The 72,089-nt window shown below is 41.6% G+C and overlaps 1 protein-coding gene and 1 pseudogene across 1 annotated transcript; both read right to left on the bottom strand.

Annotated features, from left to right (window-relative positions):
* Window positions 1–12,171: 12,171 nt before the first annotated feature.
* Window positions 12,172–50,325, bottom strand: LOC132007185 (ferritin light chain-like; annotated as a pseudogene).
* Window positions 50,326–61,417: 11,092 nt separating this feature from the next.
* On the bottom strand, window positions 61,418–61,984 carry LOC132007184 (ferritin heavy chain-like). Its single transcript, XM_059385279.1, has one exon. It carries the CDS (start codon window positions 61,967–61,969, stop codon window positions 61,418–61,420), a length of 552 nt encoding a protein of 183 aa, XP_059241262.1. The 5' UTR covers window positions 61,970–61,984.
* Between the last annotated feature and the right edge of the window lie 10,105 nt (window positions 61,985–72,089).

Raw genomic sequence — 72,089 nt, 5'->3', positions numbered from 1 at the left:
GCCACTCTGCTGGCCTTCTTAAGAGCTGGGCTTAAAAATCATAAAGTGTCACTGCCTGCCACATTCTCTTGGCCAAGGCAAGTTCACAAGGCCAGTTCAGTTTCAAGAGGAATGGGAATGGCCCCACTTTTTGATGGACAGAGCAGAACATACATACAGAAAAGGAAGGAATTGATGCTAGAAACCATACCATGTGACTTCCTTTCTTTAGTTAAAAAAAAAAAGTGATTGGATGTGACATCTAAGCAGAAGTTTTAAGAGTACTTGCAGAGTCTGGTTTAGTCTCTGTCGTCTTCCACAAGAGCATGCCTTTCTCAAATCAAGTTTCCTGCTTCAGTCAAGAAGACATATGGTATGGTACAGACCCTACCACGTTCCAGAGTCAGGAGCACACTCAAGACAGCTTACCTCTGGCTACCTACGTGTCGAGTGAAGGAGAAATATTACATTCATTGTGGGAATTAACATTTGTTTGTTAGGCAGCATAACCCAGTGATAGCTGACTAATACACATATAGAGCTGGGATTCAAACTCGGGCAGCAGAGTTTGAGACGCCAGGTTCTCAGCCACTACACTGTACACTTCACCTGGAAGCAGGATTTTGACATTGGGTTAAGAAGGCCTTGGGTGTTCTGAGACAAAGTGTTCAGGAGATGCCAAGAGAGACAGTGTGTAAATACGAAGAGGTAGAAGCTACAGGAGGGAACTGAAGTGTTATTAGGCTATATGATCAAATTTATATCAGATGGTAGACAAGTGGGCCATGCTGCTTATTCAACTAATATGTTGAATTAGAACATTGTAATTGCCACTCTAATTAAAGGAGGCTTTTACTTTCTACTTTTGTTATTTATCATTTTAAAAATCCTAAAAAACAGACCTAGGTTTCTCTGTATGGGGGAGTCATACTCCCTTCTAAGTTGACTTTGCAAAAATTTTTACTGATATTAAAGATTGAGACAGACAGAACCACTAAGAATTTCATTTTAAATGCTGATAATTCCTTGTCCACTAATCCAATGGTCATCTCTCAGTTTTCATGTTACCCAACTTGTGGGCCTTATGAGGCTGAATCTAGTATCCCTCATCCATTAATTGTGCTTCTTTCAGGTGGCTTCTGAGACCCTGTACTCAGGTTTCCTCCTCCCTCCCTGGTTGCTTCTTCTCTATCTTTTATGTCTTTGCCAGGACCTCCTTTCCCTGCTGCTCAGTAGTGGAGCACTGTAGAGCTTCATTTTTTAGTCATTGTTTCTCCTCTAGCTATCCCCACTTCTTGGTGAACTCATTTGGTTTTTAAAGACTTTAAGGTTCCCTGGGTGGCTCAGCTGGTTAAGCATCTGCCTTTGGCTCATGTCACGATTCCAGGGTCCTGGGATTGAGTCCTGCATGGGGCTTCCTGCTCAGTGGAGAGCCTGCTTTCTCCCCCTCTGCTCTTCCTCTCATTCATTCTCTCAGTCTGTCTGTCTCCTTCTTAAATACATAGATAAAACATAAAATCTTAAAAAATAAACACTTTAAATACTCTCCATATATCAATAACCACCAGTTTGCCTATAGTCCAGACCTCTCTCCTCAGCTCGAGATGCACACATCTAGCTGCTTATTTGACATCTCATTTAGATGTCAAATAGATGTCTCAGAATCACCATTCCAAATGGAACATCTGGTTTCCTCCCACTGTACCTCTGGCTTTTTTTTTTTTTTCTTTTCTACCTCGGTTGATGGCAACTCCACCCTTTGGGGGAGATACATAGCCCCACGATTTTGGAGCCGTCTATATTCTTCTCTTTTACATTCCATATTCAAACCCATCAGGAAGTTCCATCGATTTTACCTTCTACATGTACCCATAATCCTGTCACTTCTTGTGACCTCCTCATGACCACTCTGCTCTGAGCCCCCATCATCCCTCACCTGACTTATTGCAATTGCCTCTCTATGGGTGTTCTGCCTTCTACCTTTGCTCCTTTGTAGTCATTGTCAACATAGTAAACAGACTGCTACTTTGGAATAGAAGATGATGGCACTTCCCTGTTTCAGTGGCTTTTTATTTCATGTTAATGGAAAGCTATACTCCAAATATGATCTGGCTCCCATCGGAGAGCACCTCATCTTGTACCCTAAGTGCAGGCAGAGATTTAGACACGTAGTAGGTATATAAATATTTATTGAATGGACAAGTGAATGAAACTAATTATAGGAGAATCCTTCAGTCCCCAAGTCCTATATAAGGTAGGAAATGTATTTTTAGAATAAAGATGTTGTTGTTGTTGTTTTTAAGTCAGAAGTCCAGCAAGGTGTGTTCATGTTTTCCACAAAAGCTTGTGGGACGATAAAGATGGTGATGAGTTTAGCCTACCTCACCAAATTCTTCCTTTTATTCTGTTCCTGGGACTGGGTTGAATGAATTCAGCAGCCCTCAGCTACACTGTAATGGCAAATGGCCACATCTGGCTTCTCTGAGCTCACACAGCTGTTCTTAACTCCCTATGGGTTTATGTCCCCTCCTCCTCTAGGAAACTGTACTGCCTATTGGCAATTAGCCCTAATGAACCAGCAGGAGTTTCCTGAGGGGAATGCATTGCTGACAAGTATAATTACTATTAGCAGCTGTAGGGCCTCTGGCTCCGTGAAAGGAACCCATCCACCTGTCAGAGCGGGCAGCAGTACTGCTAAAGCTGCACCTAGCCGTCAGTCCAGCCCTCTAAGCCAGGCTACTGTGTGAGGAAAACAAGAGACTGCCATTTGGAAACCAATTGAGAGCATTCACTTCAAATGTTCAAATTTCTGCAGCCCAGCTGCATGGGTTGTGGACCCACAGCAGATCACCAATTCAATGTGATCCTTGTCTCTTTCAAGCATCCTTAATGCCTACCTCTGCTTAGAAATCATCTGGGGACTCCCCACAAGGAGGCATGAATTTCTAATTGTATTTATTTTTATCAAAGAAGAAAGGAGGCAAGCTTCACTAATATTTAATAACTGACACTAATTTCTTCAGTGTGTTAGTGTATGAGACCTTCATGTCCCACTTGTGGGAGATTTGCAGTTCTTTTTTTTTTTTTTCTTTAAGATTTTATTTATGTGACAGACAGAGATTACAAGTAGGCAGAGAGGCAGGCAGAGAGAGAGGAAGGGAAGCAGGCTCCCTGCCGAGCAGAGAGCCCGACACGGGGCTCGATCCCAGGACCCTGAGATCATGACCCGAGCCGAAGGCAGAGGCTTTAACCCACTGACCCACCCAGGTGCCCCGAGATTTGCAGTTCTTCAGTGAGAAGGGTTTGCATTGGCTCCCTTTTGGTGCTGTATTTCTATGGAAGATTAAATATGACTGCAAATTCTTTTTTTACTTCTGAAAGATGTAATCTGATTACAGTCTCATTTGAATCCAAGCTGGCCTTAGAAACTTGCTTGACCAATAGTGTATGATGGAAGTGATGCTATGTCAGTTACAGGGCTAGCCTATGAAGAGAGTAAGACATTCTGCATTGCACTTCTAGAACCTTACGACAACCATGCTGTGAGGAAGCTCAAGCTATCCAAATGGAGAGGCTATGTGGAGAGATGCCTGGTGGCCTTGGTGTTCTGTCTTCCAGGCAACTTATCCTAGATGAGGTCCCAAACATCATGGAGCAGCAATTAGCTCTTCTTACAGTGCCTTGTCCAAATTCCTGACTCACAAGTTTTTAATATTTAATAATGTTAAATTATTGTTTTAAGCTCCTACACTTTGGCCTAGTTATACACCAGTTGTTAGTAGAAACAGTTATAGTTTTGGAGATGCCTGGGTGGCTCAGTCAGTTAGGCCTCTCCTTTTGGCTCAGGTCATGATCTCAGGGTCCTGGGATTGAGCCCCACATCAAGTTGCTTGGTAGGGAGTCTACTTCTCCCTCTCCTTCTCCCCTACAGCACACTGCTCCTGCTCTCTCTCTCACTCTCTCTCAAATAAATAAAGTCTTTAAAAAAGGAAACAATTATAGTTTTTGTAAGCCTAGTTGAGAGGATTTACAGGCTGTTTTAAAAAGCTTAAATGGGGACGCCTGGGTGGCTCAGTTGGTTAAGCAGCTGCCTTCGGCTCAGGTCATGATCCCAGCGTCCTGGGATCGAGTCCCACATCGGGCTCCTTGCTCCGCAGGGAGCCTGCTTCTCCCTCTGACTCTGCCTTCCACTCTGTCTGCCTGTGCTCGATCTCGCTCGCTTTCTCTCTGACAAATAAATAAATAAAATCTTTAAAAAAATAATAATAAAAATAAAAAAAATAAAAAGCTTAAATGAACTCTTGAGACACTGATAAGGGCCTCAAAAAATTCTCACAAAGAATCCTCAGATGGATGAAAATACCCAGACTACTACAAGGAAATTTAGGAGCTGACACTCCTTCTCCACTTAGAACTAGGTCTTCATCAGCTGTATTTGAAGTAAAAATAGTGACACTTTCATGAAATCTAACAAGTAGTTAAGCAAAAATTTGAATTATTAAAGATCATTTGAAAAATTAATATGTGTCCACTGTCATTAGCAATATACACCACCCTGAATATATACTATTCTTCAGAAATTAGCTAACATGAAGCTATCAAGATTAGCAAGACATTAAAAGTTAATTATTCAGAACATGAAACCAAACTTCTACAATTCACTAGAAGTATTTTTTGGTACCACTCATTAGAAGGATATTTATTTTATTTTACCCTATCCTTAAAAAATATTGGTTTTTGTGTGTTTTGTAATTTCTATATTTTAGTATGGTAGTTATGTATAAAAAAGATAATATGGTTTCACACACTAATTTTAAAAATTGTTATGAAATATACCATACACATAAATTATACACAAAGTGGTATAAAATGTATATAGGAAAATGAAATGATAATAATAATAATAAAATGCATATTCATGGACCTACCACCTACTTTCAAAAATAGAATATTACCACCACCTTAGAAGCTTTCTCAGAAGATCCTTTATAACCCTCAATATAAAATTGATAATTTAATGTTATCAACTAGCTCATTTACTTCACAGGGCTTTTCTTAACTGCATATGAATATATCTCTTAACATGCTCCTTGGTTTTCCCTGATTAGAGTAGTAGGGGACTAGATTTGTACTGGATACATTCTTCAGTGACCTGGCCTTTTCACTGACCTTTGTGTCTCTAAGCCTTGCTTATGCTGATACTTGTGGCTGTAGTTCATTCGCATCCACCTTTGCAGAGCATTCCTGGGTAGGACCATGTCTCAGTCTGATGCTCTTGTTACTTATGATGGAGGGTAGGTTGTTTTCAGCGTTTTGTTCTTAGGAATAACACTGCTGTAAGCATCCTTCCTATATCCCCTGGTCCCTGTGCAAGTTCTCTAGCTTATATCCCTAGTGGTGGAATTACTAGGTCATAGATATGTACATGCTCAATAGTAATTTTCCCCAATTGATGAGCTTCTATCAACATCAGATGAAAGTACATGTTGTTTTACATATTTTGTCAATCCTTTTTATTATCTGACTTCAATTTTGCCAAACTAGAGTATGTAAAAGGGTATCTTTTGGTTTTAATTTGTATTTTCCTGAATACTAATAATTTAGCATCTTTTCATGCCATGGCCATTTTTATTTCCTCTTTGATGAAATGTATACATCCCTTTGTCAATAGCACCCTCTCTTAAATATTATAGCCATTAAATAAGATTTGATGTCTCATAGGGCAAGTCTTCCCACCTTGTTTTTCTTCTTCAGGAGTGTTTTGGTTATTGTTGGTCCCATTCTCTTCTATATAATTTTAGAATCAGCTTGTCAACTTCTGCACTGACCCCACTGAGCCCTTGATTAAAATAGCATTGATTGTATGGTTTCAACTGGAAAGAACTGACATCCTTACAATACTGAATCTTCCAAACCAAGAATATGCTGTATTTCTCCACTTATTTGAGTCTTCTTTCTATACACTATTATAATTTTCTCATAAAAAGTACTTATCTTTTTCTAGATATATTCCTGGGAACACTTATCTATACTGCTAATTTTATTAAAAATTTTCTTCAAAGTACTTCTTATTTATTTATTTATTGTTAACATAAAATGTATTATTTGTTTCAGGGGCACAGGTCTGTGATTTGTCAGCCTTATACAATTCACAGATATCACCGCAGCACATGGTGTCCATCACCCAGCCACCCCATCCCTCCTACCCCCCTCCACTCCAGCAACCCTCAGTTTGTTTCCTGAGGTTAAGAGTCTCTTATGGTTTATCTTCCTCACTGGTTTCATCTTGTTTCATTTTTTCCCTCCTTTCCCCTATGATCCTCGGTCTTGTTTCTCAAATTCCTCATATCAGTGGGATCATTTGATAATTGTCTTTCTCTGAGTGACTTATTTCGCTTAGCATAATAGCCTCTAGTTCCATCCATGTTTTTGCAAATGGCAAGATTTCACTTTTTGATGGCTACATAATATTCCATTGTATACATATACCACATTTTCTTTATCCATTCATCTGTTGGTGGAAATCTAGTTTCTTTCCATAGTTTGGCTATTGTGGACATGGCTGCTATAAATGTTGGGATGCATGTGCCCCTTTGGATCACTACATTTGTATCTTTGTGATAAATACCTAATAGTGCGATTGCCGGGTTGTAGGGTAGCTCTATTTTCAACTTTTTGAGCCCTTCCTCCACATCCTCACCAATGTCTGTCATTTCCTAACTTGTTAATTCCAGTCATTCTGACTGGTGTGAGGTGGTATCTCACTGTGGTTTTGATTTGTATTTCCCTGATGCTGAGTAATGTTGAACACTTTTTCATGTGTCTGTTAGCCATTTGGATATCTTCTTTGCAGAAATGTCTGTTCCTGTCTTCTGCCCATTTCTTGACTGTATTACTTGTTCTTTGGGTGTTGAGTTCAATAAGTTCTTTCTAGATTTTGGATACTAGCCCTTTATCTGATAATGTCATTTGCAAGTATTTTCTCCTATTCTGTCAGTTGTCTTTTGGTTTTGTTAACTGTTTCCTTTGCTGTGCAAAAGCTTTTGATCTTGATGAAGTTCCAATAGTTCATTTTTCCCTCGCTTTCCTTGCCTTTGGTGATGTTTCTATGAAGAAGTTGCTGTAGCTGAGGTCAAAGAGGTTGCTGCCTGTGTTCTCCTCAAGGATTTTAGCAGATTCCTGTCTCACATTGAGGTCTTTCATCTATTTGGAGTCTATTTGTGTGTGTGGTGTAAGGAAATGGTCCAGTTTCATTTTTCTGCATGTGGCTGTCCAATTTTCCCAACACCATTTGTTGAAGAGACTGTCTTTTTTCCATCAGACATTCTTTCCTGTTTTTTAGAAGATTAGTTGACCACAGAGTTGAGGGTCTATTTCTGGGCTCTCTATTCTGTTCCATCGATCTATGTGTCTGTTTTTGTGCCAGTACCATACTGTCTTGATGATGACAGCTTTGCAATAGAGCTTAAAGTCAGGAATTATGATGCCAACAGCTTTGGCTTTGTTTTTCAACATTCCTCTGGACATTCGGGGTCTTTTTCTGGTTCCCTACAAATTTCAGAATTATTTGCTCCATTTCTTTGAAAAAAAATTGATGGTGTTTTGATAGAGATTGCATTAAATGTATAGATTGCTCTAGGTAGCACAGACATTTTCACTATATTTGTTCTCCAAACCCATGAGCATGGAATGTTTTTCCATTTCTTTGTGATTACCTCAATTCCTTTCTTGAGTATTCTATAGTTTTCTGAGTATAGATTCTTTGCTTCTTTGGTTAAAAGTATTCCCATGTATCTTATTTTTCTGGGTGCACTTGTAATTGGGATCAACTCTTTAATTTCTCTTTCTTCTGTCTTCTTGTTGGTGTATAGAAATGCAACTGATTCCTGTGCATTGATTTATATCCTGCCACTTCACTGAATTCCTGTATGAGTTCTAGCAGTTTTGGGGTGGATTCTTTTGGGTTTTCCACATAAAGTATCATATCATCTGCAAAGATGCTAATTTTATTTTATTTTATTTTTTGTACAGCTAACTTTAAATAGCAATTACAAAAAAAATTGTATTTTCTAACTACTTTTCCCTCCAGTTTACAGAAAAATTTATTGGCTTTTGTATTTTGTGTTTATATTCAGAAATCTTGCCAATCCATCTCCCCCCCCCCCCCCAGCGCCCCACTGAATTGTACTTTCCAGCATGTCTCTCCGAGTCTTCATTTCCCTCCTAGTGATGTATCTTGTCTTTCTTACTTCCCCATCACATGCACTTTCCCTTGTTGCCTCTTCATTCACTCAGGCTATTTTTAATCCCCTCACACTGAATCTTTTCCACTCTCAGAGAATACTCACTCAACACAGTAGCATCTTTCTTCTGCTCCAGATTGTCAACCCATTTTGTTAATGTGAATAATCTATCCATAAATTCTCTCTGCATAGAAAATTATAGTCACATACAAAAAAAAATTGTTTTCCTTATCAATCCAAAGACTTTTTTTTTCTTTTACTGTATTGGCTAAAACCTCCAAAACAATGCTGACTAGAAGCTGTATCGGGGGCTAAATTATAGTAACAAAAACCTGCAAATCTCAGTGACTTATAAAAATTTTTTCGTTATTTGTGCTTCTTGTTCATACTGGGCTGGCAGTAGCTTCCAGGTTATTTTCATTCCAGAACCAAGGGTGAATGGGCATCCCCTATCTGGGGCATTGCTAGAAAGTTAAATATGGTGGAATCACACAGTGATGCTTAAACCTTTCTTTAGAGGTGGGCATGTCACCTCCTATCACTTTCAACTTTCATTAGTTGAAGCAAGACTGTTGGACAAGGCTGACACCATCAGGGTGGAAATGTGTAGTTCTAAACAGGGAGTAGCTTCAAATATTTTAAGCAGTAATACAACCTACCACAGAGGGCATACCCCCACTATTTTACTAAGAGTACTCCATCTTAAAAAAATGCTTCACACTTTTGAAGCAAATACAGTTTTCTCTTTTGAGCATTTTGGCTTTCTCCTTCTGTCAACTCCACCTTCTCCTAAGTGACTGCATCTTTTTCTGCTGTCCAGTGTGGGATCCATTTTCCTGTGGCTGATGTTTCCTGATGTTTGCCCAGATTTACTCTCCTTGCTCCTCCAATGTCTGTATCCTAATTCTCTTTCTAGTAAAGTCCCTCACTTTCTTCAAGACCTGGTGGAGAAACAACTCTTCCATGAATCCTTTACTGAATAAGCCCAGTTTTCCTCACTAGGATCCCTAGAGGATGTCTTCCATATCACCAAAACGTTGACTAACTATATTGCATTGTACTCTTTTTTTCTCAAATATTTTGTTTATTTATTTGAGGGAGGGGCAGAGGGAGATTGAAAAGCAGACTCCCCACTGAGTTGGGAGCCTGGCCAAGGGCTTGATCCCAAGACCCTGAGATCAATGAATTGAGTAGAAGGCAGATGCTTAACTGACTGAGCCACCCAGGTGCCCCTGCATTGTACTCTTAAATGATTCAGTGCCTACAACATATGTCTTTTTTATATCATTATATATAAGACATAAGAATTAAATGAGAGGTTATGTGAAAACCTCTTATATTGTACCTAAAATGTGTGTTTGCTTAATTATTTAAGAGTATTTACTTATACTATATAGAGAACAAGAGAAATAAAGGCAATAGGTAAAATAATTAGAGAAGGAATAGATTGCTAATAGATTGAGACATATTAGATGTGATAAGGTAAGTAGAGCATATATGTTGAACATCTCTACAAGAAGGTCCAAGTCAGGCTAAATAGTCGCAAGAATTGTAGATTTCAAAAAAAAAAAAGATTTTATTTATTTGAGAGAGAGAGCACAAGTAGGGGGAGCAGCAGAGGAAGAGGAGTAAGCAGACTCTGATGAATGGATAGCCTGATGTGGGGCTCGATCCCAGGACTCTGAGATCATGTCCTGAGCCAAAGTCAGATGATTAACTGACTGAGCCATCCAGGCACCCTGAAAATTGTAGCTTTCTTAAATCAGTCACTTATTAATGACTCCTGTTCTAGTTCTACAGGTCCTCTGTTTGAGACACATAGTAAATTATTGGAAAATTATAGCAGTGGCCAGGCATACTTGTCCCTGTTTCTCACTGATAGAGCAAGAATATATTGTCTCCAGGTAATCTGTTTGATGAGTCTCCTTGTTAGTTTTTAATTCTGATCTTTATAGCCACATCATCAGTAGGTGATGTGACAGAGAGACACAGGACATATACATTTTGCATAACTCATGATTCAGGTATTGTGGTCCTACTATTCCACTGTACCCTATCCCAGATTTGTTAACCCAATCCATTTCTTTCCCTTTACTACTCACTCTATTTTCTATGTCAATTCAAATTGTGTGATTTGAGAGTTGAAATTTGATCTGTGAGACTTCTTGTTTCTTATCTTTTGGGATAGCTTGTCTGATAGTGTTGGTGGAGTCTCCCAATTCATCAAGGTAACTTCCCACCGTGGCAGTTTCCATCTCACTGTAGGTGTCAATCAGTATTGATGACTGTCAAAAACAAAAGCACAAGCCCAAAATGGAGTCGCGTAAGCTAGACCGCATCACCAAAGTGGGCCTTAATATTTAACCTAATTGTAATTTCCACCTCCCCGAGAAATGTAGTCTCTACTGGTCAGTCAATAATTTTCTGGTCAGCACCAATGTGGTAGTCTGTCACATTGGGCCTCTCCATCCCCCAAAAGGAAGATGAGGTAATCTGCATGATAAAACCCCCAAGATTTTCCCCCTAAGGGGAAACAGTCCTTTATTTTTATTATTAGCAAAACCTCCTTGACCCGCCCTCTTTTTCTATAAAAACCTTCCATTTTATACACTCCTTGGAGCTCTCCTCTGTTTGCTAGATAGGGTGTTCCCTAATACATGAATTGCTTAATATAGCCAACTATATCTTCAAATTTACTCAGTGAATTTTGGTTTTGTCTTTTTTTTTTTTTTTAATGAGGCTCTATACCCAGTATGGAACCCAGTGTGGGGCTTGAACTTATGACCCTGAGGTCAAGACCTGAGCTAAGATCAAGAGTCAGACGCTTAACCAACTGAGCCATCCAGGCACCTGAGTGAATTTCATTTTTTAACATTACCTTTATCTTTCCCCCATTAAGCCCTTTGAAGGCAGGAACTGTTTTTTCTACTTTTCTATGATTCTCTCTAGCAACCAGAGTTGGACATATGACAAATATTTAATAAATATTTATTGATGAATTTTCTCCCAGTTTCAAGAAGGCAGGATGTGAGAACCATGATATGACTAATTGTGTTCAATTGTATGGAGGATTTTTTAAAACGTAATCTCTATGTCCAATGTGGGGCTTAAACTCATGACTCCGAGATCAAGAGTTGCATACTCTACTGACCAAGCCAGCCAGGCACCCCCAACCATATGAAGTTTTATAGGTATACTTCAAGCTCTTAATGTATGTAATTTTGAAATAGTAGTGGGTTGTTTTTTTCATGTACAGTATCCAAACAATTATTGATTGGTGTGTGTGTGTGTGTGTGTGTGTGTGTGCACGTGCATCCACACTTCTGTGTGTCGAGTGGGTTGTACGCAGTGGAGAAGGCAGAGGAGGGAGCTAATAATTACCATACAGTTATTCTGTGATGTGATTGCTTGGCATTGTGCCAGTGAGATACATAAATCACATCATTTAATCCATGATAACAGTGGTTCTCAAACTTTAGACTGCTGGAATCACCTGGAAGGCTTGTTAAAATAGAGATGTCGACCCCACTCTCTGAATTTTTGATTCAGTGGGTCTCAGGTCACTTGCTTCTCAAGTTCAACTTTGATACTGAATATCATTATCAAGAATATAAACATTGATTTATATCTGCATAGACCTTTATATTTTTTATCTTAAATTCTATCTTATTTATTTAAATTATAATTAGGAATGAATCTTATTTAATCCTGTGTGGTGGATGTTATTATTCTGGTTCTAAAAGTAAGGAAGATCTCAACTGAGGGACATTCTTTTTTTTTTTTTCCCCTGCAAAAAGCTTTATTGTTTTCATTTGGTCCACGGGTGGGGAGAGGGCTCCTGGGTGGTTGAAAAGCTGCCTAGTGGCTTCAGGGAGAGGCTCAGGGCACAAGCCTTGGCACCAGCGTGAGCCAGAGGGGTCCCTCAAAGACTGCTGAGCTTCAGAGACTCCTAGTGGTGCTCGAGGGTCAGCCTCTCGAAGAGATACTCGCCAAGCCTGGGGGCCGGCCAGCCTGCGGAGGTGAGTCAGCTGGTTGCCATCTTCTTGATGAGTTTCCCCTCCTCTTGCAGGAAGTGGATCTCCGGGAAGTCACAAGGCTGGGGGTCTGTGCGGGCGGAACCCAGGGCATGCAGACCCAAACAGGCCTGTTTCTGGTTCTTCTCCAGAACCAGGGCGGCTTCCCTGGCATCTGCGGCTTTACTACATTACACCCCCACCCCACCCCCCGGGGACGGCTCCTGCACATCCTGGAAGAGGGCGCCACGGCCCGGCTGGTTTCGCATGTCCGGGAGACGCTGGGCGCCCTGGGTCTTCTCCTCAGCCAGCTCACCGAAGAAATGTCCCACACCTTCCAGAGTCACATCGTCCCAGTGGAAATACCAGAAGAGGTAGGTGAAGGAGGCCTGCAGATGCACGTTGACCAGGGGGGTTATGAGGGCCTCTCTCCCGCTCCAGGGATAGCCTACTGAGGAATGTTGGAGCTCATGGTTAATCAGTGATAAGGAGCTAGGCTCAAAATTGGGTTGGAGGGCAGGGGGAGGGAGAAGCAAACTCCCAACTGAGGAGAGAGCCCAACTCAGGGCTCATCAGGACCTGAGCCGAAGGCAGTTGCTCAACCAACTGAGCCACCCAGGCGCCCCCTGAGGGACAGTCTATAAAATAATTGTCATGTTCCCTACAAAAATGTCCCTATCACAAAAAACTAAGAATAGGAGACTAAAGTAGATGAAAACTAAATGCAGTATGTGATTTTGGACTGGATCCTGGAATGAATGTTTTCTTTTGGGGACAATTGATTTGTTTAGAACATAGACTGTTGATTAAACAAAAGTACTGTGTCAATGTTAAATTTCCTAAATTTGAATTGTGGTCACATAAGAACTATATCCTTGTTCTCAGGATATACACATTGAAATGTGAAAGGGTTAAGAAGCCTAAAGATGTAGTCTGCTCTCAAATAGTTCAGAAAAAGGGAAACAAAGGGAGAGAATAATAAAGCAAGTTCTTTGTACTCTTCTTGCTCATTTCTCTAGCTGAAACTTTCCCAAACTACGTAGTAGAACAACAATAACAACAATAATAAAACTCAACAGGATCCAAACCTGTCCAAGGACATTTCCTACTCTCACGGCACCCTGTGAAGCTCCTCACCAACCCCTCTTGCCCCTCAGACACTGCCTTTCTTACTGAGTTTCCTCCAGGGTGCTCCATGGCCTGGAGCTGAAGGTTTTCTACTAGGGCTCACAGGAGGTGACAGACTGTGCCACTTTGCCTAGGATGATCTCAGTTTTAGCACTGAAAGTCTCATGTGCCCACAGAGTTGAAGTCCTGGGCAAAGCAGAACAATTGGCCACATTACCCCATGGTTAAGCTTTTACCATATGTACTGCAGAGTGAGTTTAGGAGTCAGGAGAAGGAGGTTTTAAGGCCCCGATGCATGCTGGGAAGTTTAAACCTCAGTTACCTATTTCCCCTTCAGCACCAGCCTAGCAAGTGCCACCCAAAATGCCCTTGAAGGGCTCATTTAACTTGTCCAAGTTCTGACGGCTAGCCAATGGTATAGCTGAGCTAGAACCCAAGCTTGCGTCCAGTGCTTCATTTATTCATTCATTCATTCATCCATGAATCTAGTCAGCTAAAAGCTGTATTGAGTGACCATCTACTATGTAACAGACACTGGTTTAGGCCTCTGGGATATAGCTGTGAACGAAATAAACAAGAATCCTGCTCTCTTGGAACTTAACAGTTGGGAGGAAGATGGATAATGCACAAATGGACCAGTAAACAAGAAAGAGTAAGTGAGAAGGGATTTCCAGAAGATTATGGTGAATGTGACAGAGTATCCCCAGGTAACTACTTTAAATTAGAAGAGTAAAGCAAACTTTAAATGACCAAAACGAGACAGTCATGGAAGCTTGGGGAAGGACACTCCTGGCTGAAGACAGAGCAAATGCAAAGACACTGAGGCAAGAATGATTTTGGTATCTGCAAAGAATAAGGAGAAAGCAATGTGGCTGTAGTATAGTGTGTGTGTGTGTGTGTGTGTGTGTGTGTGTGTGTGTGTGTGTGCGCGCGCGCTTATTAGGTAGGTGATGGAGGGAAAGGAAAGGAAAAGAGAGAAAGAGAAGGGGGAGGGAGATAGAGACAGAGACAGAGGGAGCTTGCTCTAAGAATGGTAGTAAGCCATTTGAAGGTTTTAAGCAAGTCAGTGACAGGATCTTAATACTATATAAGAGGATTTGTCTGGGTGCAGTGGTTCAAGTAAGATGATGGTGACTTGGATTACGTCAGTGGTAGTGGAGATGGAGAGAAGTGGAATTTGGACGAAGAGTTGGCGGAGCTTACCAATGGATTGGACATAAAGGGTGAAAGAATAAAAGGAATCGAGCATGGTTCCTAGAGTTCCGGCTTGAGCCGTTCTCTGGAAGGCAGCTATTTAGGCTGCTATTTAGGGAGATGGGAAAGGTAACAATGGGGAAGCCGACTGACAGGTGGGGAATCAAGAGTCATGCTTTGACCATGTTAAGTCTGATGTCTGTCCCATGGCCACATGGGGTTGTCAAATAGTCACTAGAACTGCGAGTCTGATGTTCTAGAGAGCTGCCAGAGCTGGAGATCGAGGGCTGGGAGTCTCCAGTATATAGAGAACCTCAGCTTGTGCTTGGAACTGGAGAGGGTGGCCTGAGCTTCTCCCTGGCTGCAGGTGCTGTCCGGTGTGGAGGCTGTTCAGAGGGGTAGCAGCCAGCAACGGAGACCTAGGGAAGGAAGTGGGAAACCAGAGGCGGAGGGAGGAAGCTCTTTGACTATGGTCCACTGCCCTCCACCCCAACTGTGGGAGAGGTGGTCTACACAGTCTGATATTTACATGAGGTCATAATAATCCTTTAAATTTGAATAGCACTTCAAGTGAGCAGGGTTTTGTTTTGTTTTGTTTTTTTTTTTAACCCAGGTTTTCTCATTTAACCCACGCAACGGGCCTGTGGGGTGTGTGTTATTGTCATCATTTCACATGTGAGGGAATTGCTACCAGACATGTGAAGTGAGAGTCTGGGGTCCCAGTGCATCCGCAGTCGGCTTCCCGAGTGGAGCTTGAAGCACAGGTTCTTGTTTAGGCAGTTCACTGATCAGGCGCTCTTCCACAGGGAAGGGGAAGTGGGAGAGGGCAGAGGAAGAGAGCTAAGCAAGGATGTGGTCTAGACTGGAGGCTGATTTCTGCCAGATCCCATGGGAGCCCGGGGACACTAAAAGCCCCAGGGAACTGGTCCTCCCTGGAGATGGTTGGCCTTTGGTACTCTCTCGCATCAGTCACTCATTGGCTAATGGCTGCTCCTGGAAGGGGAGGGGGAACCTTGTCATCCTGCTTAGAAGGGACTCCCATTTGTCCGAGAGCAATTTCCCAGAGAAGAAGATAGTCCTGAGCAGTTTGCTGCCTATACTGACAGCAGCCAAGGGATGAGCAAACCAGTCAAGAGAAGGCTATCTGGGCATCCCACCAATGGCATCCCCCAGGAAGTGCTAATGGGCACTGGTACTCAAACCCAAGTCTTCTGGGGCCATGTCCCATGAAGTTCCTCGCCAGGTTTGCACTGCACTGTTAGATCACTATGGGGTCCTTCATGAAGAGCAGCTTTCTACCATGGGAGGTGGAAGAAATAAGACCTGAAGAATAGGAGGAGGACAGAGTCATAACCAAGAGGTTCTAGTGAGGGTGCCTGGGTGGCTCAGTGGGTTAAGCCGCTGCCTTTGGCTCAGGTCATGATCTCAGGGTCCTGGGATTGAGCCCTGCATCGGGCTCTCTGCTCAGTGGGGAGCCTGCTTCCCTTCCTCTCTCTCTGCCTGCCTCTCTGCCTACTTGTGTTCTCTCTCTGTCAAATAAATAAATAAAATCTTAAAAAAAAAGAGGTTCTAGTGAAGGAGGGGTAAGGCAAGATACTAGAAATAAAGGATAAACTCGATCCCTTTATTAACATTCCATTAAGGGATTAAAATAAATCTTACATTCCTGTGTCTTCCATTTTAAAGATTTAATTTGCAAAACAGGTAACATGAAAAAAATATTCAAATTTGGGACAGTCAACTTACTGGAAATGGGAAATGGGGTTGGCTGGTAAGATTGTTCCTGTAAACATTGAAAATATCTTTCTCTGCATAAAACACATCAGTTGATTTCAAACATTTTCCTTGGCTTCTTTTCACAAGCTTACTTTTAAGACAATGCTGAAATTAGTTATACTTTGCTATAAAACCCTGAACAACTTTCATGTCCATTTTTCCCTTCTTCTGTGACCTCAGGATAATTAAGTGTCTTTTTCTCCCAAGAAGAAATGTGAAGCATGTGGCGAGCCTGCTGGCCTATTTGCTGATTTATGGGTCAAGTCTTCAGTTATTACAGAGAAAATTTGAAAGTCTCTGATTAAGAAGCCCTGCTGATTTAAGAATCTCACTAGAAATATGTGCATAATGAATTATCTACAGATAATAATTCAAATTGTCCCTGGGTGATTCATATCGCCCGCTTTTATTAAATTATCCTTTTTCTGGGAGATATTCAGGTCTGCACAAAGTAAGATGTAGGGATGCACATAATATTGTAAGAGGTTGAACAGAAAGCAGTTTTCCTGCAGAAGAGCATTGATTGCAAATTTAAAGCTAATTTTCACAAGGCAGTGAGTATGTGTGTGTGACTTATACAGATGTGTTTAAGAAAATTTTCTGTCTGTACATGTTGCAGCTCTCAGCTTGTTTAAAAATGTTTTTTGTACAGAGATAACCATTTCCTTGTGAGTGGTGGTAGAGAGAAGCAGAATAAAAATAATCAAATTATTTCTTTGAAAATAATGGGAACAGTAGTCACCAAGGTCCATTTTTAGCAAGGTACATGGGCCTGACAACGCATTAGTTAGGATGTGTCACCCTTAAATATGTGGGTTTATTTAACAATGGAACAAGTAGATATATAAAGAACAGAGCTCCAGTACTGGGAATTCAGAAAGACCTATTTTTCTTTACTTTCTTTCTTTCTTCTTCTTCTTTTTTTTTTTCCAGGAACGAAGATAATTTTTTGAAATCTCTCTTTTTTTATATAACAAAAAGAAGAAAAGAAAACCACAGAACAGATGCAGGAGTATTCAGGAAGGCAGATGTCAGATTCAGAAAAGAGGGCCCCCCCCCCCAAGTCTGTGCTCTTCCCGCATGGCCATGGGGTGGGGGAGGGGTGAGGGCAGGTTTAAACAGGGGCTAGACTCCTTTTTACCCAAAAACCTGATTGAGGTCTGCTCCTAAAGAACCTGACTGGAGTTGTTGAGGGGGAAGTATTTCAAACAAGCATACAAACCTTCTGGAAGTTCACTGATGCCTTCTGCTTCTCCATGTTTTGATTTTTCAGGTTATTTTAAGGTTTTCATACCTCAGGCAAGGTGATTTATTATTATTGGGACTTTATATAACTCTTTAGTCTTGCAAAGTGCTTTCCAGTCATTTCTCTCTCCTTATTGTGCACCATGCCTTCCCTCTCTGCCACTGTAATTGGTTTGGGGGGAGGCAGCCCTCACTTTCATAGGGAAAAGAAGATGCTGTTTCTGATATGAGGCACTTGCTGAGGTTTTACCTTTGTTTCTCCTTCACTTTCCTTCTTCTGAGCTTATTTCCTGCAGCCACCTGTCACCTTCAGCTTCTCGCCTCCTACACCTTCCCCACCTCTGTCCTCAGATCACGCACAGCCCTGGAGTTCGGACTCCCCACCCCCCACAGCGGGCTCCTGCTCTCACCTCTGGGCCCCACGTGGTCCAGCGCCAGCCTAGGGTCCATCCCTGGGGAACGGGCCTCGCTCTCACGCACCACCTCCTCTTGCAGCCGCACTGCTGAGATCTCAAAACAAAGCTGAGGTAGTAGTGCGTTCAGGCCCAGCCACAGCTGAAAGCGTCGTCATTCCCTGCGGTATGCAGGTCCTCTGCACTTGAATCCTGTGATGTTATTATCCTTTTGGTAGAGCAAAAGCAATGAAGAGAAGCAATTTCATGTGCTTCAAAGGGAATGCGATCGCTCTGTAACCTTAGAGCTGGCCCCTACCACTTCTCCCCTGCCACCAGAGAAAGTTGGGATAGATTCTTTCCAAACGTTGTAGACAGACGAATCCTCCATGCCAGGGCACCGTGGTCCCTATTTGCTCCCAGATGTGAATCCTTCCGGTTATTTTTCCTGTCCACACCTTTTCTACTGGGCAGCTTGCCACTCCTATCCCATGGTCCACTTGTCCACAACCTGCCTCACTCTCCCTCGGTCCCAACCAAAGCCCTGTCCTCTGTGGGTCTCTCAAGCAGAGATGCTCCATCCCTCATTCACAGGGTATCAGGTTGAAAGGTGGGGCAGGCCCTCCCCTGGCTCTTCATGCTTCTTTCAGGCCACTCTCTACCCTCTGGGCTTTGGAGACCCACATGAGGTAACGCTGCCACTCTCTAAATCTCCACATCTCGGTCAGCTTTCAGCTTGCTGGTCACTCGCCCTCAGTCAGTGACTCTCTATTGTTTCTTCTCCACCTGCGTCCTGTCGTCATCCCATGATCTTTGTGGTCTGTGGAGATAACAAACCACCCCTACGCTTTCAAGGTGTGCATCTTATCTTCTACGACCTTGGCCTCCACTCCCCTCCACTCATGCTTTTCGTGGCCTTATTCTAGAACTTGTCACTCTTAGAACTGCACCACTTCTGACATCTGACGTTCACATAGTCCACTCTGACCAGTCTCCTAAATGTATCCCCCCCCCCCCCCCCCCCCCGACCCCGTGCTCACTCAGTTGCTCCAGCCACACTCACGCGTCAACCCAAGGAGCTACCTTCACTTGACCCACTAATTTCTCCCTACATGATATCAGTTCCCACCGAGGTTCCCTTTTCTTTTCTTTTCTTTTCTTTTTTAAGATTTTATTTATTTATTTGAGGGACAGAGATCACAAGTAGGCAGAGAGGCAGGCAGAGAGAGAGGGGGAAGCAGGCTCCCCGCTGAGCAGAAAGCCCGATGCGGGGCTCCATCCCAGGACCCCGGGACCACGACCCGAGCTGAAGGCAGAGGCTTTAACCTACCGAGCCACCTAGGTGCCCTTCCTTTTCTGTTTAGCTTGTATCTCATGGTCTCTAACCTCTCTCTTGCCAGGATTCTTAACATCGTTCTATCCCTTTTATCAAATCCATGTGCCAAAACCCTATTCTTGGATGGATCCAACTTCTGCTTTTTGCTTCCATCTAGACAGTTGAGCATTTCTGGGGAAAATCACACCACTGGTACAACCATAAATCCATGACTTCTACGTTCCCCCAGGACCACCCTCCATGCCACCTTGAAGTCCCTCCATGTCTCACTTCAGTCCTCCTCAGTCTCCACAGTGACTATTTGAAAGCTTCTTCATGCTTACCTTATCTTTGGTCTCTTATTCACCCCTTCAGTCTCTGTAGAGGTATCTTGGTTCCTAGGTCCCTGAGGAAAAAAGTCAGCAGGCAGGAACACTTAAAATTTCTGTCGGACAGACTTGAAATATCTAACCATACACTTACTCCTTCCTGTAAGGGTGGAAGAGATGCCCCTCCTTGCTATCAATACTTACACAAATAAGCCTTTCTACTCTCTTTTTAAAGTCCATTTTAAATTTTTATTTATTTATTTTAAAAGATTTTATTTATTTATTTGATAGACAGAGATTGCAAGTAGGTGGAGAGGCAGGCAGAGAGAGAGAGAGGAGGAAGCAGGCTCCCTGCTGAGCAGAGAGCCCGATGCGGGGCTCGATCCCAGGACCCTGGGATCATGACCTTAGCTGAAGGCAGAGGCTTTAACCCACCGAGCCACCCAGGCACTCCTGATTATTTTTTATTTTTAAGTGATCTCTACACCCAAGATGGTGCTCAAACTTAAGATGTGCTGATCAAGAGTTGCACGCTCCATGGGCTGAGCCAGCCAGGCGCCCCAGGCCTTTCTACACTTAATAAGCCTTTGCATTCCATGGTCTCTATCCTCTTCTTTTTTCCCATTCCCTCTTCCATTTTTTTCAAGGTTAACTTTCCTGAAAGTATGGCCCACCCTCGCTGTCTTCATTTCCTACTTACCATAATAGCCTCTTCAATCCACTACAGTCTCCCTTCTGTCCTCGCCACGCCATGAAAACTGCTCTGGCCAAGATCATCAGGAATATCTCTTGTTGGCAAACCCAATGAAGTCCCTTGTCCTCAGTTCTTACTTGCTCTCTTGGCATCCTCCTTGTGTTGAAACACTCCTTTCCTGATGCTTGGTGATACACACCACTCCAGCTTTTCTCCTACCTTTCTGGCCATTTCTTCTCAGTCTCCTGATCAGCCCATACTTCCAATATTGAGTTCGGTTCTTGGCTGTCTTATGTTGTTACTCTGTGAACATCCTGGGGAGAGCTCATGCATGCTTATGGCTTCAGTTATTATCTGCACACCTCTCTCTCCTCTGGTTGTGTTCGTGTGACGGTTTCCTTTTTTCTTTTTTCTCTACTGGTTATTCATTTCCTTCACCATTTGGCCTGGATCACTTTCTTTTTTTTTTTTTTTTAAAGATTTTTATTTATTTATTTGCTAGAGAGAGATCAGAAGTAGGCAGAGAGGCAGGCAGAGAGAGAGGGGGGGGAAGCAGGCTCCCCGCTGAGTGGAGAGCCCGATGTGGGGCTTGATCCCAGGACCCTGAGATCATGACCTGAGCTGAAGACAGAGGCTTAAACCACTGAGCCACCCAGGCGCCCCTGGCCTGGATCACTTTCAACCAAGGACTATATCCAGCCCCTCAGTATTTCCAGTACAACCTCAGTTACTTTTCTTTATTTACTGGGCAAATAAAAGCTATTGTTAACTAGCTACAGTTCACTGACATTGTGTTTAGTATGAGAAAAACTTCATTTAGATCCCAGTTCTAGAAATCATATTAATTGACTGAATGGCAATCCTTTATTTGAACTAATTTTGAATTCTTGAATGAAACTTGAAATTCCAAATTATATCCACAAAAATCTGTTAAGCTTTAAAAAAGACATTTGAAATTCTTCAATGCAAATGAACACATTCAAGTCTGTGTATAAAAAGCAGAAGGAGCCTGAGACTTATTTTGGGATACTCATTGCTGTTTTGAGATGTCCCCCAGATTCAATACAGTTTGGAGAAGGATTTAAGAAAATGAGTGATGTGGTTATCCTCAAACAACTGTAACACCGTAACCATCTACTGAAGTGTGTGTGGGGGGGGGTTGTTAAGGGGGCTGCAGAATGAGTATGTGATTTGTTTTTTGTTTGTTTGCTTGTTTTCCTTAAAAATATTTTTTAATAACATATAATATATTATTTGCCCCAGGGGCACAGGTCTGTGAATCGTCAGGCTTACATACTTCACAGCACTCACCATAGCACATACCCTCTCCAATGTCCATAACCCAACCACCCTCTCCCTACTCTCCCACCCCACAGCAACCCTCAGTTTGTTTTGTGAGATTAAGAGTCTCTTATGGTTTGTCTCCTACCCAATCCCATCTTGTTTCATTTTTTCCTTTCCTACCTCCTAAACCCCCCACTTTGCCTCTCAAATTCCTCATATCAGGGAGATTATAGGATAATTGTCTTTCTCTGATTAACTTATTTCTCTCAGCATAATACCCTCTAGTTCCATCCATATCATTGCAAGTGGCAAGATTTCATTTCTTCTGATGGCTGCATAGTATTCCATTGTGTATATCCATTCATCTGTTGATGAACATCTAGGTTCTTTCCATAGTCTGGCTATTGTGGACATTGCTGCTATAAACATTCGGGTGCATGTGCCCCTTCAAATCACTACGTTTTTATCTTTAGGGTAAATACCCAGTAGTGCAACTGCTGGGTCATAGGGTAGCTCTATTTTCAACTTTTTGAGGAAACTCCATGCTGTTTCCAGAGTGGCTGCACCAGCTTGCATTCCCGCCAACAGTGTAGGAGGGTTCCCCTTTCTCCACATCCTCGTCAGCATCTGTCGTTTCCTGACTTGTTAATTTTAGCCATTCTGATTGTTGTGAGGTAGTATCTCATTGTGGTTTTGATTTGTATAGCCCTGATGCCGAGGGATGAGAAGCACTTTTTCAAGTGTCTGTTGGCCATCTGGATGTCTTCTTCGCAGAAATGTCTGTTCATGTCCTCTGCCCATTTCTTGATTGGATTATTTGTTTTTTGGGTGTTGAGTTTGATAAGTTCTTTGTAGATTTTGGATACTAACCTTTATCTGATAATGTCATTTGCAAATATCTTCTCCCATTCTGTCTGTTGTTTTTTGGTTTTGTTGACTGTTTCCTTTGCTGTGCAAAAGCATTTCATCTTGATGAAGTCCCAATACTTCATTGTGCCCTCACTTCCCTTGCCTTTGGCGATGTTCCTAGGAAGAAGTTGCTGCGGCTGATGTTGGAGAGGTTGCTGCCCCTCAAGGATTTTGACGGATTCCTGCCTCACATTGAGATCTTTCATCTGTTTGGAGTCTATTTTCATGTGTGGTGTAAGGAAATGGTCCAGTTTCATGTTTCTGCATGTGGCTGTCCAATTTTCCCAACACCATTTGTTGAAGAGACTGTCTTTTTTCCATTGGACATTCTTTCCTGCTTTGACAAGGATTAGTTGACCACAGAGTTGTGTGTCTATTTCTGGGCTCTCGATTCTGTTCCATTGATCTATGTGTCTCTTTTTGTGCCAGTACCATACTGTCTTGATGATAACAGCTTTATAATAGAGTTTGAAGTCTGGAATTGTGATACTACCAACTTTGGCTTTCTTTTTCAACATTCCTCTGGCTATTCAAGGTCTTCTCTGGTTCCATATAAATTTTAGGATTATTTGTTCCATTTCTTTGGAAAAAATTGATGGTATTTTGATAGGGATTGCCTTAAACATGTAGATTGCTTTAGGCAGCATAGACATTTTCACAATATTTGTTCTTCCAATCCATGAGCACGGAACATTTTTCCATTTCTCTGTGTCGTCCTCAATTTCTTTCATGAGTACTCTATAGTTTTCTGAGTACAGATTCTTTGCCTCTTTGGTTAGGTTTATTCCTAGGTATCTTATCGTTTGGGGCTCAATTGTAAATGGGATTGACTCCTTAATTTTTCTTTCTCCTCTCTTGTTGTTGGTGTATAGAAATGCAAGTGATTTCTGTGCATTGATTTTATACCCTGATACTTTACTGAATTCCTGAACAAGTTCTAGCAGATTTGTAGTGGAGTCTTATGGGTTTCCCACATAAAGTATATTATCTACAAAGAATGATAGTTTAACTTCTTCTTTGCTGATTTGGATGCCTTTAATTTCTTTTTGTTGTCTGATTGCTGAGGCTAGGACTTCTAGTACTATGTTGAATAGCAGTGGTGATAATGGACATCCCTGCTGTTTTCCTGACCTTAGTGGAAAAGCTCTCAGTTTTTCTCCATTGAGAATGATATTTGCTGTGGATTTTTCTTAGATGGCTTTGATGATATTGAGGTATGTACCCCCTATCCCTACACTTTGAAGAGTTTTGATCAAGAAAGGATGCTGTACTTTGTCAAAGGCATTTTCAGCATCTATTGAGAGGATCATATGGTTCTTGTTCTTTCTTTTATTAATGTATTGTATCACATTGACTGATTTGCAGATGTTGAACCAACCTTGCAGCCCTGCAATAAATCCCACTTGGTTGTGGTGAATAATCCTCTTAATGTACTGTTGGATCTTATTGGCTAGTGTTTTGGTGAGAATTTTTGCATCTGTGTTCATCAAGGATATTGGTCTGTAAAATTCCCCTGGGAAGCCATCTGGCCCTGGGCTCTTGTCGTTGGGAGATTTTTGATGACTGCTTCAATCTCCTTACTTAATGGGTCTCTTTGGGTTTTCTCTTTCTTCCTTGTTCAGTTTTGGTAGTTTATACATGTCTAGGAATGCATCCATTTCTTCCAAATTGTCAAATTTGCTGGCGTATCATTGCTCATAATATGTTCTTATAATTGTTTGTTTTTCTTTGGTGTTGGTTGTGATCTCTCCTCTTCCATTCATGATTTTATTTATTTGGGTCCTTTCTTTTTTCTTTTTGATAAGTCTGGCCAGGGGCTTATCAATATTATTAATTCTTTCAAAGAACCAGCTCCTAGGTTCGTTGATTTGTTCTACTGTTCTTTCTTTTGGTTTCTATTTCATTGATTTCTGCTCTGATCTTTATGATTTCCCTTCTCCTCCAGGGTTTAGGCTTTCTTTGCTGTTCTTTCTCAAGCTCCTTTAGGTGTAGGGTTAGGTTGTGTACTTGAGACCTTTCTTGTTTCCTTTTTTTTTTAAAAAAAGATTTTATGTATTTATTTGACAGAGAGAAACCACAAGTAGATGGAGAGGCAGGCAGAGAGAGAGAGGGAAACAGGCTCCCCACCGAGCAGAGAGCCCGATGTGGGACTCGATCCCAGGACCCCAAGATCACGACCCGAGCCGAAGGCAGCGGCTCAACCCACTGAGCCACCCAGGTACCCCAAGACCTTTCTTGTTTCTTGAAAAAGGCTTGTATCCCTGTTTACTTTCCTTTCAGGACTGCCTTTGCTGTGTCCCACAGATTTTGAACCGTTGTGTTTTCATTATCATTTGGTTCCATGAACTTTTTCAATTCTTCTTTAATTTCCTGGTTGACCCATTAATTCTTTAGTAGGATGCTCTTCCTAGCCTGCATGTATTTGAGTTCTTTCCAGCTTTCCTCTTGTGATTGAGTTCTAGCTTCAGAGCATTGTGGTTCGAAAATATGCAAGGAATGATCCCAATCTTTTGGTACCATTTGAGACCTGATTTGTGACCCAGGATGTGATCTATTCTGGAGAATGTTCCATGTGCACTAGAGAAGAATGTGTACTCTGTTGCTTTGGGATGGAATGTTCTGAATATATCTGTGATGTCCATCTGGTCCAGTGTGTCATTTAAGGCCGTTATTTCCTTGTTGATCTTTTGCTTGGATGATCTGTCCATTTCAGTGAGGGGGGTGTTAAAATACCCTACTATTATTGTATTATTGTCGATGTGTTTCTTTGATTTCATTATTAATTGGTTTATATAGTTGGGTGCTCCCATGTGAGGAGTATAGGTATTTAAAATTGTTAGATATTCTTTTTGGACAGACCCTTTAAGTATGGTATAGTGTCCTTCCTCATCTCTTATTACAGTCTTTGGCTTAAAATCTAATTGATCTGATATAAGGATTGCCACCCCAGCTTTCTTTTGATGACCATTAGCATGAGAAATTGTTTTCCACCCCCCACTGTAAATCTGGAGGTGTCTTTGGGTCTAAAATGAGTTTCTTGTAGACAGTACATTGATGGGTTTTGGGTTTTTTTTATCCATTCTGATACCACGTGTCTTTTGATTGGGGGCATTTAGCCCATTTACATTCAGAGTAAATACTGAAAGATATGAATTTAGTGTCATTGTATTGCCTGAAAGGTGACTGTTACTTTTTATTTTCTCTGTTCCTTTCTGGTCTACTACTTTTCGGCTGTCTCTTTGCTTAAAGGACCCCTTTCAATATTTCCTGTAGGGCTGGTTTGGTGTTTACAAATTCTTTTAGTTTTTGTTTGTCTTGGAATCTTTTTCTCTCTCTTTCTCTTTTCAATGATAGCCTAGCTGGATGTAGTATTCTTTGCTACATGTTTTTCTCATTTCATGCTCTGAATATATCATACCAGTTTTTTCTGGCCTGCCAGGTCTCTGTGGATAAGTCTGCTGCCAATCTAATATTTTTACCATTGTATGTTATAGACTTCTTGTCCTGAGCTCTCAGGATCTTCTCTTTGTCTACTAAGACTTGTAAGTTTTACTATTAGATGATGGAGTGTGGTCCTATTCTTATTGATTTTGGTGGGGACTCTGTGCCTCCTGGATTTTGATGCTTGTTACCTTTGCCATTTTAGGGAAATTTTCCAGTATAATTCGGTCCAATATACCTTCTTCTGCCCTCTCTCTTTCTTCTTCTGGAATCCCAATTATTCTAATATTGTTTCATCTTGTGGTATTACTTATCTCTCGAATTCTCCCCTTATGGTTCAGTAGTTGGTTGTGTCTCTTTTGCTCAGCTTCTTTATTCTCCGTCATTTGGTCTTCTATATCACTAATTCTCTCTTCTGTCTCATTTATCCTAGCAATAAGAGCCTCCATTTTTTATTGCAGCTCATTAATGGCTTTCTTGATTTCAGCTTGGTTAGCTTTTAGTTATTTTAATTCTCCAGATGAGGCTTTTATATCTCCAGGCAGGATTTATCTAATATCTTCCATGCCTTTTTTGAGCCCAGCTAGCACCTTGAGAATCATCATTCTGAACTCTAGATCTCACATATTACCAATGTCCATATTGATTAGGTCCCTAGCCATCAGTACTGCCTCTTGTTCTTTTTTTTTTTTTTTGTGGTGGGTTTTTCTGCCTTGTCATTTTATCCAGATAAGAATATATGAATGAGGGGCGCCTGGGTGGCTCAGTGGGTTAAGCCTCTGCCTTTGGCTCAGGTCATGATCTCAGGGTCCTGGGATCGAGCCCCGCATCGGGCTCTCTGCTCAGCAGTGTGCCTGATTCCCCCTCTCTCTGCCTGCCTCTTCGCCTGCTTGTGTTCTCTCTCTCTCTCTCTCTCTGTCAAATAAATAAATAAAATCTTTAAATATATATATATATATATATATATATATATATATATGAATGAGAGAATAAAATACTAAAGGGGTGGTAAAGACCCCAGAAAAATGTATGCTAACCAAATCACAAGAGACCCGAAATCAGGGGGAAAAAAGGGGGTAAAGGAAAATTTAAAGATATATATATATATAAATTTTCAAAACTTTTATATTAGACTGGTGAATAGAACAGAGCCACCCATTTGATTTGGGGTGTATTTTGGTCTCAGAAGCAACTACCTCCCAAAAATTTACAGAAATAAAAACTTATATATATACCAAAATAAGAGTAAACACAATGAAGGGATGGAATATGACTGTAAAGATGAAAATTTTAAAAAAAAACTTCTAAAAAAGGAACTGATAAGATAAGTTGGCTGGAAAAAGAAAGGAATAGAAAGTGGAGAGAATTTGCTCAGGTTGGAGACTAGAACAAAACCCTGTGCTAGATTTAGGGTATATTTTGATCTATTGGAAGAAATTGTATCCCAAAATTTTTTAGAAGAAAAACCCTATATGTATACCAAAAATAAAGTTAGATACAATGAAGAATAAAATATGACTATAATAATGAAATTTTAAAAGATTTTTTTAGGGGTGCCTGGGTGGCTTAGTGGGTTGAGCCTCTGTTTTCAGCTCACATCATGATCTCGGGGTCCTCGGATAGAGCCCCACATTGGGCTCTCTATTCGGTGGGGAGCCTGCTTCCCCCTCTTTCTCTCTGCCTGCCTCTCTGCCTACTTGTAGTCTCTCTCTCTGTGTCAAATAAGTAAATAAAATCTTTTTTAAAAAGATTTTTTTAGAAAGCTATTGTTAAGATAAACTAGTTAAAAACATTAAAGGAGGAAAGAGGAAAAGTTTTAAAAAATTAGAATAAGAAAAAAATAAAAATAAAAAAACTTAATTAACTTTGCAAGACTAAATAATCATGGGGAAAAAGCCATGAATTCCATGCTTTGCTTTCCCCTCCTCAGGAATTCCACTGTTCTTGATCAGTGAGCTTGGTCTTGGCTGGATGTTCTTGTTGATCTTCTGGGGGAGGGGCCTGTTATAGTGATTCTCAAGTGTCTTTGCCCAAGGCAGAATTGCACCACCCTTGCCAGGGGCCGGGCTAAATTATCTGCTCGGGTTCACTCTCAGGAGCTTTTGTTCCCTGAACACTTTCCAAAGAGCTCTGGAGGACGGGAATGAAAATGGCAGCCTCCCAATCACCAGCGCACAGGAGCTGAGAGCCCAGGGGCCCCACTCCTTAGTGTACCCTCGGAGAAAAATGCTCAATCACTCCCATCTCCCTGGTCTCCAGCCACGCTCCAAGCTCACCTGGCCTGTGACTGAGCAATTCTGTCTCTTGCGCACAGCCCCATTTGGAGTCTCCAAACCCAGCAGGTCCCTGCCTCCAGAGAAGGGGAGTCTCCCCAGACCTGCCACTTGTGGGATCCCTGCTCAAAGAGCAGTAGTCTGACTGTGCTGCGGATCATGGTTTAAGGTAACCCCAAGTTGAGAGCTCACTCCTCGGCTCCGTCTCTGGCCGGCTTCCCCACTCTGCTACCTGCAAGCTCTGCCACCCTCAGACACCCCCATCCTTCTGTGACCCCATGAGACCTGAGACCACACTGCCCCTATGAGGACTCCACCTCTGCTTAGCCTCTGGAGCGATGTCCCTCAGTGGAGCAGACTTTTAAAAGTTCGGATTTTGTGCTCCGTTGCTCCACTGCTTGCCTGGAGCCAGCCCTTCCACTCGGGGTCTATCTTCCCATGACTTCAGATTTGCTTCTCTGCACATCCTACCTTCCAGAAAGTGGTCAATTTTCTGTTCCTAGAATTGCTGCTCTTCTTTTCTTCCATCTCCTATTGGGTTTATAGGTGTTCAGAATGGTTTGATAACTATCTAGCTGAACTCCTGCGACCTGATGTCATCTCAATTTGCTACTCCTCTGACATCTTGACTCCTCCTCTCAAGTATGTGAGTTGAGTACAATGCACCAGCCTTGGAAATAGTCACTTACTCCCAGAGTGAGCTGTAATTCGCCATGTCAAATGAATGCTAGATGACTGTATTTATTCATTGCATGATCTCAAAGTCTCTTGGGTGAAGGAAAGGAGGGTTTTAAAAATTCTTGGGTTTTTAAAAAAAGATTTTATTTATTTATTTGACAGAGAAAGATTACAAGTAGGCAGAGAGGCAGGCAGAGAGAGAGGGGGAAGCAGGCTCCCCACTGAGCAGGGAGCCTAATGCAGGGCTTGATCCCAAGACCCTGAGATCATGACCTGATCTGAAGGCAGAGGCTTAGCCCATTGAGCCACACAGGTGCCCCCAAAATTCTTGGTTTTATACTTACTTTTCAAATTGCCAAATATGAATTTGATAGAAAACCCTTGCACCTTGTTCTATCGAATGAGACTTCTCCAATAATGTTTACAGATGACTAGTCTTCTCTCGCCAAACATGTTTAGCAAGAGGAACAACGCACTTTGAAAACGCCTATTAAAGGAATTTAATCATAGTATAAAGACTCCCAGGGTGAGCCTGGGTAGTGCAATTCCTGCCCTGTTCACCATTACAGGTTTATTTAATATATTCTACACAGTAATGCTTCATATGGCAGTGAGGATGCTTGATTTAGGCATTAGGATGTTTCTGATCCCTTCAGAAGCTTTTCTGCCTCAACAGGTCGCAAGCTTCCATGGCTGCCTTTGATGAAGCCATTTATCTTGGTGCCAGCAGCAGGCTGTTGAAAGCATGCATGTGGGAAGGCATGCGGCAGATTATGCACGAACTTGTGAAGTTAGGAGATTATTATTGACAATCAGCTTGGAGGAGATTTAGGCAATGTGTCCTTCTGCACGAGGTTGCTGAACTGCCTTTCTTGAGACTCTCAGAGGGAGACAGGGAGGGGTTCTTTCCTCTCAGCCCCTTGCTCCTTCCCAAGTGTGCTTTGGTTCAGAGAGAGACTGGGAAAGAATTTCTGGTGGGCATTGTACCCATGTGATGAGAGAGCTTGACTCAAAATTTGCATAGGAATGTCTGCTCATTTGTGTCATGCCCTTCCAGGTAGCATCTTGGCAATCCACAAAACCCGTGCTCAAAACACTAAGCAATCCAACTGGTAGCCAGTGCATAGAGCCCGCATCAAGTAGCTTCTGCTGTGTAACACACTTTTCCAAAACTTGGTGGCTTTCACCATCAGTCATTTAGCTCACAATCTTGTGGGCTGCCCAGGCAGCTTTTCTGGTCTAGGCTGGCTCTATCGATTTTTGCTGGTTTTTTTCATGGGTCTCCAGTGAACTGGAAAGTCAGCAGGTGATGGGGGGATCCAGAATAGCCTCAGTTACATGTCTAGCATTGACTGGCTATTGGCTGGCAGCTGACTGTGGTTCTTCTTCATGTGGTCTCTTATTTTCCAGAAGGCTAGTTGAGACTCAGGATCCCAAGCATAGCAATAGGGCAAACCTTAATATGCAAGGACTTTTTAAGCCTCTTCCTGAGTCATGTTGGCTAGGGTCCCATTGGCAAGAACCAAATCACAGGGCCCAGATTCAAGGAATGGGACATATCTTGATGGGAAGGGCTGCAATATTAATATTGCAGGGTGTGGATAGAGGGGCTGGGGGACGATTTTTGGCCATTTTTACAATCTACCACAGAGCCACTTAGCATTTGTCAAGTCTTCTCACATGCATCATCCTCACCCCAACCATGTGAGATGGAAACTATGATTCCCATTTTGCAGATGAATAAACTGGCTCAGGGAATTGAAACAGCTTAATCAGATGGAGAACAATAGCATTCTTGCCCCACACCACAGCAGCCTGAACTAAATGCAGTGGGGGAACTCTGTTATACTCTTAGCTCTAAAACCATGCCCTTGGGACCTCAGCATTTTTTGCTCTTGCTCCTGATATCACGGGGTTCCCAAAATTAATGAGAAGCAGAGTCATTTCCTGGCACTTGTTTCAAGTTCAGATTCCAGGGCCCCACCTGGGGTTCTAATTTAGTCAAATCTGCTGACAGCCAGGGAGCTACGTTTGAAGCAGGTGACTCCAGGAGGCTCTGATGCAGCTCCCACACTGAGAAACACTGGTTTATGTCAGGGTCCCGGGTGTTCCTAACATGGTGCATTTTTCCGCTATGGTGGAGAGCCTGTACTTGCTTTCCAGAGCCATGAGTTAATAGCATTGGGGCAATTAATTGATTTCTCTGAGACTTAGTCTTGACATGTGCAGAGGGCTGGGATGGAGATGTAATGAATACCCTAAGAAATAGTGAGCCTGGGGGCAGGTGGGTGGCTCAGTGGGTTAAGCCTCTGCCTTCGGCTCCGGTCATGATCTCAGGGTCCTGGGATCAAGCCCCGCATCGGGCTCTCTGCTCGGCAGGGAGCCTGCTTCCCCCCTCTCTCTCTGCCTGCCTCTCTGCCTACTTGTGATCTCTCTCTCTGTGTCAAATAAATAAATAAAATCTTAAAAAAAAGAAAGAAAGAAAGAAACAGTGAGCCTGGTGCCTGGTAGATGCCCAGTAAATGCTGTTATTTTCTGTTCTCCTCACCCTGACAGGCTATAGGACCCACTGATAAGGGAAGTTGACGTGAAGTGGAAAAATTGTTCCTAGAATTCTTTGCACTGTCAACGCCCATAAGGGAGATATGATGGTCAAATATTCATCAGCACCTCAGAAAGCACATAGCTCCGTTGAGGGTGTGGACGAAAGTATCAGATTCGTCAGAAGTCTAAGAATCATGACTAGAAAGAGTGACAGGCCTTGGAGGCAACAGCTGTTGTCATTAGAGGCCAACGATATGTACAAGAGGCACAGAAGGGCTGGTCATGCTTCAACCCCTCCAGTCTTTTCCAAATTGCTGTGAACTTCCAATGTCAGCACAATTGTCTGTGTGCCCCTAGACAATGACAAAATGTATAATGATTCTATGTTAAGACTGAGCCTTACCCAAGTCGATTGTGTCCATGTGGATAGAATCCTACAGAATATTTTCTTTGAATCATTTCAATGAAGGATCTAAAACATGGCACGTAGCATGTTATTTCCAAATAATGTGAGAGATTTTCTTGAAACCTCTGTGCTACAGTGATGACCAAATGGCTGGTTTCTTCAAGGTTTTTTTTTTCTTCTTTTTTTCATCTTGGCACTTTTTTCCCTACTGTTTAAATGCTGCTTCTCCCACTGCATCTCTCTCCAAGTCTCCTTTTCCTTGGTAGCTTGTCTTTGAAAATGTGGCTTTCTTTCTTTGTCCCTTCGTTCTTGTTTTTGAAAAAGAAAAGGCATCCTCCCCCCCCCCCCGGGCTTTTTTTTTTTTTTTTTTTTTTTTTTTTTTTTTTTTTTTTTTTTACCCCAAAGAGCCAGAATCCATTTTAAAATGTATGCCTTTACGGTTTCCGGCCTTCAAATCTCTGTGCGGCTGTCATCTGCAGTAGACCAGTAGATGGCGCACATCTCCTACGGTAAGCACCGCCGGAGGTCGTAGGGTGGGGTGGTTTCCCCTCCCCTGCCGCTTTCCCGGCAGCGAGCTGCTGGAACACGAAGCGAACCTCCTCATCTTGGCTAGACTAGAGCATATACTTTCCCGACTCCTGTCAGCAAGGCAGGGCTTCACGGTAGGTGGTAGCTGGAGAACGATGAGGGCTTGCGCACGTGGGCATGCGCGTGGGGTGCGGGCCCCCGTTTTGAAGAGTTCGCAGCTTTGCGCCCAGTGTGCCCTTTCTTCCCCTTCTCTCCCTGCCTCTCCTCCCTACCATGCCTTTTGGCTATCCACACTTGACCTCTTTGCTGTTGCTCCGGAGTTGCAGAGTCCCCAGGATAGAGAGCCCGTGCACTTCTCTGAAGACCACTAAGTATAGTTAGAACGCGTTAGAGCTGGAAAGAAACTTCTGTGTCATCTAAGATTGAGAGCAACAGGGCCCAGGTTACCAGAGGAGCCCTGTTGGCATTTGGGGCGGGCCTCGTTTCTGATGGGACCGGCGTCGTTGTCCATGCTGTGGCTGAGTGGGCATCCTTTAACCGTGGGCTCATGGCCCGGAGACTCTCCCAACTCGCCCGCGTTGACTGAAGTCACTCGACGCCGCTATCAAACAGCTGATTTGATCTTTTTCATCAAATCAAGCAGCTGTTTTAACTTTGCTGTATGATGGGGAAGATGCAAGCGTCAGCTTTTGAATGAATTTGTTCCGTATGTTGCCTGCTGTAGTATCTATCATGTGCGTTTGGGGACTTGCTGGATATTTAGAGTTTGTCCAAGGTCCGTCTGAATCAGCTAAAGTACTTGAAATAGACCCGCAGATTCATGGATCCTATTTCTGTTCTGTAGCATTAGAATCTTTTGGCTTAGGGCTTGGCAGTGTGCATTTTTAGCAAGTTTGAAGATATCGGCAGCTTGAGAATTTATGAGATGTTGCTGGTCACTAATGTGTTGAGGTCCCTCACCTGTTTTGGCTGGGCCTCCACTTTCTACCCCATTCTGGGGCGAGCATAGCTTAGGGGCCATGTTCTGTGCAGAACTTGGGGCTGGGAACCAATAAAGTCAAGTCATTGTCCATTTTTCTGAGTGAGAGCTGGGATTTTCTTTGGTAAAAAATGTAAAGTTTTTCCTGCGAGATAAACACAACCCCAGGCAAAGTGGGTGCAAGACAAGATTTATTAAAAACACTCTCCGGCGAAGTTTCAGGGCTCAGGAGAAGGGGAGCCAGGAAAGTTGCACAGGGAGGAGGTGGGCACCCTCAAGCGAGGTTCCGCGACTCTGGAAAGCAGAGTGGCGGAAGTCGCGCCCAAGGCAGGGAGAAGGGGGCTTTTAAGAGGCCTCAAGGGGAGTTCAGGGGTCTTTTGGCAAGTTTCCCTTATTTGGGTATTTCGCCTCCTTGTCAGGGTCCCGTTGGTCCACTGGAGCCCAGGGCGGGAGGGTTTTCAGATTCCTGATTGGGTTTTTGCTCTCCTGTCCCAGCTCAGGTTTTGTGGTGGGGACTTTTGCCGTCTTAAGTAGCCCTTTCTTTCTGCCAGCCCAACACAAAATAGTTCAGAAAAGCCCATTTTAAGAACTTCTCTTCAGGGGAAGCCAGCCATTTGCGTCTATGAGGATCAAAATAAGGACATTTGTCCTGAAACTTTATTAGAACCCTGGGCTGGCATCTTGTGAACGGTAAGCGGTGTGATAAGACATTACCAACAACCTCTCTCATTCGACATATTTGAAGATCCTAATATTTATTATCTATGACCAGAGACTTCATATCAAAAGGCCAAAATACTGCCTTGAAGAGATTCGTGTGGAAACGTAAAGAATTGGCTGATTCCAAGATGCTTTCCAAGTTTCTAGGATTTGTGCCAGTTGCATCTTAGAGGTCTGTGGCACAGGATCCTGGGGAGCCTTCTTCCTTAGGACAGAACCCTTCTTGCAGTCAAGGTGTTCAAAGACTGCCCTGAATCTAGTGCAAGGCCACATGTCCCAACCTCCTTTGCGGATAGTTGTGGTCATGTAACTAAGTCGTAAACAGAAACGTCACATGGGACTTCTGCTTAAAGGACTCATTGGGGAGGGATCTCCTTTTGTCTTTTTTCTCTCATTCCCTTCTGCTCCTTTGAAGGTGAAGTGTGAGAGGAGGAGTTCGACTGGTCATCTTGGACTGTGAAACAGCCTTGAGGGTAAAAAGCAGTACTGAGGGTGGCAAAACGGAAAAACCAAGCTTAGTTTTCTTGTAAGTTTGTGGTAGCGCCACACTAGCCCCAGACAGACTGCCTTCAGACTTGTACATAAAAAAGAAAATCTGGGGGCGCCTGGGTGGCTCAGTGGGTTAAGCCACTGTCTTCGGCTCAGGTCATGATCTCAGGGTCCTGGGATCGAGTCCCGCATCAGGCTCTCTGCTCATGCAGGGAGCCTGCTTTCTCTTCTCTCTCTCTGCCTCTCTGCCTACTTGTGATCTCTCTCTGTCAAATAAATTTAAAAAAAAAAAAAGAAAGAAAGAAAATCTGGTGTTTTCTGCTGCTAATATTTTGAGTTTTATGGAGTTTTTGTTGTTGTCATTTTGTTTTGTCTGGTTTTTAGAGAGGGAGAGAGTGCAGGTGGGGAGGGACCAAAGGAGACGGAGTGAGAGAGAATCTTAAGCAGGGTCCACGCTTAGTGTGGAGCCCGATGCTCTCACGACCCTGAGATCATGACCTGAGCTGAAACCAAGAGTCTGACACTTAGCTAACTGACCCATGCAGGCACCCCAAGATTTATGTTTTAAATGCAATGAAACTAGTTCTGATACACATTATAAATCTCCTTCTGTTACAGGGGTTCTCGAACTTTATCCTGTATCAGAATCGCCTGGAGGACCTTTAAACACACACATTGCTGGGGCCAACCACAGAATTTTGGAGCCAGTAGGTTTGGGGGCTGGGTCTGAGAACTTGCATTTCTAATGAGCTCCCATGGGAGGCTAATGCTGCCAGTCCTGGGACTGCACTTTGAGAACCACTGTTCTGTCAAGGCTATCTTACATTGCTAGCCAGCTGCCTACTCAAATCATTGAGGTTGAGCATAGGGCCGCTAATTTCACATCTCTGAGTTGATACTGTAAGAGCTTTCTCCTGACCTCAATAAAATCCATACAGATGCCACACAGTTTATTGGCTGAGAGCCAAGTCACTTTGAGATCTTGGTTCAGCCGCAGTGCCTTATCTGAGTCATTCTAGTTGCCTCCTCCCTTCCCTGCTCCCTGATCCTAACTCCTCACTCAACCTTTTAACCAAAATACGCAAACAACACTCACCAAAGCACAGTCCCAGATCTATAATTGACTAGATTTGTGGTGTTGAGCATATTCTTTAGCCAGTTTTCTCATCTGTAAAATGGAAATGATAACAGTAGCTATCTGACAGGATTGTTGTAAGGATTAAATAAAATTAATATTAATTAAAAAATTATATTAGTAAAAAAAAAAAATACGCAAACAACTTCCAGAGAAGCCTCTTACATTCCACCGGGAACTCCTTTAGGGTCATCAGTTCAGACCAAGTTCAAGATGGAGGAGAAAGCATTCCATTCTCCTTATTCATGCTGGGCAAGACCATTTTTCTTATATCTGCTAAGAGGCAAAACCATGTCAGTGGAAAGGACAAGTGTGTTCCTTCTCATATGATAAAATGCCGGATCAAACTTGGGATAGCGTTGGTGGTTTCTACTCCTGGTCAGGGCTGACTTGCCCTTTGTTACTGGGGCTTGCTAGCAGTGGCTCTGCCTTTGTACCTTTTTGCCGGGTGGGTTAAGTTCAGTCTTTTCCCACCTCCTGTAACCCACTCCAAGTCCTCAGGAAATCCTGTCTTAATTAACATTCCCCAATATTTTGTCTTAATTCCACTATTCAGTGTACTTTGGAGTCAGGCGTACCTGAGTTCGAAGCCCGTCTTGACTACTTACTCTGTGAGCTTTTGCAAGTGAGTGACCTAACTGAGATTCAGGCTCCTCATTTGTCAAAATGCAGCTAATTGCATGGATTTCACAGGGCTAAGGTAAAGATGAAATTAGATGACGCTTATAAAGGGCTTAACACAGTTCCCAACTCCTGGTAAGTGCATAATACACAGAGTTTATTATCACTAATGGCAACCTTTCAATCCACTGAAGTAAACTTTGGTCCCTACATGATACCAAAAGCAGGACCTACAAACAAACAAACAAACAAACAAAAACGGACACGTTGGACTTCATCAAATAAAAAGTTTTGCTTTCCAAAAGCTCCTGCTGTGAGAAGGGAAAGACAAGCCACCTACTGGGAGAGAATATTAGGAAATCACATGTGCAACTAAAGACTCATATCCAGGGGCGCTTGGGTGGCTCAGTGGGTTAAGCTTCTGCCTTCGGCTCAGGTCATGATCTCGGTCCTGGGATCGAGCCCTGCGTGAGGCTCTCTGCTCAGCGGGGAGCCTGCTTCCCCCTCTCTCTTTGCCTGCTTCTCTGCCTTCTTGTGATCTCTCTCTGTCAAATAAAATCTTTAAAAAAAGACTCATATCCAGAATATATAGAGAAGTCTCCAGATTCAGCAGTAAGAAAGCAAACAGTCCAGAGGTTCAGTCACTTAAGGACTGGACTCTTGATTTTAGCTCAGGGTCATGATCTCAGGGTGACGGGATCAAGACTTGCATTGGGCTCCACACCGGGCATGGAGTCTAAGATTCTTTCTCTCCCTCTCCCTCTGCCCCTCCTTCCCCATGCTTGCCTATGCTCACTCTTTCTCTTCCTTTCTTAAAAGAAAAGAAAAGAAAAGAAAAGAAAAGAAAAGAAAAGAAAAGAAAAGAGACAGTCCAATCAGAAAATGGACAGAATACTTGAACGGAAGTTTCACCATAAAAGACAAATGGATGGCAAATAAGAACATGAAAAGTTATTCAACATCACTAGCCATTAGGGAAATGCAAAATAAAATCATGAGAAAATACCACTACATCAGAATGGCTAAAATGGAAAGTGACTTATCATACTGAATTCTGGGATGAATGCAGAGATATGGGATCTTTCATAATTGCTGCTGAAACTGTAGAATCATACAATCATCTAGAAAGGAGTATGGCAATTTCTTTAAAAAATAAAACATATACAACTGATCATCTCAGAGAAATGAAAACATATATTTACATAAAAACATATACATGGATATTCTTGGAAGCTTTATCTGTAGTAGCCCCAAACTGTAAACAACCCCAATGTCCTTCATCAAGTGAATGGTCGAACACATTATGGTACATTCAATCCAATGGAATACTAGTCAGCAATAAAAATGAATAAACCATTGATACACACAACAATTTAGATTTTAAGGGCGTTATGCCAAGTATCTTAGTCCATTTGGGCTCCTATAACAAAATACCACAGACTAAGTAGCTTATAAACAACAGAAGCTTACTTATCACAGTTAGAATCTGGGAAGTTCAAGATCAAGTTCCTAGCATGGTCTCATTCTGGTGGAGATCCCTTTCCTGGTTGATTGCCTGTAACTTCTTCTTGTGTCTTCTCATGAAGGAAGGGGCCAGGGACTTCTGTGGGTCTCTTTTATAAAAGTAAGAATTCCATTCACAAGGGCTGTACCCTCACAAATCTAAGCACCTCCTGAACACTTCCTAACACCCTCATCTTTGGGGGGTAGGATTTCAATGTAAGAATATGGTGGAAGAAGGCACAGTATTTCAGATCATAGCACTGAGTGAAGAAAGCTAGTCTCACAAAGTCTTATACTTCATGGTTCCATTTATGTAACATTCTTGATGTTATGTATCATTTGTAATGGCAAAATCATAGGGAGAACAAAGAGGTGGTTTCCAAGGGTAAGGGAAGGGGAATGGAAGAAGGAGGCATGACTATAAATGATGGAGCACAGGGGAGTTCCTTTCTGATGGTGATGTCACAAATTCCCACATGTGACAAAATGCCATGGAATTAGATACAAAAACGAGGGCCTGCAAATAGTGGTGAAATCAGAGTAAGATTTGTGCTCTGGTGACTTGTGCTGATTCACTGCCTCGTTTTGATGCTGCATGACAGCTCTGTAAGGTGTCATCACTAGGGGAGGCAGGGTGATGGGTACATTGTGTTGTGCTATTGTTGTGGCATCTTGTGAATCCATAATTATTTCAACATTAAAAGCTAAAAAATAGCAACAATAAAATTGCAGCTCCAGTCACTGTCAATGACCAATTCAATCAGTAAAATGAGAGGAAAAAAAATCCTCAGAAATACTGGTTTTCATAAATTAATTCACTGGAGCAAAACGAGATTTTTGAAGAGATTTGTGATCGATACTGAATTTTTCTTCAGATGGTTACTAGGTTTGTTTTTTCTTTCTAGAGCTGGGTACCTGTTGTGTTATCATCAGAGCTTTAACATCCTATGGAGCATTGAGTGGGAATACATTTTTTAAAAGGAATTTAGTGTTGAAATTTTCCTCTGATCACAGCATAACCTTTCCCCATTATACAAATGTCTCTTTCTGGGCACACTACAGAAATGTCTAATTCTCTGCCACTTTAAAGTTCTAGGTAGAAATGATAAGGTGACTTTTTGTAGCACCTTTCCCTAAGCATGAAGAGTTAATAGCAGGTGGTAGTGTCGAGCAGTGTTAAAAAGTCACCCAGAGTTGAATCCAGTGAAAGGACAGCTTTAAAAGAGCAACAGAGCAATTCAACCCTTAAGCCGAGACCTTATTTATATGCCAAATTTCGGCTGGGAAGAGATTTTATGATCAAATCTTAGAGCCTTAAAGATGAAGTCTATAATGTAAACATGCCAGCAGCATTAACTCGAACAGCCCAAGGCGGGCTTGGCGCACAGCCCCATTTATTATTTTGGTTCTCCTCAACACGAAAGACATTCCAATAGTCAGTATAACACTTTCACTTATATGCTTCTCATCTATGAACTTTGAGATGCGACACAGAACTACACGTAAAATTGAATTATAAACCCCACTGTATATTTTAACACACAGAGTAGATTCAAACTTTGGGTTTTGGAATGAACTTTGATCACTTCTTGCCCTCTGATAAAATAGACTTTGGGATATAGGATGGGCAAACCAAAGCTTCCTTCTGATTCGTTCTGGCTCTTCTTTCTGGAAGAAGTAAACAACTGAGAACTGCTATCTTCTGTGGCCTGGGTAGCCATCTAGGTTAATTTGGTCAAAGTAAAATAAGGTCATGGGTAGATAAAGCCACAAAAACTATCAGTTATCTGCTTTCTATAGCTCCTGCTTCTGAGCCCTCATATATGCTGTTCCCTCTATTTACAGTGCTCTTCTTCTTCTTTTTTTTTTTTTTAAGATTTTATTTATTTATCAGAGAGAGAGTGAGCACAGGCAGACAGAGGCAGAGGGAGAAGCAGGCTCCCTGCCAAGCAAGGAGCCCAATGTGGGACTCGATCCCAGGATGCTGAGATCATGACCTGAGCCGAAGGCAGCTGCTTAACCAACTGAGCCATCCAGGCGTCCCTACAGTGCTCTTCTATTCTTCTCTCTACCTCAGACTTTGCCCCTGCCTTTGAGAGGTGTTTTTTTTTTTTTTTTAAAGTCTCCACACCCAGAGTGAAGCCCAATGTGGGGATTGAACTCATGACCCTGAGTTCCAGACCTGAGGAGAGATCAAGTGTCAGAGGCTTCACTGAATGAGCCACCCAGGTGTCCTGGAAAGGTTAATTTTTATTCATCCTCTAGAACTTAGCTCAAAACTTACTTTCTAAAGGAAATCCCTAGATTACATCAGGTCCCCCATTATACTCTCTCGGCATCCTGGGCTTCTCTTTCACAACATTTATGACAGATGTAATTGAACAATTAATTTAATAGTTAAGTTTTATATTATGTATTTTCTACTATACAGTAAAGTCTACAAGGGCAGAGAGATGTCTGACTTGCACAGATTCATATCCTCAGTACCCAGTACAGTGCCTGGTATATACTAGGGATTTAGCATACATTGGTTGAATGAAGTAAAAAATACAGGTAGACAAAAGTAGAAGCCGAAGAATGGTAATAATCATATTATCTAGGTTTATTGAGCACTTAGTGCACATAATGCTAAGCAATGGGTAAATCCTTTGGGTATGTTATGCTATTCAGTTCTTACCACAACTCTAAGATAAATACTATTCTTATCCCCATTTAACAGATAAGAAAACTGAGGATTTAAAAAGTTTAAGGAAGTGGCTCCAGGTTACATAGGTAGTAAATTTTTTTAAAGTAGGCTCCATGCCCAGTGTGGAGCCCAACGAGGGGCCTGAGATCAAGACCCTAGCTGATCGAGTCAGATGTTCAACCAACTAAGCCACCCAGGCACCCCTTGTTGGTAACTTTTGGAGTCATGTAATAGCTTCTTTCATATTCCTTTTCACTCCCTTCTCCCTCTTCCATCCATTTTATATCTACACTTACCCTTTTTCAGTGGAGAAAATTCCCAATGTCAATGATGGACGGAAGTACCTTTGTTCTGGACATTCTTTGAGGACCTTGCTCCCTGGGGACGAGCTGCTTCTAGAGCATGTATTTGATGGGGTAGCTAAGGGCAGATCAAGTTGAAAGCTTCAGAATATCTTTGTGGCAGTCTATCTGTGTTTGGATGATATGCTGAGGCAGGTTCAAAAGCAGTGTTCTGCTCGTTCTAATATATATGATAATGCTGTATTTTAGTTATAGGGTACTTTTAAAAAAAAATCAAGGGTCTAAAAGTTCTTTTTCAAGATACCAATTTTGAATAATGTGATACAGTTTTAAATACGGACTCATAAGGCTGTTGAAGACCCCCAAATGTGAGTAGAAAACTGCTAATATTTAATATTTTTCCAATCTGACTCACGGTTCTCCCCTCACTGATGCCAGCTAGTGCCTTCATCATGACTATCACGGTTTAGCAGTTTTAAAATACACGTTACATACCAAGTAGGCTGCGGTAGCTTTCTCAGTAGCATTTGGAAACACATTAAAAATATGCAGCTTGACTTTTCATCCCCTTCACACCCTCTGCATTTCCCTTTTGGAGAGCTCAGAGGGAGGCATAATGGGAAGAAAATCAGCCCAAAGAAAGGAAAAAAGAATTTTACCCTGTGGAAAACAACATGCAAACACAAATCTATTGTTCTTAATTCAGGTTCTGGTTTCCATGACCGCCTTTTTGTGTCTATCATTTTATTTGCGTTTAATAGTGATTTTCCATTTAGGGGTGTTCTTTTAGTTACCTCCCCTCATATCTGTCTCGCTAGTCCTGCTGTTCCACTTGCTGCTCCAGCTTATTTTTATGTTGTTCTTGATGATTCTCGCCCTTGGTTCACCACATTCATTTTATCTGCATCTTTTCCAAAATCTCCACTCCGTCTTAGTTTCTCCAATCCCAGACAGGTCTTTCTTCCAACTCTGAGAATACATTGACTCTAAACCTTGACCCTTTTAGTTAACTAATTTTATTTCCTTAATTAATCCCTGTGTGTTTTATTCTCAAAATCTCTCCACAATTTTCTCTAATTGAATTTCCAGCTCCGTATTTTCTTTTGAGGTTTCCTTCTGGCATGGCATTTACTTGTTTTCTTTTTTCCTTCATTACTGAGTTTAATTGGAGAGGCTTTTTTTTTCCATCTCTGTTTTTGGTCTTCTGATGTATGTGGGCTAAACAGTTTGAAACAGTGAGCGAGGGGTCAAATAGAAGGAGCACTGGAGTTGGAGTCAGAAGGTCAGTGCTCATGTCTCAGCACTGCCACTTAGTCCTTAGAAGCCCATCTGTGGAATGGAAATACTGATATTACAAGCCCAGCTAAGGGATCAAATAGATAAAATGATGTAAACAGATTGTAAATGTCTCCTACTCGGGGGATTTTTAGTCCTCACGGAAGTTTTCTGCCATTTCTGTAAAATGGCACCTCTTTTCCAGTTAGCACAGGGCCAAAACAAAATGATGGAAAATGTGAACTTAAGCGGTAGAAGTTGAAAACCTTATCAAATTCTCCAAAAGGTACTGGTTAACCTTTTGGTAAATATATCTTGGTAATGGTGGCATAGAAGATGCTGACTGTGTCTCCATCTCTTGGCAGTAGTGTGTGCCCCAAGAAGGCTGTGGGAGAAGTGGAGGCCTATGGAAACTTACTTGCAAGATGAACATTAAAGTAGAATTCAACTAGAATTTAAAGAGAGCTTAGGTTCTCGGATCCAGAGGCTGTCATTCCAGTTTCCCATACAGAGATGGACTCTTAATCTTCCTCATTTATTTAAGTGGGTTGTACAGATTTTGCCAAAGTACTTTTTAGTAGTGAATCCTTGCTCTTTCGAGAAGCAACTGTTTTGTTTTGTGTAAAATGACCCATAATGTTTGCCTGCTCCTTCAAGTGACTTCCTGAACAAATCCAATTCTTCTTACCTGAGACGGCTCTTGGATATTTCTGAACAGTTTCTAGGTTATTCTTTTCCTCTGGCTGCATTTCCTGTCCCTAGAATGGTTTCTCACATAACATGGATATTCATGCCCTTCGACATTCTCAGATTGCTCCATTATTCAATGGTCTCTATGAAACTGAGCCTCCAGAGCGGGATGCAATAGTCTGGACCTATTCTCCCCACAGAGGTCTGGACAGTATGGTATCACTGAGGAGGCTCATTTGCCTAGGGAGCGTGGGTGCTGTTGCCAGTTTGAGAAAGCAACTCTGCAGTCCATAGAATTCTCTAGCAAGAGTCAGTAAGCTAGTTTTTCCATGTATGTCAAGAACTTGCATAGATTAATTTATTTTTAGTAAGACTATAGAGAGCTTTAAACTATGAATAATGAATTTCTTATTATGTAGAAACCAGAGGTGTCCATTCAGTATAATTGGAATTACTTGATGTTACAATATTCCATGTGTCATGTTTATGTAAAAGATAGAATGCTCAGTGTCAACTTCTTATTTATCATTCTTCTTTAACATTTATTGAGTTTTTATTTATTGCTTTCCGCATGTGAAGTCTTTTATGTATACAATAGCCCTATGAGGTAAGACAGTTATTACTTCCATTTTATCGATAAGGATACTGAGGCACAGAGAGGTTTATTAATTTTTCCTGGGGTAACTGGCAAGTACATCTGAACTCGGGAAGTCTGACTCTGAACTCCATCCAGCCTCACCTCTCCATGCAGTGCATAATTGCAAAGTATTACTTAGGGGAATTGGTGGATTTTTGTTCAAGGAGAATATCTGAACAAGTACTTATCCTGATTTTTCTCTCCCAGGTTTTCAAGGTCCATTCAATGGAACATTGGTACTTTAAGATGACATGAGCCGGGGGATGGGGGGGGGGGGTGGTTCTCATGTTAAAGACCACACAGTCAGTTGCCATTTTTAACTCTGTCACTTTGACCATGCTACACTAAAGGCCTGATTCAAATATAAGTGGCCGGTTTCCATGAGATAGTATACAGGAGAGCCCTTCATAGATGCCAAATACATGGTGCATGCTTATAGCTTCCCAGATCATTCAGGAATTTTACATGCCTAAGAATGCCACTTAAAACAGTTACTTCTCAGCCCATTTACATATCCTTTACAAAGTATACCCAAACTCGCTGAGTTTATGGTTATCAGCAGTTACAACACACGTAATTATACTGAATTAGGAAGTTTAAGACCCAAATATGGATGCTATGTTAGAACAGAAACACTGGTAAAGAATAGGAAATGAGAAACTGTTTAAATCCTATCATGGTCTTTTGTAATTCTCTGAATCAGAAATTCAGTTGAGTTCAACTGCCGATGATGCTCAAGGAAGCATGGAGGAGAAATTTACATGAGTTGTTTTGTGCCGCCCTTCCATGTACTTCAATAGCAACCACAACAGTGACAATAAAGACACAGAGCAATTCTCTAAGTTAACACTGTGTTTTAATAGAACAATGAATTCGAGTACTCTACGGCCATCTTTTTTTTTTTTTCAGTCATTATAGTCTTATTTGCTAGCTGACTTCCTTTTATCCATCTCTGTCCCCCACACGCCATGAATAACTCTTTCAGATCTTCATGCCACCCCCCCTTCACATGACGCATTTACTGAATTATCAGGGCCCACTTAAAAGCATCACTTTGGGAGACTAAACAAATTAAGTCCATTCAATCTCTCTGTGTAAATGACATTTTCAAAGACAAGTTGAAAAAAAAAAATCAATCCATTTGGTAGAAGACACAATAAAAATGTCACAAAAACCAGGCATAGAGTCAAACAAAGCAAGTTTGTACATTTTTATTATTATCTTTCCAAAGTGGAAAGGAAAATAGAGAATACATGAACCTTAATTTTTGAGACCAGCCTGGGAAACTGTAATTACATTAGCAACATCCAACAGTGCTATCAACACTGAGCAATTCCTCTCATCTCAGCACAGCAGCCGACTCAGAAAAATCACACCTTCCAGCTCATGGGATTTGTGACACTTAGTAATGCATGTGTAATTGGGTAAAAATAGCCCTTACCACAAGCTTTATTTTTGTTTGCTTCTGTATTTCTCTAAAGGAAAAAAAAAATACTCATGGATCTCTTTTCGCTTCTTTAAGAAGGCTATAGTTAGATCCCCTTGGAAGGTGTATATAGTATGACCTTCTTCAATCCTAGTCACCTGAAGGCTGCCATATTCCTGACAGGAGAGAGTTGTGCCATCAGAAGCCCTGGGAGCTCTTCCTCCCCCGACAAAGGTGCTGGAGGTGCTGGGAGATCCCAGGCATCTGTTAACTAGATCCCTTTACTTCTTCTTATGCCTACTTTTTCTCCTGGATGCTGTTTCCACAGAATAGTCCTAAATTATGAATCATATAATGTTCCTCCTCTGTTCAAACATCTACCACGGCTTTTTCTTGCTGATTGCTTCAAGCTTAAACTTCTCAGGATCCATCCAGAGAATAAATTCTTTAGGAAATCTAGTGCCATCCACTCTGTAATGCCTATATACCTCTTCTCCACATCTCCAACCCTCTGCCCTTGCCTTGCTTTGTACCCGTGTTCTCCCCCTGTTGATTCTGGGTTCCCTCTGTGAGCTGACTTCCCTTCTCCTTTCTGTTTGTTCAAATCCCTGCCTTTCCTCCAGTTCCTATTCACCTTCCAGGCCATCCATGAAGCCTTCTTTCTTTATCTTCCTATCATTAGGTTGGAGACCTTTCCTGCAAGAAAAAGCCAGGATATACAAAGACAGAAGGGAATTAGGTGTGGAAAACATTACCCCTCACCTTTATTTATTTATTTATTTATTTAACTTTTTTAAAAAATCATGTTTATTCAACTATAACATACACACAGAAAAGGGCACAGATCATAAGTGTCCAGCTCGATGACTTTTTACAAAATGAACTCATCCATTTCACAAACTCATCTAGTTCACAAAATGAACTCACCCAGGTCAAGAAATAGAGTATAATGAACATCCCTGAGTCACCCTTTTGACCACATTCAGTCTCTCTGCTGGCATCCTCTAGGATAACCACTACCATTATTTCTATCACCATATATTAGTTTAGCTAATTTAAACTTTATTCAAGACAGGAAAAGAGTATTCACTCTTTTGTGTCTGTTTTCTTTCCTTGAACAATATGTTTCTGGAATTCACATATGTTGTTACATATGGATGTGCTGTGTTTATTCTCATCGCTGTGTACTATTATATTATGTTAATATACTTCAACTTATTATTGATTCTACTATTGATGAACAATTGGGGAAGCTTCTAGTTCAGAGCTAATTATAAATATTTCCACTAGGAACAATTTTGTACATGTCATTTTGTGAATATATATTTGCATTTCTTTGGGGGAATATAAGTAGGAGTGGAATTGCTGGGTCATAGGATATGCATATTGATATGCCAAATATATTTCACAAAATATTCCTGTAATTATTCCTACTGACAGTCTAACCAACAGTTTACAAGCATTCTGGTGCTTTATTTCCTCACCACTCTTGCAGGGCTGGTTTAGTGACCACAAATTATGTGTTGGGGTTTTGACCTATTTTTATTGATTTTGAGGGGGCTTCTCTTTGCCTCCTGGACTTGAATGCCTGTTTCCTTCCCCACATTAGGGAAGTTCTATGCTATAATATGCTCCAATATACCTTCTGCCACCCCCTCCTCTTCTTCTGGGATCCCAATTATTCTAATATTGGTTTGCTTTATGGTATCTTAACTCTCTCCTCATGACCCAGTAGTTGTTTATCTCTTTTCTCAGCTTCTTTTTTCTCCATCATTTTGTCTTTTATATCTCTATTCTCTCTTCTGTCTTATTTATCCTAGCAGTTAGAGCCTCCATTTTTTATTGCATCTCATTAATAGCCTTTTTGATTTGACTTGATTAGATTTTGGTTATTTTATTTCTCCAGAAAGGGATTCTCTTGTGCTTTCTATGCTTTTTTTCCAGCACAGCTAGTATCTTCATAATTGTTTTTCTGAACTTGAGTTCTGACATCTTACTTATATCCATACTGATGGGTTCCTGGTAGTCAGTACTGCATCTTGTTCTCCTCTTTGAGGAGAGTTTTTCCATCTTGTCATTCTGTCCAGAGAAGAATAGATGAACAAAAGAACAAAATACTAAAATGGCTGCAACAATCCCAGAAAAATATATACTAAACAAATCAGAAGACACCCAGAACTGGAAAAAAAATTTTAAAAGAATATAATCAGGTGAACAGAACAGAGCAATACACTAGATCCTGTGTGTGTTTTGGTCTGTTTGTTAGAAAACTAGATCCCAAAATTGTAAAGAAAGAAAACTTATATACATACAAAAATAAAATTAAATACAGTGAAAGGATAGAATGTAACTGTAAAAATGAAAATTAAAAAAAGATTTTAAAAAGAGTTAATAAAATAAGAAGTTGGTTGAAAAGGGAAAGAGAAAAAAAATAAAATTGAAAGACTAAAGAATCATATGAAAAACCACATGAATTCTATATACTCTTTTCCCCTAGCCCAGAGTTTTGCAGTTCTCAGTGATCTGTAAACTTGATCTTGACTGGATGTTCCTACTGATCTTCTTGGGGGAGGGGCTGGTTATGCTGATTCTCAGGTTTCTTGCCCCCTGGTGGAATTGTATCACCCTTGCCAGGGGGCCAAGCTAAATAATTTGCTCTTAGATTGCTCTGGGTTGCTCTAGGTGGCTTTTATTCCCTGAAGGTTTTCCATGCAGCTTTAGAGGTTGAGAATGAAAATGGTGGCCTCCGAATCTCCAGCAATGGAGCTGAAAGCTCAGGGTGGTGGTGGGTCCTCAGTGCATCCTCAGGAAAAAGCAGTCAGTCACTCTTGTCTCTCCGATCTCCATCCTCACTCTGTGCTTACCTGTCCTGTGACAGACAGCATTTCTTTCTCAGGCACATGACCCCCTTTCAAGTCTCCAAATCCTGCAGACTCCTGTGGCGCTACTGTGCCACTTCTCCCTAGGGGGAAAGGGGGGGGGTCTCACCATTTCTGCTGTTAATTGGGCCCCTGCTCCAAGATCAGTCACCTGACTATGCTACAGTTCACAGTATATGGTAACCCCAAACTGAAAGCCCACTCTCAGGTTCGCTGATTGTAGCTGGCTTCCCTGCTCAGATGCCTGGGAGCTCTGCCACAATCAGACACTCCCAGTCTTCCATGAGCTGGAGGATCCTGAGACCACAGTGTCCCATCTAGGATTCTGTCCTGCTTTGCCTCCTGAGCACCTTTCAGCCAGGGACCTCCCTCACTTAAGCAGACTACTAAAAGTTCTGATTTTGTGCTCTGCTGCTATATCACTTTCTGGTAGCTGGCTTACAGAGGCTTCCTCCCCATGCCGTTTATCTTCCCATATATTGCCTCAGATTCACTTCTCTGCACCTTGTCCCTTGCAGAAAGTGGTTGATTTTCTATTTGTAGAGTTGCAGCTCTTCTTTTCTTAGACCTCTGGTTGAATTCACAGGTGTTCAGAATGATTTGATAGCTATCTAGCTGAATACCTGGGACCAAATGAAACTAAGGTCTCCTACTCTGCCATCTTGGACTATCTCAACTCCTCACCTTTAGTTCCATGTAGTCTAAATATATAATTGCTACATTTCATTCCATTCCCAGCTCCACCTAGATGTCTCATGGCATCTTGAACTTGAGAAGCATCCCTACTTCCTATCAATATCCCGCATACCTTCTGTTAGGTTCCCTCTTTCTAACAATGATATCATCTTATACCCAGACACCCAAAGCTAAAAATCCAAACACTGTCCTTCAAAATCCTTTATTGCCCATCTGGTCACCAAGAACTATAGTTTCCTGTCTTCCATATTTCTCAACATCACTCTCTCTTCTCTTCTTCACTGGTTGAACTGCCAGGTTTTCTCTGAGCTCTCCTGCCTCTTTTCCAGCATCTTTCCTCTTTCCTTACTCTCTCCCTTATCCTCCTCCACCTTGACCCCAAACATGGGAAGCCCAATGTGGCTCACACCACTCTCTCTATCTGCAGTGTATTTCACTGTTTCTTCTCTTTGACATCTCCTATTCGGTTTTCAAAATACCATTCAGGTAACATCACACCTGAGGAAGTTTCCAGGACACCCACCACTCTCAAGGGAAGCTAAAATTTCATTTCTCTGTGTGTCTATACTTCCATCATAGCACTCAAATATCACTTTTAATGTTGGTCTCTCTAACTAAAGTGTGAACATCTTGACGGTAGAACACCTAGCATTTATCACAGTGCTTGACCACAATGAAGTCTTCCTAAAGAATTATTCAGTGAATGAATAGCATGTAGTTCTAAGCTTCTCTGTGTGGTATTTTTAAAAGAATTATTCATTGGTTTATAGACATAAGTGTATCTTTCTAAGATTATAAAGACTTCAAGAATAAAAAAAAAACTCTGTGTCTCTAAAACTGCACTTGAATAACCTCATACACAAGAAGAAGTGTGATAGATACACTAGAGATCATGACTGAGAGTAATGGGTCAAATATGTGAGCTGATCAAGAGGCTACATTTATACTTTTACTTCTCTTTCCTGCTCAGTCTTTAATGGATACATCTTCAGCTTATTGAGTAGAAGGGTAATCATTTTTCAGGACATCACTTTCATGTCTAGCCAAGGGCACCCATCAACAGAGCCCATCATCAGCTGCGGTTGACCAGGGCTCTAATTTGGCTGTTATCACTGAACTCTTCTGTAAGAAAGGTTGACTAAGCAGCGACCTTGTCTATTTCACAAGATATAGAGAGCTCTCCCTCTAAACTTCTCCCATAAGTTTCAAGACCTTTCATTTTAATGTCTGGGAGCTATAGATGAGGTATAAATAACCATCAAGCAAGCTGTGTGGTAGAGAAATAATAGCAGATCAACAATCCAACAAGCCAGAATTCTGCTCTTGATAAAACTATTCAAATAAAAAAATAATCTAGGGACGCCTGGGTGGCTCAGTTGGTTAAGCAGCTGCCTTCAGCTCAGGTCATGATCCCAGCGTCCTGGGGATTGAGTCCCACATCGGGCTCCTTGCTCCGCAGGGAGCCTGCTTCTCCCTCTGACTCTGTCTCTCTGTGCTTGCTCTCGCTCACTCTCTCTCTGACAAATAAATAAATAAAATCTTTAAAAAAAAAAAGAATTAAAAAAATCTATTGGTACAGTAGTTTCAGTTTCTTAAACCTATACAGAATTTAGAATGAAAAAGAAAGTGTATGTAATTCAGTAACAGGGATAATTGCAAGAACCAAAATTCATAAGAAAAGCTCACATATTGCCAAACTATTCCATGCTCATGTCTTTTTTTTTAGACATCTGGTGGACCTGGGGCTTGATCATATTTTATGATAATTGAAAACATGGCATTGCTTACACATTTGCCATACTCCTGCTATATTATATTACATCATATGGCTCCTCTATCCCAGCCAAACTGCTCCACAACTTGGCCCTGAAAATGCTTCACATTCTGGCTCCTGCCTGGACACCCTTACCCCTCATGTCACCCTTTTCTAAGTCATGCTCTTTCAAGACGTAACTAGACCCATAAAGAGCATATAATGCCTCAAAGACAAAATGGATATTAATTTGGGAGGACTTAATTCTTCAGGCAGAAAAGAATTCCTAAGGTGGTTGGGTATGGGTATGTTGAATGCGATCAGAGTATTGTCTTAGGAATAATCCCTCCTCCTCCTCCAAGAAATTTCTATGCCCAAATAGATAATTGCTGTGCCCTGGTCAACTTAGGAGGGTTAAATATAATAATTAGTGACTATTACCTACTGAGTGAGTTAAGGCCAAACTTATCTAAGGAATAAAAAGCAAAGGAATAGTAATTCTGTTCTTAAGTTCTTGGTGTTTTCAAAGTGCTTAATATCTATTGTTGCCTCATAATACTAGCCATATTACATGGAGAGGAATATCTGGTAGGCTGTAGCCCCAAACATCAATAACACGGTTATGGCCAGCAAGTTCTCTTCCTGCTTCACATCCTAAATAACATCAGATCATTCACTCACTCAGTCAAAAATATTTTTTGAAGGACACCTAGTTGGCTCAGTCAGTTAAACGTCTGCCTTCAGCTCAGGGAGCCTGCTTCTCCCTTTCCTTCTGCCTCTCTCTCTCTCTCTCTCTCTCTCTCTCTCTCTATATATATATATATATATATATATATAAATTTTTTTTATTTCCTACCCTGTTTTAGGCTGTGTTCTAAGCACCTGAAGTAAAACATGGAAAAAATCCTTGCCTTCATGAAGTTTATATTCTAGAAGGAGAAGACAATGAGCAAAATAAGTAAGGTAAGGAAGTGATAGATGTTGCAGAGAGAAATGAAGCAGAAAAGGGGGCATAGGAAATAGGGAAGATGAGTTCATCAAAGAAGGCTCACTAGAAAAGTGGTATTTGGGCATCGAGTTGAACAAGGTGAGACAACAAGCCATGAAGGCAGAGTCATGTTTATGGTAGATTATTTGCAAAAATGACCACAAAAATTCCCATCCCTACAGCTACATCTTTGGGTAGGCCCTTCCACATGGATTCTAGGACTAGCCATGTGACCTTGATATTGTCATATCAAGTATGATCCAACTGATCTCAGTAACTCTTGTGACCACCATATGTAAATGAACCTGGGCTACCCTGATGGATGATGTGAACCATGTGGCTAAACCATCCTCATTGCCCCATCAACAACAAGCCACTACTATTATAGTGTGAAAGCAGTCACAGAAGATACATAAACATATAGGTATGGTTGTGCTGCAGTAAAACTGACTTTATGAAAAGAGGGGGTGCCAGACCAGATTTGGTCAGCAGTCGGTAGCATGCCAACTCCTCTCCTAGACTACCTAGCCTCAACCACGCTGGCCTAGACAATAACTGTCCAGTCAACCCAGAGAACCACGAAAACCAATCATTGTTATTTTAAGCCATTATGTTTTGGATTAGTCTGTTACACAGCAAAAGGTAACTGCTACAGTGTTCAGGCAGAGGAAACCCAAAACACGACCCTAATGAGGGAGCATGATTGGGGTACTCTAGGAATTATTAATAGAGCAATGTCACTGGCACCAAGTGAACAAGGAGGAGAACAGTAAAAATGTTAGTGCAAAAGAAACAGGATAGAGGAAAAGGATAGGCAGATTAAAAGAGCTGTGAGGGCCATTGGAGCAGAGGAGGGATATGATTTGACTTCTGTTTTTAAAAGCTCAGTCTAGCTGCTATGTTGAAAATAGACTCTAGGGTACAAGGGCAGAAGCAGAGAGATCAGTTAAGAGTCTATTGCAATAACCTGAGTGGGAGGTTCAATTGACTGGACTTGAGTGGTAATAATAGAAGTTGCGAGAGGGATCTGAATTTGGGTATATTTTATTTTATTTATTTATTTGTTTTATATATTTTTTATTTTTTATTAAAATATAATGTATTCTATGTTATATAATATATAATGTATTTTATTATTTTTATTAACATATAATGTATTATATGTTATACAATGTATATGTATATGTTGCCCCAGGGGTACAGGTCTGTGAATCATCAGGCTTACACTGATTTTGGGTATATTTTAAATGAGATGAAATAATAGTTTGGATGTGAGCTAGAGGAGAAAGAAGGGAATTAATGATGACATTGTGGCTTTTGTCCTGAAAACCTGGAAATTGCCATGAATTTGTGATGGAGAAAATTGTAGGTAGAGAAGTTTTCGGGAAAAATATAAGGACTTCTATGTGGTACACTAAGTTTAAGTTGTTCGTTAGGTTTTGAGTAGGTATTTGTGCAAATGGGTCTGAAGTTCAGGGAAGAGGATTGGATTGGGGGTACAAATTTGGAATCATAAGCACAGAGAGAGCATTTTAAATGCATGAAATTGATGAGATTGCCAAGGGAGTACATAGACACAGTGAAGAGAAAAGCCTTAGGAGGTGAGCCTTAGGACATTCTAATACTAAGATGTCAGGGAGATGGTGAAGAGGAATTGAACACTAAAGGAGCAGGCAACCAAGAAGCAGAGGCCAGAAAAGTATCAAGAAGACCGGGAGAGTGAAATATCCTGAAGGTCCGCTCAAGAAAGCGTTCAAGGCAGGTGAGGGCTGAGAATTAACCCCTGACATGATCAGTGCAGAGGAAATTGGAGACGATGACAAAATCCATTTTGGTGGAGTTATGGACATGCAAGCCTGATAAGCATGGGTTTAAGAGAAGTTGGGAAGAGAGGAAATGAAGACTGTGTGTACAGAGTGCTTTCAATGAACTAAGCTGTGAAGTAGAACAGAGAAACCAGTCAGCAGCCAGAGGGTAATTAGAGGAATATTTTAGAGTAAGATAAAAAAATATGGTTTTATTCTGTAGGGAATGATCCAGTGAAGAGAGAGAAAATGATACAGAAAAGATAGTGAGGCTGTCTTAGACCATGCAGCCCATTCAAGCCACCAGATCACTCTATCAGCATGAGTAACTCCTGATGAGACACAGCAGGAAAGTCCTTAAGTGCACAAGAAGAGATGGGCACCAGGGCAAAAAAGAAGTGGTTAACCTTAGATAGAGGCATGGAGGTTTCATCTAGTAAGAAGAGAAGGGGTCGACTAAATGTGCCCACAGGCTGGTGGGTGGAAGGTAAGGTGGTAGATGGGAGTCTCTGGATGTTCTCATAGTTTCTTTTTGTTCAGTGAAATAGGAAGCAGGGCTACCAGCTGAGAGTGAGGATTGGGAGGATGTGTGAGTGGTTAGATGCTGGAGGAAGTAGTAGATTGTTCCAGAAACAACTCCCAGTGCATAAGGCCCTTGCCGTCCCTCTCCTACACAATTCTGAGCTTCCCATGTGATTTTCTATAGCTAACATGACATTGGCAAATATGATGCAAACTGTGGCTTAAAAGAGAGCTTGTTTCTGGGAACTTTCCCACCACCGCTTGAGGAAGCTCTGGCTAGTCTGCTGGAGACATGTGACCCATCCAATAGCAAACACCAACTGCCCTCTTACACAAACCAGCCCCATTCAAGTCACCAGACGACCGCAACCTCATGAGTGACACCCTGCAAATCCAGCAGAGGAACTACCCAACTGACTCCAAACCAATTGTTGACCCACAAACTCATGAGCAAACACAATAATCACTGCTTTAAGACATTATTTATTGGGATGGCTTGTTATGTAGCCAGGGTTAATGGATATAGAAGAGAATTATAGATAATGGGCAGGGAGTACAAGAGAGATAGTAGAATAGGGAAATACAGTTTGGTGGCTGGTGGTACCAAGGACCACTTAAGAGCCATACTTATTAAATTTAAGCACATTCAGTCAAGATGGTTGAATTTTTCTCTAGCCACATTCAGTTACATGGGTGCAGGTGTGGTCTAGGAAAGAAAGGAATTTAACCAGGTCAGAGATTTTTGCCAAGCAAGTACAACAAAGCCAGAGGATCAGGTGAAGTGGAAATATGTACAAGAGAATCATTATCATCATTTACCATGGGCTTTAACCTCAGAAAATAAAGGAGGTCAAGGAGTTGAGATGCAGTGAAAATGTTATTGGACCATTTGATAGAATTTCCCTGAGGGGTTTAAAGATTTGGGGCATCAGGACACTGGGGAGAATGAACTAGAAAAAGAGGAGGTGGTCATGATATATGATGCATGATACATGAATTAGAGATAATGGAAAGAGGACAGTTATTGCAGGTGACAAGGTCTATGATGTGACTATAGCAATGAGTCGTTAACTGGATTGGAGGATAAGATCGTGGGAGAAGAAGCAAGAAAATAAGAGGCCAGGTTGTGGAAGGATCATCTATGTGGATATTGAAATCAGCAGGAAATAGTACAGGGCTCATACTGGAGAAGGTTGCCATCAGCCAGGAGCAAGATAGTCAAGAAACATCAGGTGGGGGTCCCTAGATAACTACAACAAGAAGGGATAATGTGGGGGCATGGTGTGATGGCATCCAATTTTAAGCTGGCCCATTTAAGGGCAAAGGGACAAGAGGGAGAATGGCCTAGAAGGAGGACACTTGCCTTACTTTCAGGCACTGTGTGTGTGTGTTGGGGGGAGGGAATGACCATGACTCAAGGGGGCTGTCCCAGAAGTAGTGTCCTTAGTGATATTGCTGATTGTCCACAGAGGGAGAAGGTGAAGACAATGTTCAGAAAAGAGATTGGGAATGTAGTAGGAGATCGTGCTGGTAATGGCCCAGGATTTCCAAACAACCCAAGGAAAGGATTTCAAGAGTTGAGGGAAGTTGAGAGAAGGGGACAGAAAGGGGAAGTGCCCTTTTGAGGATTAGTGTGTGAAGTCTGAGGAGTGTTCTGGGAAACAAGGGTGGACGATGTGGTTCTTGTGGTGAGGAACATAAGCAGCCATAGAGGCCATTTGAGATTAGACCTCATGAGCGCGAGGCAGACAGTGATGGGGAGGCATCATTTGTGGAGGCTGGGGAATTTCCGGGGAGCCCCTCTTCACATCTGTCTATAGTGATGTGGAAGTCTAGCGGTGGTGGTCATGTTTTGTGAGCGGAACCGTCAAATGGATAAATGCCATGCTGTGTAAGCTCGCCCTTGTTTCTGGATCCTGTCTTGACACGCACGCGCTCCCCAGCAGTGACTGGTGGCTAAGGTGCACGGGCATCTTGTGAACTGCACGGGCTGCTGATAAACTTCCTTCTTCCCCATGTCTGACAAGAATGGTGAATGGCTTTTGAAGAGAGGCCAGACATGCCAGAGCTGTGTGCCATGTTCTTTCTCCAGGAGGAAGGGTGCAAACGCTGCATTTCTTTGATGTTGCTCTAAAACACTCATGCGGCTCCGCCAAAGGCTTTGATGTACTCCTAGCGCTTCTGACATTCTGACATGTGCCTTGTACCCTTCCGAAGCAGCATATTGAAACAATAGCCAACTCTGGTATAAGAGGCAAAAGGACAGCAAGACCTTATACAGAACTTTCCGATGCCACTCGCCTGATCTGAGATAATACTCTCCCTGCCTCTTCAAATTCAGGATCACTAGGTTTCACATTTTAATATTCTTACCAAGTGTCTGTCACCGGGCACCCGCCTCCTCCCAGGATTTCTCCAAGAAGGGATTTACCAACCCACTCCTGAAGCCCAGATCCAAATCTGTGGTTTCTTCAAATGACCTTCTAGTTACACAAAAAAACTTCACGCTTGCCCGTGAGCTGTCCTCAATAATTCATCTTTTGTGAGCTCATCTTGAGTTGTACTTCTTCCCTTCACATCAGACAGACTCTCTCTGGCCTTTGTCTTCAGTTCCGGCTGGCTCGAATTTGGAAGTCTGTCTTATGTTGTTTTCTCCTTCACCTCTGTCAGGCCAGCTCTTCCTCATCTTACAAAGTTCAGCTTCAAGTTAACCATCACCCAGAGAATGATCGAGATCATGGCAAGTTAACCATCACCCAGAGAATGATCGAGATCATGGGTTTTTAGTCAATAGGATATTCTTTCCTTCATTTCTTTATTCTTGGTTTTCCATCCACATCCACATAATTTGAAGAATGAGTTGGGGGGAAAAGCAAACATTTTTTATTGTTTGGTATTAAAGTTGCTTTGTTCAATTTTTTTAAATACGTGAAATCCTCCCGGACAGAGCATGTCTTTCTACCCACCTTAACACCTTTATGAATTGGACCATAATGGTTATGATTGTGATTATGATTGGATTCTCCATCTTCCTGCCACCTGCAGGTCTCCACTTCTCTTCTTAACATCTTAGACAAGCTGGAAATTTTTTTTTTCTTGAAATTTCTTTCTCTGAAAGCCACCCTCCCTTTGCAGCCACGAACAGATCCAACTATGGTTTCTTACTGTGTGCTGATGTAATGGCTGGCACTCCAGTATTGGAATGTGAGATAAACAAGACTGGAAGCCTTATACTATAGAACAATAAAAGAATATATTTTATCAAATAAAATGTATCAATTTAAGGCACACCATTATTTTGTGTACCACAAAGAAAAAAGAAAATGCTATCAAATTAAGACAATATTTTTTCTCATCCACTAGATTTTCTAATTTATACCTATTAAAAGATCTCTTTTACATTTATCAAGACATAGATTTTTAAAAAAAATTTTTTAAAGATTTTATTTATTTATTTGAGAGAGAGTGAGTGAGAGAGAGAACATGAGCAGGGGGAGGGGGCGGAGGGAGAGGGAGAAACAGGTTCCCGCCGAGCAGGGAGCCGGATGTGAGACTCGATCTCAGGCCCCCGCGATCATGACCTGAGCTGAAGGCAGGCACTTAACCTCCTGAGCCACCCAGGTGCTCCTTAACACAGATTTATTTTGTGGGGGAGGTTATTAGATCACTGTTGTGCATACACATGGAAAGGAAACTCTGTGATAAATTATGTAAGGTACTGCCAAAACCTCTTCAGATTCAAATTGCAACTCTTCTAAAATACCTGCCTGTTCACTGCAGCATTATTCACAGCATCCAAGACAAGGAAACAACCCAAGTGGCCACTGACAGATGCATACATAAAGAAAAAGATATATACAGTGGGAAAAAAAGAAGGAAATCCTGCCATTTGCAGCAACACGGAAGGACTTTGAGGGTATTATGCTAAGTGAGATAAGTCAGACAGAAAAGACAAATACTGTATGATCTCACTCATATGTGGAACCCGAAAAGCTGAATGTACTGAAACAGGATGGTGGTTGTGAGGGATTGGGGGTGGGGGAAATGAGATGTTGGTCAAAGGGCACAACTTCCAGTTCTAAGATGAGTAAGTCATGGGGATCTGGTATACAGCAGGGCAACTATAGTTAACAGTACTGTATTGTATACTGGAAAGTTGCTGAAAGAGTACATCTTAAATGATCTCACCTCTCCCCACAGTCACAAAGATGTGAAGGAGACGTTAACTAATCTTATCGTGGTGATCATTTTACAATATATATGTGTATCGAGTCGTCACGTTGTATCCCTTAAACTTACACAATATTATATGTCATTAATTTATCAATAATTTGAACTCTTCTAAATCACTTTAGTGCTCAGAATCATTGATGTCTCTTACAGCATTTCTTCCTTTTTTTAAAAAAGATTTTATTTGTTTATTTGAGAGAGAGAGCGTGAATAAGCATGAGTTGGGAGGTAGTTAGGGACAAGTAGACTCCCAACCAAGCATGGAACCGGACGAGGGGCGTGATCTCATGACGGCGAGACGATGACCTGAGCAAGACCAAGAGCTGGATGTGCAACTGACCAGCCACCCAGATGCCCCAACAATGATGCAGTATTTATTAAGAGTACTCCTCCTAATGCCTCTAAGATTTTGTTCCTAGCCTATGATGCCACTGTGTCAAGTGTCGATGTGACAGCTATGGCCAATAATGATTGTTAAGATTCATCCCAATTTCAAAGTTATTATAATGTGAAAAAAGTTACCTCTTGAAATCAGTGAAATAAGATGGAAGGAGCCTCTGCAGCATCCCGAACTGTGTTCTCCTCCACGCTTGTTTACATACAGGAGAGAAACCCTATCTTTTTAAAGCTACTGCTTGTCCAAGCTTTGTCACTCATAACCGAATGCAATCCAAACTTAGATAAGATTTTTTTTTATGATTGTATTTCTTTATTTGTCAGGGAAACAGACAGAGACAGAGAGTGCACAAGCAGGGGGAGCAGCAGGCATAGGGGGAAGCAGGCTCCCCTGCTGAGCAAGGAGCCCAATGTGGGGCTCGATCCCAAGATCCTGGGGTTATGACCTGAGCAGAAGGCAGCCGCTTAACCCACTGAGCCACCCAGGCATCCCAGCTAAGATTCTTAAACATATATTAGCCTTTATTACTTTGCTTTCTCACTGTGACTTAGTCCATTTTTATGTCCTCCTTGACTAATCAATCAAAGCATAATTTTCTTTTCTTTATCTTTTAGGTCTTCTAACACTTTGCTAATTCCCCTCATTTCACCCTTCACTTCAGCCTTCCTGATGCAAATTCTCCATCAATATCCCTCTGAATTGGAACTCAGGACTGCATGAAAATGATTTGTAATAAAAATGTTCATTATTTTAAACTCTGAAGCATAGTATCACTTCCAAGATTAATGATAATGCCTTTCACTACTGAATGTTTGATTAAATATGTCTCTTGGGCTTGCAAAAAGAAACCGAAATTGCTGACAAATGGAAAAAATTGAAGGAGAATTTAAAAATCAGAAATGTAGAACAAGTTTCAAGAGTAGAGACGATCCAGAAGAAATTAATGAGTGCTTTGTACTTCTTGTCACACCTTTCTGATGGGAAAAAATACGTTTCCTTTTCCTGGAAAATGAAGCGCAAGTTGTCAGTGACAACCATATATTAAGAAATTTCCTTTTGTGATACAGTGAGGATTTTTGTCCCCAGAGGTAAATTATTCAACACAGTTAATTTGAATCTCTGTTCGAGCCTGTGATGAAGTTATCAATTTTATCATTTTCCCCTCAGTCTGTTCTGATATTATCATTGCCTGAGACCCCGGTACCCATAGCAACAGTGACTATTTCAGACCTGGTTCCTCGAAGCATTGGAGCATGGCCACTGACTGACAAGTACCCAGCTGTGCATCTGGAGGGGGGTGGTATTTTCCCCAGGACTGGATGACCAAGTTGCAACTCACTCAGATGTCCTGACGGGCAGGTTATCGAGGGGTTGGGATGGCTGTGAGTATGCAGGGAGGTGGCACAGCCACAAAAGTTAGCTCCCCCCCCCCTTTTGAGGGGTGGGTACAAGGCAGAGGAGGGAGGGAATGACGAAGTTAAGACATCTGGAGGGAGGGACCGGGCCAACTTCATTAGTCTGAATTCTCACTTCATTCCGCCCCTGCCCCACAAATTCAAGAGTCTGTTGGTGGACCCCAAAACTGAACCTCAGGAGGGGATTTTGAACATTCCTTTTGTCTTGCGGAACATGAAGGAGAGCTGCCACTGTGTCTAGACTCCCTTGCCGGGGATTCTTACAGAAAAGCTGTGAAATGTGACACTACAAGCAGCAGCTTGTAAGAGGCGCTTGAGCGTAATCACAGTGCTCCTTGAGTCTCGTGGGTGAGGAAATCCTTCTTTCCCTGGTAAAATAAGAGGACGTAGATCTAAGCAGACTCCACGGCATTATCCTGGGGAGACCCTCTGAGTCACAGGAAAGGGAAAGATCGGATAAAGAGGAGGCCCAGCAGCCAAGACTGAACCAGACTCGGGTCAGCCTCCGAGCCCAGGGCAGAAACCACAACAGGCAACGGTCCAGTGCCTAGGTTCCAGGACTCTGTGTGTGGCTGGGGTACTGGGTGTCTGTCCAGCTGAGCTGGATTTGCAGGCACAACATGTGTGTTTTGCAGTCTCCCATTGGGCCTGAAGAGAAACCACTGAGAGCAAAGCCGTGTGGGTGGAAAGTGCACTCGGGGGGGGGGGGGGGGGATTTCCAGGCCTGAGGTCTTCCCAGGTCTTCAGTGCCAACTCAGGTAACAGTGTGGCCGCCTGTGCGGGGGAGGGAGCCTGAACAGCGGGGATTCAGGTGTACAGGTGCTGCCTGCCTTCCTGTGAGGTACTCTACCTCTCATATGTTCTGTGGCTAGCTCTGAAGACTCCTTTCCTAGGAGCAGGGTCTGGCTGAGGTTTAGAAGCCATCCCCACCCTAGGCTGGAAGGCACACCTGTAATTAGGGCAGAGACTGCAGTGATCAGGGCTGTCTTTACAAGTGTTGGGGGGATTTCCCTCCCTTCCGGCTCTGGTTATCTGGCTGGGTTTCCTGTCTACCCACACAGACTTGCTTAACCCATTGATATACCTGTGAGGCAACAACAACAACAACAAAATGGAACATGGCACCAGAAGATCTATGTTCGTGCCTGCATTCCATAACTTCTTATTTGCATGGCCTCCCTTTTCCTCACTTGTTAAGACACGGTCATAAAGCCTGCCTTTCTTACTTCCTGAGGCTCTTACAAAAGTAAAATACAATAATGTAAATAAAAGGACTGAGATTTGCAAAATGCCATTGTTACTTTACTTTGTCACACCCGTGTCCCTGGGGGAAATTAACCATAGGGCTCCCTTCCCATTATCACTGTAGCCCAGGGTGCATCCCTGTGCAATCCCACTTCCTGCCCTTCTTCCCCAGGGGCAACTACTATGATGAATTCTAGACCGTGGGCTTTTTTTTTTTTTAATGCTTTTATCATATACATGCACCCACAGACACCAAGGCCCCAGACCACCCACCTCATCTCACCCCACCCCACCCTCACATTGTTTATCAGGGAAAGATTGATTTGTTTTTTCCAAGGTCCCATGGAATACCTTCCCCCTCCATCTCCCAAGATCCTGAGCTATATGTGGATAGGGTTGGGTGGGTGGAGAGACTCCTGGACACCTGCTTACAAATTTTAAAGGGCACACATTTGCACACACGAATCAGAGACCTTTATTTATTTAAGAGCCAAATAACTTTATTGAAACCAAACAACTTTATTTATTTATGGCAGAACAGGAAGAAAAAAACTGGAATTTTTTGCAAAGGCAATACTGCAATATGCATGCTCAGCATGGTGACCAGGCGAAGTCACCATGCGGCCTGGGGCTATGGGGAAAACAGTCCCAACTCAGTACTTTTTGTCGCTGTCGCCCAGGGTGAGCTTGTCAAACAGGTACTCTGCCAGGCCGGCTTCGGGGGCCCCCATCTTGCGCAGGCTGGTGACATAGCCCCCCAGCTCTTTGACGGCCTCGACTTGCTGGTGCAGGTAGTGGCTCTCCAGGAAGTCGCACAGCTGGGCGTCGTTCTTGTCGGTGGCCAGCTGGTGCAGGTCGAGCAGGCTCTGGTTCACGCTCTTCTCCAGGTGCAGGGCGCTCTCCATGGCCTTCAGGCCGCCCTCCCAGTCGTCGCGGTCCGGCTTCTTGATGTCGCGGAGGCGGAGGCGGCCCCCGCGCTGGTTCTGCAGCTCCATCAGCTTCTCGGCGTGCTGGGTCTCCTTGCGGGAGCGGCGCATGAAGAAGCGGGCGAAGTGCTTCAAGGCCACGTCGTCGCGGTCGAAGTAGAAGGCCATGGACAGGTACACGTAGGAGGCGTAGAGCTCCAGGCTGATCTGGCTGTTGACGGCGGCCTCGCAGTCGGGGTGGTAGTTCTGGCGCACTTGGGAGAGCAGCGGGGTGGCCATGGCTGGCGGCCCGGGCACCAGGGCGAAGGTGACCGCGGTGCAAAATGAAAGCTGTGGGGTTAAAGGCGGTGGCGACAGGTTCGCGGTGTGCTTTCAAGCTAGGTGAAGAAGTAAACCTTGCGGTGTTCTCCGGGATGGCGCTGGAATGAGGTCCGTTACTCTGGCGTTGGGAGGTTGGATCCGTTAGGCGAGTGGGGCGTGGTCACTCAGGGAGGGGCGGGCGAGGGGCGGGGCGCCACATTCAGTTACTCTCTGAGTCGGAGTGAGGCAGAGGGCCAAGGACAATTCTGAGTGTCTTTTTTTTTTTTTTTTTTTAAGATTGATTTATTTTAGGGGCACCTGGGTGGCTCAGTGGGTTAGGCCTCTGCCTTCGGCTCAGATCATGATCTCAGGATCCTGAATCGAGTCCCAGGTGGAACTCTCTGCTCAGCAGGGAGCCTGCTTCTCCTCCTCTCTCTCTGGCTGCCTCTCTTCCTACTGGTGATCACTGTCAAATAAATAAATAAAATCTTTTAAAAAAATATTGATTTACTTTAGAGAGAGAGAGAGCAAGGGGTGGATAAGTGGGTTGGTGGTGAGGGCCAGGGAGAGAGTTTTAAGCAGAACCTGTGTTCAGTGCCCAGCCGGACCTGGGGCTTGATCTCACCACCCTCCCATCAGAACCTGAGCAGAAACCAAGAATCTCCCACTTAACCAACTGGGCCTCTCAGGTGCCCTAGTGCAGGGTATTTTGAGGCCATTTTTAAAAATAACAATTCTAGGGGAGTCTGGGTGGCTTAGTCGTTAAGTTAAGCGTCTACCTTTGGCTCAGGTCGTGATCCCAGAGTCCTGGGATCAAGCCCCGTTTTCGGCTCCCTGCTAAGTGGGCAGTCTGCTTCTCTCTCTCCCACTTCACCTGCTTGTGTTCCCTCTCTAACTGTCTTTCTCTATATGTCAAATAAAGAGATAAAATCTTAAAAAAAAAATAAAAAATCTATGGGTTCCTGGGTGGCTCAGTTAGTTAAGCACCCAACTCTTGATTTCAGCTCAACTTGTGATCTCAGGGTTGTGAGGTCAGACTCTGGACTGCTGGTCCAGCCTGTTTAGGATTCTCTCTTCCTCTTGCTCTGTCCCTCCACCCTCCAACACTAGAAAAGAATAAAATAACTCTATTAAGATTTAATTCATATACTATAAAATTCACCTTTTGAAAGTGAATATTTGCACAGTTTTTAGTATATTCATAGGGTTGTGCAACCATCACTACGATCAGATTTCACATTCTCATCACTCCAAAATGAAATTGGCTACCCATAAGCAGTCACTCCCCAGACCTGGCTACCACAAATCTATTTTCTGTCTCTATAGATTTACCTATTCTGGACATTTCAAATAAATGAAATCATGCAGTATATGACCTTTTGCATCTGATTTCTATACTCAGCATAATGTTCCTAGTCTTCCTTTTTGAGGCCATGATGAGATACCATGATGAGGCCATATTGTGGAATACTATTCCGTAATATGGATATGCCCCACTTGATTTATCCTTTTGTCAATTGATGGACATTTGTGTTGTTTCCATTTTGTGGATATGAATAATGTTGCTATGAATATTTGCAGGGATTTGTATAGAAATATTTTTATTCTCTTAGGACTATACCTAGGAGTAGAATTGCTAGGTCATAGGACAACTTTATGTTTAATATTTTGAAGAATAGCCAAATATTTTCCAAAGTGGCTATACCATTTTACATTTCCACCAATGATGTGTGAAGGTTCCAACACTGTTATTGTGTCTTTTTTTAGTTTTAGTCATCTTAGTGGATGTACAGTAGTATCACATTGTCATTTTGCTTAGCATTTTAACCATGTTGAGCATCTTTGTATGTACTTATTGGCCATTTGTGTGACTTCTTTTTCTCTTTTCTTTTTTTAAATCTTAGTTCCAGCATAGCTACCATACACTGATATATTAGTTTCACATGTACAATATTGTGATTCAACAATTCTATACATTGCTCAGTGCTCATCATGGTTAAGTGTACTCTTAATCCCCTTCACCTGTTCCACCCATCCCCCCAAACTACCTTCCCTCTGGTAACCATCTGTTTGTTCTCTACAGTTCAGAGTCTGATTTTTGGTTTGTCTCTCTCTCGCTCTCTCTTTATTTTCCTTTGTTCATTTGTTTTGTTTCCTAAATTCCACATATGAGTAAAATCATATGGTATTTGTCTTTCCCTGACCTATTTTGCTTAGTATTATACCCTCTAGATCCATCCATGTTGTTGCAAATGGCAGGATTTCATTCTTTTTAATGGCTGGGTAATATTTTGTGTGTATATATATTATATATATACATATATATATATATATATAATCACATCTTCTTTATCTATTCATTATTGATGTTTCTATAATTTGGCTCTTGTAGATAATGTTGCTCTAATAATAATGTAACATTGAGGTGCATGCATTTCTTTGAGTTAGTATGTTTATATTTTTTGAATAAATACTTAGTAGTGCAATTGCTGGGCCATAGGGTAGTTCTATTTTAACTTTTTGAGGACTCTCCATAATGTTTTCCAGAGTGGTTGCACCGGTTTGCATTCCCATCAACAATGCAAGAGTTTTTCCCTTTCTCCACATCCTGACTAATAACAGTTTTTTATTGTATTCTTGATTTTAGCCATTCTGACAGGTTTGAGGTGGTATCTCATCATGGTTTTGATTTGTATTTACCTGATGATCACTGATGTTGACCATCTTTTCAAGTGTCTGTTGGCTATCTATAAGTCTTCTTTGGAAAAAAGTCTGACCATGTCTTCTGCCCACTTCTTAATTGGATCATGTGGGGTTTTTTGGTGTTGAGTAGTATACGTTCTTTATATATTTGTGGTACTAACTCTTTATCAAATATGTCATTTGCAAATATATTCTTCCATTTAGTAGGTTGTCTTTTAGTTTTGCTGATTGTTTCCTTTACTTTGCTTTTTATTTTGATGTAGTCCCTATAGTTTGTTTTTTCTGGTTTCCCTTGCCTCAAGAGACATATCAAGAAAAATGTTGCTATGTCTGATGTCAGAGAAATTACTGCCTGTGTTCCTCTCTGGGATTTTTGTGGTTTCAGGTCTCACATTTAGGTATTTAATCCATTTTGAGTTTATTTTGGTGCAAGATGCAAAAAAGTGGTCCAGTTTCATTCTTTTGCATGTAGCTGACTAATTTTCCCAGCATCATTTGTTGAAGAGACCATCTTTTTCCCATTGCGTATTCTTGTTTCCTTTGTTGAAGATTAATTGCCCATGTAGTACTGGATTTATTTCTGGGCTCGTTATTCTGTTACATTGATCTAGATGTCTGTTTTTGTGCCAGTACCATACTGTTTTGGTTACTGTAGCTTTCTAGTATATCTTGAAATCAGGGATTGCAATACCTCCAGTTTTGTTCTTCTATTTCAGGATTGCTTTGGCTATTTGGGGTCTTTTTTGGTTCCATACAAACTTTAGGATTGTTTGTTCTAGTTTTGTGAAAAATCCTCTTGGTATCTTGATAGGGACAGCATTAAATATGTAGATTGCTTTGGGTAGTATGGACATTTTAACAATATTTGTCCTTCCAATCTATTAGCATGGAATACCATTCCATTTGTTTGTGTTGTCTCTGATTTCTTTCTTTCTTTTTTTAATGTAAGCTCCACACCCAGAGTGGGGCCCCATGGAGGGCTTGAACTCAGGACCCTGAGATCAAGATCTGAGCTGAAATCAGGGGCTGGATTCTTACCTAACTGAGCCACCCAGGTGCCCCTAGTCTCTGATTTCTTTCATCAGTGTTTCATAGATTTCAGAGTATACATCTTTCTTCTCCTTGGTTACATTTGTTTCTAGGTATTTTCTCATTTTTGGTGCAGTTGCAAATGGGATTATTTTCTTAATTTCTCCTTCTGGTATTTCATTATTAGTGTATAGGAATGCAATAGATTTCTATATATTGATTTTTGTAACCTGTGAGCTTACTAAATTCATTTATCAGTTCTAGTAGTTTTTTGGTGAGGTTCCAGTACTATGTTGAATAAAAGTTTTGTTCCTTGTCTTGTTCCTGATCTTAGAGGAAAAGCTCTCAGCTTTTCACCACTGAATATGATGCTAGCTATGTGGGCTTTTCATATGTGGCCTTTATGATGTTGAGATATATTCCCTCTGAACTTACTTTGTTGAGGGCTACTATCATGAATGGCTTGTGTACTTTATTTAATGTTTTTTCTCCATCTATTGAAATGATCATATTGTTTTTATCCTTTCTCATGTTGATGTGATGTATCACATTGTTTAATTTGTGAATATTGAACCAGCCCTTGCATCCCAGGAATAAGTCCCACTTGATAGGATAAATGATTTTTTTAAAGATTTATTTATTAATTTGAGAGGGGTGGGGCAGAGGAGAATGAGAGAGAATCTTGAGCAGACTCCGTGCTGAACAGGGTACCCAACGCATGACGCAAGACTTGATCCCATGAGATTTTTCTTACTTCTTGAACTCATGACCCGAGCCAAAACCGAGAGCTGGATGCTTACCAACAGAGCCAATGAAGGCAGGTGTCCCATGAATGATTTTTTAAAATGTATTGTTGCATTCAGTTTGCTAGTATTTTGTTGAGGATTTTTGAATCTATGTTGATCAGAAATATTGGTCTGCACTTCTATTGTTTTGTGGTGTCTTCATCTGATTTTGGTAACAGAGTAATGCTGGCCTCATAGAATGAATTTGGAAGCTTTCTTTCCTCTTTATTTTTTAGAATAGTTTGAGAAGAATAGCTATTAACTGTTCTTTAAAAGTTTGGTAGAATTCACCTGTGATGTCACCTGGTCCTAGGCTTTTATTTCTTGGGAACTTTCTGATTACTAATTTAGTTTCATTGCTGGTAATTGGTCTGTTCAAATTTTCTATTTCTTCCCATTTCAGTTTTGGGAGATTATAAGTTTCTAGGAATTTATCCTTTTCTTCCAGGTTGTCCACTCTGTTGCCATATACGTTTTTATAATAGTCTCTTATAATCCTTTGTATTTATTTCTGTGGTGCTGTGGTGTCAGCCGTTATTTCTCATCTTTCATCTGATGTTGTTTATTTTAGTCCTCTCTCTCTTTTTTTATGAGTTTGACTGAAGTTTTATCAATTTGGTTTATCTTTTCAAAGAACCAGTTCCTGGTTTCATTGATCTGTTCTATTGGTTTTTTGGTTTCTATTTTGTTTATTTTGCTCTAATCTTTATTATTTCCTTTCTTCTACTCTTTTGGGGTTTTGTTTGTTCTTCTTTGTCTGGCTTTTTTAGGTGTAAGATTAAGTTGTTTATCTGAGATTTTTCTTACTTCTTGATATAGGCCTGTATTGCCAGAAACTTCCCTTTTAGAACAGCCTTTTCCACATCCCAAAGACTTTGGACCATTGTGTTTTCATTTTCATTTGTCTCCATGTGGTTTTTTAAATTTCCTCTTTAATTTCTTGATTGACCCATTCGTTCTTTAGTAGCATGCTATTTAACCTCCATGTATTTGTATTCTTTCCAGATTTTTTTCTTGTGGTTGACTTCTAGTTTCATAGAATTGTGGTTGGAACAGATGCATGGAATTACCTCAGTCTTTTTTAACTTATTGAGATATGTTTTGTGACCTAATATATGATCTACTCTGGAGAATGTTCCATGTGCACTTAAAAAGAATGTGTATCCTGCTGTTTTTAAGGTGAAATGTTCTGAATGTATCTCTTAGATTCATCTGGCCCAATGTGTCATTCAAAGCCACAGTTCCCTTGTTGATTTTCTGTTTGAATGATCTATTGCTCTTTATCACCACTTTTGGCTATGTTATCTTATTTTAATTTTTTAAACATCACAAATAAGATTTTTGTATTTGTCATGATTAAATGTCACAATTTTAAACAGATTCTTGGACTGGTGGCTCATATTTATCAGCTCATTCAACTTTAGCACTAGTCTCACCCCCAGTAGCTTTTCCAGAACTACTACCCTCACCATGAAGCACCATGAGCTTTCCAAATTCAAAGGTGGGCTTCTTCAGCATTTTTACTTTTCATTATTATTATTATTATTATTATTTCTTTATTGGAAAGAGAGTATGTTCTGTTTGTCTTCAGGTTGTTTTCTTGTTTATTTCCTTGCTATGGGTGTTTTCTAGGTGTAACTGTGGGACAAAGTGAGTTTAGGATCCTCCTATTCTGCTATCTTCCCAGGAAGATTTGTATATACTCTTAGGAGTTATGTCTATGCAAATCCATTGCTTATTTTTAAATAGCATTGTTTTTCTTTTAATTGTAGCATTGTAAGAATTTGTATATTCTTGATACAAGTCCCTTATCAGATATATTATTTGAAAGTATTTTCTCCTTCTCTGTGAGTTGTCTTCACTTTCTTAATGGTGTCCTTTGCAGCATAAGAGTTCTTAATTATGATGAAATGAAATTTATCTGTTTTTTCTTTAGTCACTTGTCCTTTTGGTGTCATATCCAAGAAACCATTGCTTAATTCATGGTCACAAAAATTTATACCTAGGTTTTCTTCTAAGAGTTTTGTAGTTTTAGCTCTTACATTTAGGACCATTTAGGTCTCTGATCTATTTTGAATTAATTTTTGGATATGATATAATGTAGGAATCTAACTTCATTCTTTTGCATGTGGATTTCTAATTATCCTAGCACCATTTTTTGAGAAGACTATTCTTTCCCCATCGGATGGTCTTGTACAGTTGTTAAAAATCAGTTGACCATAGATATATGGGTTTATTTCTGGACTCCAGGTTCTATTCTGTAGATCAATATATTTGAACTTATGCTGATATAATACTGTCTTGATTACTGCAGCTTTGTAGTAAGTTTTGAGATTGGGAAGTATGGGTTGTCCAACTTTATTTTTCTTTTTCAAGATTGTTTTGGCTGTTCTGGAGTTTGCAAATTTCTTTCCCAAAAAAAGCTAGCTGGAATATTGATAGATATTTCATTGGATCTGTATATAATTTGGGAGTATGTTGCAATCTTCATAGTATTAATTCTTCTGATAAATAAATATGAGATGTCTTTTGATTTCTTTAGGTCTAGGATCTTTTTCTCCTCACCCTGAATCCAGGTCTGGAATCATTTAAAATACAGATTCTGATTTAGACAGAGGCTAAAAATCTGAATTTCTAAGTCAGCTCTCAGGTGATGCCTGACCACCCTCTGAGTAACAATTATCTAAAAGGGAGGAGACATCTACCCTTTGTTGTCTTAGTCTGTCTGGGTGCTATAACAAAGTACATAAAGTGGGTGGCTTATAAACAACAGAAATTTATTTCTTACTGTTCTGAAGACTGATAGTCTAAGATCAGGATGCCAGCATGACTGGGTTCAGGTGAGAACCCTCTTCTGCAAAACATATGGCCATCTTCTTGCTGTATTCCCACATGGTAGAGGGAACTCTCCAGTCTCTTTTATAAGGAGCATTAATCCCATTCATGAGAGCTCCACTCTCATGATGTCATCACTTCCCAAAAGCCCTACCTCCTAGTACCATCACACTGGGGGGTAGGATTTCAACATGTGAATTTGGGGGGTGGAACCACACACTGAGTCTACAGCATTTACTGAGGTTTGGAGTTAAGGAGGACCCATGTATTGGTCTTCACAAACAGAAACATCTGTTCCCACCTCACATGCAGTGCTTCTAATAGTTAGCACTAGATATAGATTGGTATGGGAAAGGAAGAGAGGCCTTTCTCCTATCAGGAAAAATTGTGAAAGACCTTAAAATTGGAAAAATTGTGAAATATCTTAAAATTGGCAAACAAAACCAAACCAACAAATAAAAAAACAAACCACATTTATTGGGTGTCCTTTATAGAGCACTATTCATGGTTATCTCCACCTTTCATTGATTTTGAGCTATTTTGTTACTCTGTAAATTGCAGAAAACTAGTAATAATGCAAATGATTCTTGTCCACATGCAAGTGAGTTGTGTTGGGTGGAATGCAACTTATTTCAGACTCATTTTGCATCAATTTCTGCATTTATCTCAATATTCCTCATTGCCTGCTTAGATAGCTATGGCTCTTGGAATTGTCCTTTGAATCATTTGTAACATCTTACTGGTTTTCTCATTAATTAATGACTTAAATAAAATCTTTGACATGTATTATCTCACATTGGCTAGAGATTTTAGTTTCTTTTTCTTTAACTATCCTTGAATGTTCCTCATTGTCTTCCCCACCTCACTAGAAACATAATGTACCCTACATGAGTTGTTTTGGTACATTAAGCACTTTTTGGGCTGCTCACCAGAGTTATGATTCCAGAAAAATATATGGGATCTAAAGGCATAGAATTCCTGACTGGGATATGGACTGGAATGATAACATCCCCGAGGAGAAGGAGGCAGAAGGTACTCTGGGAAATCAGAGAACTTATGCAAACCGTTGGAGGAAGGGATTCATTTAGACAGTTGGCCACAGGAGGAGCCTCATCCATAGAAACTGTAGCCCCTATGGGGCTGAGGCTGGCCCAGTGCATGCTAAGGAAAGATAGAGAAATAGGTGTGAGCAGTAAAGGCCTGTAGAGAACCAGAAGCAGCTGAGAACCACGGGACTGTTGAAAGCTTCCAGGCAGGAGAAGTAGTCAGCAGAGATTTGAGGGGATCTGAGAGGCCGAGATGCATGATCTGGGTAAAATTAACTCTAGAAGGAGGTAGGAATATGAACTTTTAGAGCCCAGAGAAAGGATCCCTTCATCAGTACTTTAGTACTCCCTGAGTCACACCCTTGAAAGGGGTGTTGGGACCCATAGATACTGAGGGTGTGGAGTATTTGGGACTGGGTCATGAATTCTCTTTTCCAGAGAAGGTTCCTTCCAGCTGGTGATCAAAGCAGGGAAACTCTAAGGCATTCTGGATGGTTCAACCAAAGAGTATCTTTTTCATGTGAAGGCCATAGGAAAGTTTAGTGGTGGCTTCTGTTTGGTGTGGTTTGGTACTAATGAGGTATGTCCAGCACCTACATACACTGTATTCTGAAGAGGCAAATGCTCCTTCTGGACTTCACTTTTTCACTGTTCTGATTTTGGATTTGGGGAGAGGAGAATTGGTATCTTGAAGGACAAAGCAAAGACCTCCAAACTTAAACGTACTCATTGTATGTATTGGTGTAAGCTGATGACTGATGACTGTAAGCTGATGACTGATATTCGTTCAGTTAATTACAAATTTTCTCTAAAGTTGTCACATTCCAGTTTTATTCAATGTGGTACATATTCTCCATTTACTTCTCCAGTACTATTCTCTGTCTTTTTTCATCTTACTCTGAGCCCTGGGAGGCTGACTTATATGGACTGCATCCATGTTTCCCTCGCCCTCTGGCTCCTGGTTGGGCTCAGCCAATGGGAGGCACTGGCAGGAGATGGGAGGGCAGGAGAGGAGGGAGACTGGGATATTTATTTTCTTGGCTCTCTTCAGGGAAGATAATTAAGAAGAAAATCTATTACCCTTTTATAGATCGAGCTCCTTGGATGAAGTAGGACCACTCTCAAGAGGGGCCTTCTGCAGGCACTGCTCACTTCAGAGGAATTTACCCCAAAGAGCGAGTGGGTGTTCTTTGGCTCAGGTTTAATGCATACCCTAAGAAATTCATGAGGACCCAGAATCCAGTATGCAGCTAGACATTGCTTCAGTCCACAGAATAATTGGAAGAAATAGACTAGAAATAAAGAGGAACTAGTGTACCTCATCTACAACAGTCTCAGGCAACAAAGCAACAGCCCAAGTGAAGCTGCCACCCAAGATCCAGGCTCTAGTTACACGGATTGTAGATTTCTCTAGCTCCTGGCTCCCTTGTTTCCTTGGGTGACTGACCCTTTGGTTACCACTCATCTAATTAGTAAGCCCATGAGAAAGAGAGATAGGAAGGAGGAAGCAGGGAGAGTCATTTTCTCCTTGTTATTAGCCGTGTTAAAAGTCTAGTTAGGGGAAAATATTGACTTAATAAGGTTTGAGGATTAGTTGTTTATTTCAAGTTAATCCTTGTCTTTCCTCGCTCACCTTCTACTGCTCATGATCAGAGCTATTGCAGAGTGCTCTGCACAGCACTGTAAAGTGAGTCCAGTCAA

The sequence above is a fragment of the Mustela nigripes genome, chromosome X, assembly GCF_022355385.1.
Source record: "Mustela nigripes isolate SB6536 chromosome X, MUSNIG.SB6536, whole genome shotgun sequence".
NCBI classification, from domain to species: Eukaryota; Metazoa; Chordata; class Mammalia; order Carnivora; family Mustelidae; genus Mustela; species Mustela nigripes.
This window is presented reverse-complemented; position numbering and strand designations above follow the sequence as displayed.

Excerpts from the sequence above, each read along its gene's own strand:
- LOC132007184 (XM_059385279.1), bottom strand. The coding sequence starts at position 61,969 with ATGGCCACCCCGCTGCTCTCCCAAGTGCGCCAGAACTACCACCCCGAC.